Here is a 72089-nt window from a genome sequence, read left to right as displayed (position 1 = left end):
TTACAATTAACTGTCAGTTTTGCGCCGGATTCGAATAACTACACTCCTCGGAGAACGACCAAAAGGTGCCCGGGGCAGCAATAGTACCTCGGAGACAAGTCGGCTGGAGGACGATGTATTGAATCGCGACGCAATTTGTGTGTGACATTGTCATTAAGAGGCTCTGAACCTTACAATTAACTGTCAGTTTTGCGTCGGATTCGAAAATCTAGACTCACAGAAGAACGACGATAAGGTGCCCGAGGCACCACTAGACCCTTGGAGACAAGTCGGCTGGAGGACGATGTATTGAATGGCGACGCAATTTGTGTGTTCCATCGTCTTTAACAGGCTCTGAACGTTACAATTAACTGACAGTTTTGCGTCGGATTCGAAAATCTAGACTCACTGGAGAACGACCATAAGGTGCCCGAGGCAGCACTAGACCCTTGGAGACAAGCCGGCTGGAGGACGATGTATTGAATCGCGACGCAATTTGTGTGTTCCATCGTCATTAAGAGGCTCTCAATGTTACAATTAACTGTCAGTTTTGTGCCGGATTCGAAAAACTACACTCCTAGGAGAACGACCAACAGGTGCCAGAGGCACCACTAGACCCTTGGAGACAAGTCGGCTGGAGGACGATGTATTGAATGGCGACGCAATTTGTGTGTTCCATCGTCATTAACAGGCTCTGAACGTTACAATTAACTGACAGTTTTGCGTCGGATTCGAAAATCTAGACTCACTGGAGAACGACGATAAGGTGCCCGATGCAGCACTAGACCCTTGGAGACAATTCGGCTGTAGGACGATGTATTGATTCGCGACGCAATTTGTGTGTTCCACCGTCATTAAGAGGCTCTGAACGTTACAATTAACTGTCAGTTTTGCGTCGGTTTCGCAAAACTAGACTCACAGGAGAACGTTCATAAGGTGCCCGAGGCAGCAATAGACACTTGGAGCCGGGTCGGCCGGAGGACGATGTATTGAATCGCGACGCAATTTGTGTGTTCCATTGTCATTAAGAGGCTCTGAACATTACTATTAACTGTCAGTTTTGCGTCGGATTCGATAATCTAGACTCACAGAAGAACGACCATAAGGTGCCCAAGGCAACACTAGACCCTTGGAGACAAGTCGGCTGGAGGACGATGCATTGAATGGCGACGCAATTTGTGTGTTGCATCGTCATTAAGAGGCTCTGAACCTTACAATTAACTGTCAGTTTTGCGGCGGATTCGCAAAACTAGACTCATAGGAGAACGACCAAAAGTTTCCCGGGGCAGCAATACTACCTCGGAGACAAGTCGGCTGGAGCACGATGTATTGAATCGCGACGCAATTTGTGTGTTCCATCGTCATTAAGAGGCTCTGAACGTTACATTTAACAGTCAGTTTTGCGCCGGATTCGAAAAACTACTCTCCTAGGAGAACGACCAAAAGGTGCCCGGGGCAGCAATAGTACCTCGGAGACAAGTCGGCTGGTGGATGATGTATTGAATCGCGACGCAATTAGTGTGTTTTATCGTCATTAACAGGCTCTGAACGTTACAATTAACTGTCAGTTATGCGTCGTATTCGGAAAACTAGACTCACAGCAGACGACCATAAGGTGCCCGAGGCAGCAATAGACCCTTGGAGACAGGTCGGCTGTAGGACGATGTATTGAATCGCGACGCAATTTGTGTGTTCCATCGTCATTAAGAGGCTCCGAATGTTACAATTAACTGTCTGTTTTGCGTCGGATTCGAAAATCGTTACTCACAGGAGAACGACCATAAGGTGCCCGGGGCAGCACTAGACCCTTGGAGACAAGTCGGCTGGACGACGATGTATTGAATCGCGACGCAATTTGTGTGTTCCATCGTCATTAAGAGGCTCTGAACGTTACAATTAACTGTCAGTTTTGCGTCGGATTCGAAAAACTAGACTCACAGGAGAACGACCATAAGGTGCCCGAGGCAGCAATAGACCCTTGGAGACTAGTCGGCTGGAGGACGATGTATTGAATCGCGACGCAATTTGTGTGTTTCATCGTCATTAAGAGGCTCTGAACGTTACAACTCACTGTCAGTATTGCGTCGGATTCGAAAATGTAGACTCACACGACAACGACCATAAGGTGCCCGAGGCAGCAATAGACCCTTGGAGATAAGTCGGCTGGAGGACGATGTATTGAATCTCGACGCAATTTGTGTGTTCCATCGTCATTAAGAGGCTCTGAACGTTACAATTAACTGTCAGTTTTGCGCCGGATTCGAAAAACTACTCTCCTAGGAGAACGACCAAAAGGTGCCCGGGGCAGCAATAGTACCTCGGAGACACGTCGGCTGGAGGACGATGTATTGAATCGCGACGCAATTTGTGTGTTTTATCGTCATTAACAGGCTCTGAACGTTACTATTAACTGTCAGCTTTGCGTCGGATTCGAAAAACTAGACACACAGGAGAACGACCATAAGGTGACCGAGGCAGCAATAGAACCTTGGAGACGGGTCGGCTGTCGGAGGATGTATTGAATTTCGACGCAATTTGTGTGTTCCATCATCATTAAGAGGCTCTGAACGTTACAATTAACTGTCAGCTTTGCGTCGGATTCGAAAAACTAGACACACAGGAGAACGACCATAAGGTGACCGAGGCAGCAATAGACCCTTGGAGACAGGGCGGCTGGAGGACGATGTATTGAATCGCGACGCAATTTGTGAGTTCCATCACCATTAAGAGGCTCTGAACGTTACAAATAACTGTCAGTTTTGCGTCGGATTCGAAAAACTAGACTCACAGGAGATCGGCGATAGGGTGCCCGAGGCAGCTATAGACGCTTGGAGACAAGTCGGCTGGTGGACGATGTATTGAATCGCGACGCAATTTCTGTGTTCCATCGTCATTAAGAGGCTCTGAACGTTACAATTAACTGTCAGTTTTGCGTCGGATTCGAAAATCTAGACTCACAGGAGATCGATTATAAGGTGGCCGAGGCAGCACTATACCCTTGGAGACAATTCGGCTGGAGGACGATGTATTAATTCTCGACGTAATTTGTGTGTTCCATCGTCATTAAGAGGCTCTGAACGTTACAAGTAACTGTCAGTTTTGCGTCGGATTCGAAAAACTAGACTCACAGGAGAACGACCATAAGGTGCCCGAGGCAGCAAGAGACCCTTGGAGACAGGTCGGCTGTAGGACGATGTATTGCATCGCGACGCAATTTGTGTGTTCCATCGTTATTAAGAGGCTCTGAACGTTACAATTAACAGTCTGTTTTTCGTCGGATTCGAAAATCGTGACTCACAGGAGAACGACCATAAGGTGCCCGAGGCAGCACTACACCCTTGGAGACAAGTCGGCTGGGGGACAATGTATTGAATCGCGACGCAATTTGTGTGTTCAATCGTCATTAAGATGCTCTGAACGTTACAATTAACTGTCAGTTTTGCGTCGTTTTCGGAAAACTAGACTCACAGGAGAACGACCATAAGGTGCCCGAGGCACCAAGAGACCCTTGGAGACAGGTCGGCTGGAGGACGATGTATTGAATCGCGACGCAATTTGTGTGTTCCATCCTCATTAAGAGGCTCTGAACGTTACAATTAACTGTCAGTTTTGCGTCGGATTCGAAAATCTATACTCACAGAAGAACGACCATAAGGCGCCCGAGGAAGCACTAGACCCTTGGAGACAATTCGGCTGGAGGATGATGCATTGAATCGCGACGCAATTTATGTGTTCCATCGTCATTAAGAGGCTCTGAACGTTACAATTAACTGTCAGTTTTGCGCCGGATTCGAAAAACTACACTCCTAGGAGTACGACCATAAGGTGCCCGAGGCAGCAATAGACCCTTGGAGGCAGGTCGTCTGTCGGACGATGTATTGAATCTCGACGCAATTTGTGTGACCCATCGTCATTAACAGGCTCTGAACGTTACAATTAACTGTCAGTTTTGCGTCGGATTCGCAAAACTAGACACACAGGAGAACGACCATAAGGTGACCGAGCCAGCAATAGACCCTTGGAGACAGGGCGGCTGGAGGACGATGTATTGAATCGCGACGCAATTTGTGTGTTCCATCGTCATTAAGAGGCTCTGAACCTTACAATTAACTGTCAGTTTCGCGTCGGATTCGAAAATCTAAACTCACAGGAAATCGACCATAATGTGCCAGAGGCAGCAATAGACCCTTGGAGACAAGTCGGCTGGAGGACGATGTATTGAATCGCGACGCAATTTGTGTGTTCCATCGTCATTAAGAGGCTCTGAACGTTACAATTAACTGTCAGTTTTGCGTCGGATTCGAAAATCTAAACTCACAGGAGATCGACCATAATGTGCCCGAGGCAGCACTAGACCCTTGGAGACAATTCCGCTGGAGGACGATGTATTGAATCGCGACGCAATTTGTGTGTTCCATCGTCATTAACAGGCTCTGAACGTTACAATTAATTGTCAGTTATGCGTCGTATTCGGAAAACTAGACTCACAGGAGATCGACCATAAGGTGCCCGAGGCTGCAATAGACCCTTGGAGACAGGTCGGCTGTCGGAGGATGTATTGAATTTTGACGCAATTTGTGTGTTCCATCGTCATGAAGAGGCTCTGAACGTTACAATTACCTGTCAGTCTTGCGTCGGATTCGAAAAACTAGACACACAGGAGAACGACCACAAGGTGACCGAGTCAGCAATAGACCCTTGGAGACAGGGCGGCTGGAGGACGATGTATTGAATCGCGACGCAATTTGTGTGTTCCATCGTCATTAAGAGGCTCTGAACGTTACCAATAACTGTCAGTTTTTCGTCGGATTCGAAAAACTAGACTCACAGGAGAACGACCATAAGGTGCCCGGGGCAGCTATAGACGCTTGGAGACAAGTCGGCTGGTGGACGATGTATTGAATCGCGACGCAATTTCTGTGTTCCATCGTCATTAAGATGCTTTGAACGTTACAATTAACTGACAGTTTTTCGTCGTTGTCGGAAAACTAGACTCACAGGAGAACGACCATAAGGTGCCCGAGGCAGCAAGAGACTCTTGGAGACAGGTGGCTGTAGGACGATGTATTGAATCGCGACGCAATTTGTGTGTTCCATCGTCATTAAGAGGCTCTGAACGTTACAATTAACTGTCTGTTTTGCGTCGGATTCGAAAATCGTGACTCACAGGAGAACGACCATAAGGTGCCCGAGGCAGCACTAGACCCTTGGATACAAGTCGGCTGGAGGACGATGTATTGAATCGCGACGCAATTTGTGTGTTTCATCGTCATTAAGAGGCTCGGAATGCTACAATTCACTGTCAGTTTTGCGTCGGATTCGAAAATCTAGACTCACAGGAGAACGACCATAAGGTGCCCGAGGAAGCACTAGACCCTTGGAGACAAGTCGGCTGGAGGACGATGTATGAATCGCGACGCAATTTGTGTGTTCCATCGTCATTAAGAGGCTCTAAACGTTACAATTAACTGTCAGTTTTGCGCCGGATTCGAAAAACTACACTCCTAGGAGAACGACCAAAAGGTGCCCGGGGCAGCAATAGTACCTCGGAGACAAGTCGGCTGGAGGACGATGTATTGAATCGCGACGCAATTTGTGTGTTTTATCGTCATTAACAGGCTCTGAACGTTACAATTAACTGTCAGTTATGCGTCGTATTCGGAAAACTAGACTCACAGCAGAACGACCATAAGGTGCCCAAGGCAGCAATAGACCCTTGGAGACAGGTCGTCTGTCGGACGATGTATTGAATCTCGACGCAATTTGTGTGTTCCATCGTCATTAAGAGGCTCTGAACGTTACAATTAACTCTCAGTTTTGCGTCGGATTCGAAAAACTAGACACACAGGAGAACGTCCATAAGGTGACCGAGGCAGCAATAAACCCTTGGAGACAGGGCGGCTGGAGGACGATGTATTGAATCGCACGCAATTTGTGTGTTCCATCGTCATTAAGAGGCTCTGAACGTTACAATTAACTGTCAGTTTTGCGTCGGATTCGAAAAACTAGACTCACAGGAGAACGACCATAAGGTGCCCGAAGCAGCTATAGACCCTTGGAGACAAGTCGGCTGGTGGACGATGTATTGAATCGCGACGCAATTTGTGTGTTCCATCGTCATTAAGAGGCACTGAACGTTACAATTAACTGTCAGTTTTGCGTCAGATTCGAAAATCTAAACTCACAGGAGATCGACCATAAGGTGCCCGTGGCAGCACTAGACCCTTGGAGACAATTCGGCTGGAGGACGATGTAGTGATTCGCGACGCAATTTGTGTGTTCCATCGTCATTAAGAGGCTCTGAACGTTACAATTAACTGTCAGTTTTGCGTCGGATTCGAAAGACTAGACTCACAGGAGAACGATCATAAGGTGCCCGAGGCAGCAAGAGACCCTTGGAGACAGGTCGGCTGTAGGACGATGTATTGAATCGCGACGCAATTTGTGGGTTCCATCGTCATTAAGAGGCTCTGAACGTTACAATTAACTGTCTGATTTGCGTCGGATTCGAAAATCGTGACTCACAGGAGAACGACCATAAGTTGCCCGAGGCAGCACTAGACCCTTGGAGACAAGTCGGCTGGAGGACGATGTATTGAATCGCGACGCAATTTGTGTGTTCCATCGTCATTAAGAGGCTCTGTACGTTACAATTCACTGTCAGTTTTGCGTCGGATTTGAAAATCTAGACTCACAGGAGAACGACCATAAGGTGCCCGAGGCAGCACTAGACCCTTGGAGACAAGTCGGCTGGAGGACGATGTATTGAATCGCGACGCAATTTGTGTGTTCCATCGTCATTAAGAGGCTCTCAATGTTACAATTAACTGTCAGTTTTGTGCCGGATTCGAAAAACTACACTCCTAGGAGAACGACCAACAGGTGCCAGAGGCACCACTAGACCCGTGGAGACAAGTCGGCTGGAGGACGATGTATTGAATGGCGACGCAATTTGTGTGTTCCATCGTCATTAACAGGCTCTGAACGTTACAATTAACTGACAGTTTTGCGTCGGATTCGAAAATCTAGACTCACTGGAGAACGACGATAAGGTGCCCGATGCAGCACTAGACCCTTGGAGACAATTCGGCTGTAGGACGATGTATTGATTCGCGACGCAATTTGTGTGTTCCACCGTCATTAAGAGGCTCTGAACGTTACAATTAACAGTCAGTTTTGCGTCGGTTTCGCAAAACTAGACTCACAGGAGAACGTTCATAAGGTGCCCGAGGCAGCAATAGACACTTGGAGCCGGGTCGGCCGGAGGACGATGTATTGAATCGCGACGCAATTTGTGTGTTCCATTGTCATTAAGAGGCTCTGAACATTACTATTAACTGTCAGTTTTGCGTCGGATTCGATAATCTAGACTCACAGAAGAACGACCATAAGGTGCCCAAGGCAACACTATACCCTTGGAGACAAGTCGGCTGGAGGACGATGCATTGAATGGCGACGCAATTTGTGTGTTGCATCGTCATTAAGAGGCTCTGAACCTTACAATTAACTGTCAGTTTTGCGGCGGATTCGCAAAACTAGACTCATAGGAGAACGACCAAAAGTTTCCCGGGGCAGCAATACTACCTCGGAGACAAGTCGGCTGGAGCACGATGTATTGAATCGCGACGCAATTTGTGTATTCCATCGTCATTAAGAGGCTCTGAACGTTACATTTAACAGTCAGTTTTGCGCCGGATTCGAAAAACTACTCTCGTAGGAGAACGACCAAAAGGTGCCCGGGGCAGCAATAGTACCTCGGAGACAAGTCGGCTGGTGGATGATGTATTGAATCGCGACGCAATTAGTGTGTTTTATCGTCATTAACAGGCTCTGAACGTTACAATTAACTGTCAGTTATGCGTCGTATTCGGAAAACTAGACTCACAGCAGACGACCATAAGGTGCCCGAGGCAGCAATAGACCCTTGGAGACAGGTCGGCTGTAGGACGATGTATTGAATCGCGACGCAATTTGTGTGTTCCATCGTCATTAAGAGGCTCCGAACGTTACAATTAACTGTCTGTTTTGCGGCTGATTCGAAAATCGTTACTCACAGGAGAACGACCATAAGGTGCCCGGGGCAGCACTAGACCCTTGGAGACAAGTCGGCTGGACGACGATGTATTGAATCGCGACGCAATTTGTGTGTTCCATCGTCATTAAGAGGCTCTGAACGTTACAATTAACTGTCAGTTTTGCGTCGGATTCGAAAAACTAGACTCACAGGAGAACGACCATAAGGTGCCCGAGGCAGCAATAGACCCTTGGAGACAAGTCGGCTGGAGGACGATGTATTGAATCGCGACGCAATTTGTGTGTTTCATCGTCATTAAGAGGCTCGGAACGTTACAATTCACTGTCAGTTTTGCGTCGGATACGAAAATCTAGACTCACAGGAGAACGACCATAAGGTGCCCGAGGCAGCACTAGACCCTTGGAGACAAGTCGGATGGTGGACGAAGTATGAATCGCGACGCAATTTGTGTGTTCCATCGTCATTAAGAGGCTCTAAACGTTACAATTAACTGTCAGTTTTGCGCCGGATTCGAAAAACTACACTCCTATGAGAATGACCAAAAGGTGCCCGGGGCAGCAATAGTACCTCGGAGACAAGTCGGCTGGAGGACGATGTACTGAATCGCGACGCAATTTTTGTGTTTTATCGTCATTAACAGGCTCTGATCGTTACAATTAACTGTCAGTTATGAGTCGTATTCGGAAAACTAGACTCACAGCAGACGACCATAAGGTGCCCGAGGCAGCAATAGACCCTTGGAGACAGGCCGGCCGGAGGACGATGTATTGAATCTCGACGCAATTTGTGTGCTCCATCGTCATTAAGAGGCTCTGAACGTTACAATTAACTGCCGTTTTTGCGTCGGATTCGAAAAACTAGACACCCAGGAGAACGTCCATCAGGTGACCGAGGCAGCAATAGACCCTTGGAGACAGGTCGGCTGTAGGACGATGTATTGAATCGCAACGCAATTTGTGTGTTCCTTCGTCATTAAGAGGCTCTGAACGTTACAATTAAATGTCTGTTTTGCGTCGGATTCGAAAATCGTGACTCACAGGAGAACGACCATAAGGTGCCCGAGGCAGCACTAGACCCTTGGAGACAAGTCGGCTGGAGGTAGATGTATTGAATCGCGACGCAATTTGTGTGTTCCATCGTCATTAAGAGGCTCTGAACGTTACAATTAACTGTCAGTTTTGCGTCGGATTCGAAAAACTAGACTCACAGGAGAACGACCATAAGGTGCCCGAGGCAGCACTAGACCCTTGGAGAGAAGTCGGCTGGAGGACGATGTATTGAATCGCGACGCAATTTGTGTGTTTCATCGTCATTAAGAGGCTCTGAACGTTACAACTCACTGTCAGTATTGCGTCGGATTCGAAAATCTAGACTCACACGACAACGACCATAAGGTGCCCGAGGCAGCAATAGACCCTTGGAGATAAGTCGGCTGGAGGACGATGTATTGAATCTCGACGCAATTTGTGTGTTCCATCGTCATTAAGAGGCTCTGAACGTTACAATTAACTGTCAGTTTTGCGCCGGATTCGAAAAACTACTCTCCTAGGAGAACGACCAAAAGGTGCCCGGGGCAGCAATAGTACCTCGGAGACACGTCGGCTGGAGGACGATGTATTGAATCGCGACGCAATTTGTGTGTTTTATCGTCATTAACAGGCTCTGAACGTTACTATTAACTGTCAGCTTTGCGTCGGATTCGAAAAACTAGACACACAGGAGAACGACCATAAGGTGACCGAGGCAGCAATAGAACCTTGGAGACGGGTCGGCTGTCGGAGGATGTATTGAATTTCGACGCAATTTGTGTGTTCCATCATCATTAAGAGGCTCTGAACGTTACAATTAACTGTCAGCTTTGCGTCGGATTCGAAAAACTAGACACACAGGAGAACGACCATAAGGTGACCGAGGCAGCAATAGACCCTTGGAGACAGGGCGGCTGGAGGACGATGTATTGAATCGCGACGCAATTTGTGAGTTCCATCACCATTAAGAGGCTCTGAACGTTACAAATAACTGTCAGTTTTGCGTCGGATTCGAAAAACTAGACTCACAGGAGATCGGCGATAGGGTGCCCGAGGCAGCTATAGACGCTTGGAGACAAGTCGGCTGGTGGACGATGTATTGAATCGCGACGCAATTTCTGTGTTCCATCGTCATTAAGAGGCTCTGAACGTTACAATTAACTGTCAGTTTTGCGTCGGATTCGAAAATCTAGCCTCACAGGAGATCGATTATAAGGTGGCCGAGGCAGCACTAGACCCTTGGAGACAATTCGGCTGGAGGACGATGTATTAATTCTCGACGTAATTTGTGTGTTCCATCGTCATTAAGAGGCTCTGAACGTTACAAGTAACTGTCAGTTTTGCGTCGGATTCGAAAAACTAGACTCACAGGAGAACGACCATAAGGTGCCCGAGGCAGCAAGAGACCCTTGGAGACAGGTCGGCTGTAGGACGATGTATTGCATCGCGACGCAATTTGTGTGTTCCATCGTTATTAAGAGGCTCTGAACGTTACAATTAACAGTCTGTTTTGCGTCGGATTCGAAAATCGTGACTCACAGGAGAACGACCATAAGGTGCCCGAGGCAGCACTACACCCTTGGAGACAAGTCGGCTGGGGGACGATGTATTGAATCGCGACGCAATTTGTGTGTTCAATCGTCATTAAGATGCTCTGAACGTTACAATTAACTGTCAGTTTTGCGTCGTTTTCGGAAAACTAGACTCACAGGAGAACGACCATAAGGTGCCCGAGGCACCAAGAGACCCTTGGAGACAGGTCGGCTGGAGGACGATGTATTGAATCGCGACGCAATTTGTGTGTTCCATCCTCATTAAGAGGCTCTGAACGTTACAATTAACTGTCAGTTTTGCGTCGGATTCGAAAATCTATACTCACAGAAGAACGACCATAAGGCGCCCGAGGAAGCACTAGACCCTTGGAGACAATTCGGCTGGAGGATGATGCATTGAATCGCGACGCAATTTATGTGTTCCATCGTCATTAAGAGGCTCTGAACGTTACAATTAACTGTCAGTTTTGCGCCGGATTCGAAAAACTACACTCCTAGGAGTACGACCATAAGGTGCCCGAGGCAGCAATAGACCCTTGGAGGCAGGTCGTCTGTCGGACGATGTATTGAATCTCGACGCAATTTGTGTGACCCATCGTCATTAAGAGGCTCTGAACGTTACAATTAACTGTCAGTTTTGCGTCGGATTCGCAAAACTAGACACACAGGAGAACGACCATAAGGTGACCGAGCCAGCAATAGACCCTTGGAGACAGGGCGGCTGGAGGACGATGTATTGAATCGCGACGCAATTTGTGTGTTCCATCGTCATTAAGAGGCTCTGAACGTTACAATTAACTGTCAGTTTCGCGTCGGATTCGAAAATCTAAACTCACAGGAGATCGACCATAATGTGCCCGAGGCAGCAATAGACCCTTGGAGACAAGTCGGCTGGAGGACGATGTATTGAATCGCGACGCAATTTGTGTGTTCCATCGTCATTAAGAGGCTCTGAACGTTACAATTAACTGTCAGTTTTGCGTCGGATTCGAAAATCTAAACTCACAGGAGATCGACCATAATGTGCCCGAGGCAGCACTAGACCCTTGGAGACAATTCCGCTGGAGGACGATGTATTGAATCGCGACGCAATTTGTGTGTTCCATCGTCATTAACAGGCTCTGAACGTTACAATTAATTGTCAGTTATGCGTCGTATTCGGAAAACTAGACTCACAGGAGATCGACCATAAGGTGCCCGAGGCTGCAATAGACCCTTGGAGAAAGGTCGGCTGTCGGAGGATGTATTGAATTTTGACGCAATTTGTGTGTTCCATCGTCATGAAGAGGCTCTGAACGTTACAATTACCTGTCAGTCTTGCGTCGGATTCGAAAAACTAGACACACAGGAGAACGACCACAAGGTGACCGAGTCAGCAATAGACCCTTGGAGACAGGGCGGCTGGAGGACGATGTATTGAATCGCGACGCAATTTGTGTGTTCCATCGTCATTAAGAGGCTCTGAACGTTACCAATAACTGTCAGTTTTTCGTCGGATTCGAAAAACTAGACTCACAGGAGAACGACCATAAGGTGCCCGGGGCAGCTATAGACGCTTGGAGACAAGTCGGCTGGTGGACGATGTATTGAATCGCGACGCAATTTCTGTGTTCCATCGTCATTAAGATGCTTTGAACGTTACAATTAACTGACAGTTTTTCGTCGTTGTCGGAAAACTAGACTCACAGGAGAACGACCATAAGGTGCCCGAGGCAGCAAGAGACTCTTGGAGACAGGTGGCTGTAGGACGATGTATTGAATCGCGACGCAATTTGTGTGTTCCATCGTCATTAAGAGGCTCTGAACGTTACAATTAACTGTCTGTTTTGCGTCGGATTCGAAAATTGTGACTCACAGGAGAACGACCATAAGGTGCCCGAGGCAGCACTAGACCCTTGGATACAAGTCGGCTGGAGGACGATGTATTGAATCGCGACGCAATTTGTGTGTTTCATCGTCATTAAGAGGCTCGGAACGCTACAATTCACTGTCAGTTTTGCGTCGGATTCGAAAATCTAGACTCACAGGAGAACGACCATAAGGTGCCCGAGGAAGCACTAGACCCTTGGAGACAAGTCGGCTGGAGGACGATGTATGAATCGCGACGCAATTTGTGTGTTCCATCGTCATTAAGAGGCTCTAAACGTTACTATTAACTGTCAGTTATGCGTCGTATTCGGAAAACTAGACTCACAGCAGAACGACCATAAGGTGCCCAAGGCAGCAATAGACCCTTGGAGGCAGGTCGTCTGTCGGACGATGTAATGAATCTCGACGCCATTTGTGTGTTCCATCGTCATTAAGAGACTCTGAACGTTACAATTAACTCTCAGTTTTGCGTCGGATTCGAAAAACTAGACACACAGGAGAACGTCCATAAGGTGACCGAGGCAGCAATAAACCCTTGGAGACAGGGCGGCTGGAGGACGATGTATTGAATCGCACGCAATTTGTGTGTTCCATCGTCATTAAGAGGCTCTGAACGTTACAATTAACTGTCAGTTTTGCGTCGGATTCGAAAAACTAGACTCACAGGAGAACGACCATAAGGTGCCCGAAGCAGCTATAGACCCTTGGAGACAAGTCGGCTGGTGGACGATGTATTGAATCGCGACGCAATTTCTGTGTTCCATCGTCATTAAGAGGCACTGAACGTTACAATTAACTGTCAGTTTTGCGTCAGATTCGAAAATCTAAACTCACAGGAGATCGACCATAAGGTGCCCGTGGCAGCACTAGACCCTTGGAGACAATTCGGCTGGAGGACGATGTAGTGATTCGCGACGCAATTTGTGTGTTCCATCGTCATTAAGAGGCTCTGAACGTTACAATTAACTGTCAGTTTTGCGTCGGATTCGAAAGACTAGACTCACAGGAGAACGATCATAAGGTGCCCGAGGCAGCAAGAGACCCTTGGAGACAGGTCGGCTGTAGGACGATGTATTGAATCGCGACGCAATTTGTGGGTTCCATCGTCATTAAGAGGCTCTGAACGTTACAATTAACTGTCTGATTTGCGTCGGATTCGAAAATCGTGACTCACAGGAGAACGACCATAAGTTGCCCGAGGCAGCACTAGACCCTTGGAGACAAGTCGGCTGGAGGACGATGTATTGAATCGCGACGCAATTTGAGTGTTCCATCGTCATTAAGAGGCTCTGTACGTTACAATTCACTGTCAGTTTTGCGTCGGATTTGAAAATCTAGACTCACAGGAGAACGACCATAAGGTGCCCGAGGCAGCAATAGACCCTTGGAGACAAGTCGGCTGGAGGACGATGTATTGAATCTCGAAGCAATTTGTGTGTTCCATCGTCATTAAGAGGCCCTGAACGTTGCAATTAACTGTCAGTTTTGCGCCGGATTCGAAAAACTACACTCCTAGGAGAACGACCAAAAGGTGCCCGGGGCAGCAATAGTACCTCGGGGACAAGTCGGCTGGAGGACGATGTAGTGATTCGCGACGCAATTTGTGTGTTCCATCGTCATTAAGAGGCTCTGAACGTTACAATTAACTGTCAGTTTTGCGTCGGATTCGAAAGACTAGACTCACAGGAGAACGATCATAAGGTGCCCGAGGCAGCAAGAGACCCTTGGAGACAGGTCGGCTGTAGGACGATGTATTGAATCGCGACGCAATTTGTGTGTTCCATCGTCATTAAGAGGCTCCGAACGTTACAATTAACTGTCTGATTTGCGTCGGATTCGAAAATCGTGACTCACAGGAGAACGACCATAAGTTGCCCGAGGCAGCACTCGACCCTTGTAGACAAGTCGGCTGGAGGACGATGTATTGAATCGCGACGCAATTAGTGTGTTCCATCGTCATTAAGAGGCTCTGAACGTTACAATTAACTGTCAGTTTTGCGTCGGATTCGAAAAACTAGACTCAAAGGAGAACGACCATAAGGTGCCCGAGGCAGCTATAGACCCTTGGAGACAAGTCGGCTGGAGGGCGATGTATTGAATCACGACGCAATTTGTGTGTTTCATCGTCATTAAGAGGCTCTGTACGTTACAATTCACTGTCAGTTTTGCGTCGGATTTGAAAATCTAGACTCACAGGAGAACGACCATAAGGTGCCCGAGGCAGCAATAGACCCTTGGAGACAAGTCGGCTGGAGGACGATGTATTGAATCTCGAAGCAATTTGTGTGTTCCATCGTCATTAAGAGGCCCTGAACGTTGCAATTAACTGTCAGTTTTGCGCCGGATTCGAAAAACTACACTCCTAGGAGAACGACCAAAAGGTGCCCGGGGCAGCAATAGTACCTCGGGGACAAGTCGGCTGGAGGACGATGTATTGAATCGCGACGCAATTTGTGTGTTCCATCGTCATTAACAAGCTCTGATCGTTACAATTAATTGTCAGTTATGCGTCAGATTCGAAAATCTAAACTCACAGGATATCGACCATAAGGTGCCCGTGGCAGCACTAGACCCTTGGAGACAATTCGGTTGGAGGACGATGTAGTGATTCGCGACGCAATTTGTGTGTTCCATCGTCATTAAGAGGCTCTGAACGTTACAATTAACTGTCTGATTTGCGTCGGATTCGAAAATCGTGACTCACAGGAGAACGACCATAAGTTGCCCGAGGCAGCACTAGACCCTTGGAGACAAGTCGGCTGGAGGACGATGTATTGAATCGCGACGCAATTTGTGTGTTCCATCGTCATTAAGAGGCCCTGAACGTTGCAATTAACTGTCAGTTTTGCGCCGGATTCGAAAAACTACACTCCCAGGAGAACGAACAAAAGGTGCCCGGGGCAGCAATAGTACCTCGGGGACAAGTCGGCTGGAGGACGATGTATTGAATCGCGACGCAATTTGTGTGTTCCATCGTCATTAACAAGCTCTGATCGTTACAATTAATTGTCAGTTATGCGTCGTATTCGGAAAACTAGACTCACAGGAGATCGACCATAAGGTGCCCGAGGCAACAATAGACCCTTGGAGACAGGCCGGCTGTCGGAGGATGTATTGAATTTCGACGCAATTTGTGTGTTGCATCGTCATTAAGAGGCTCTGAATGTTACAATTAACTGTCAGTTTTGCGTCGGATTCGAAAAACTAGACTCACAGGAGAACGACCATATGGTGCCCGAGGCAGCAATAGACACTTGGAGACAAGTCGGCTGGAGGGCGATGTATTGAATCACGACGCAATTTGTGTGTTTCATCGTCATTAAGAGGCTCTGTACGTTACAATTCACTGTCAGTTTTGCGTCGGATTTGAAAATCTAGACTCACAGGAGAACGACCATAAGGTGCCCGAGGCAGCAATAGACCCTTGGAGACAAGTCGGCTGGAGGACGATGTATTGAATCTCGAAGCAATTTGTGTGTTCCATCGTCATTAAGAGGCCCTGAACGTTGCAATTAACTGTCAGTTTTGCGCCGGATTCGAAAAACTACACTCCCAGGAGAACGAACAAAAGGTGCCCGGGGCAGCAATAGTACCTCGGGGACAAGTCGGCTGGAGGACGATGTATTGAATCGCGACGCAATTTGTGTGTTCCATCGTCATTAACAAGCTCTGATCGTTACAATTAATTGTCAGTTATGCGTCGTATTCGGAAAACTAGACTCACAGGAGATCGACCATAAGGTGCCCGAGGCAACAATAGACCCTTGGAGACAGGCCGGCTGTCGGAGGATGTATTGAATTTCGACGCAATTTGTGTGTTGCATCGTCATTAAGAGGCTCTGAATGTTACAATTAACTGTCAGTTTTGCGTCGGATTCGAAAAACTAGACTCACAGGAGAACGACCATATGGTGCCCGAGGCAGCAAGAGACCCTTGGAGACAGGTCGGCTGTAGGACGATGTATTGCATCTCGACGCAATTTGTGTGTTCCGTCGACATTAAGAGGCTCTGAACGTTTCAATTAACTGTCTGTTTTGCGTCGGATTCGAAAATCTAGACTCACAGGAGAACGACCATAAGGTGCCCGAGGCAGCAATAGACGCTTGGAGACAAGTCGGCTGGAGGACGATGTATTGAATCGCGACGCAATTTGTGTGTTCCATCGTCATTAAGAGGCTCTGAACGTTACAATTAACTGTCAGTTTTGCGCCGGATTCGAAAAACTACACTCCTAGGAGAACGACCAAAAGTTGCCCGGGGCAGCAATAGTACCTCGGAGACAAGTCGGGTGGAGGACGATGTATTGAATCGCGACGCAATTTGTGTGTTCCATCGTCATTAACAGGCTCTGAACGTTGCAATTAACTGTCAGTTATGCGTCGTATTCGGAAAACTAGACTCACAGGAGATCGACCATAAGGTGCCCGAGGCAGCAATACACCCTTGGAGACAGATCAGCTGTCGGAGGATGTATTGAATTTCGACGCAATTTGTGTGTTCCATCGTCATTAAGAGGCTCTGAACGTTACAATTAACTGTCAGTTTTCCGTCGGATTCGAAAAACTAGACTCAAAGGAGAACGACCATAAGGTGCCCGAGGCAGCTATAGAAGCATGGAGACAGGTCGGCTGGTGGACGATGTATTGAATCGCGACGCAATTTCTGTGTTCCATCGTCATTAAGAGGCTCTGAACGTTACAATTAACTGTCAGTTTTGCGTCGGATTCGAAAATCTATACTCACAGGAGAACGACCATAAGGTGCCCGAGGCAGCAAGAGACCCTTGGAGACAAGTCGGCTGGTGGACGATGTATTGAATCGCGACGCAATTTGTGTGTTCCATCGTCATTAAGAGGCTCTGAACGTTACAATTAACTGTCTGTTTTGCGTCGGATTCGAAAATCGTGACTCACAGGAGAACGACCATTAGGTGTCCGAGGCAGCACTAGACCCTTGGAGACAAGTCGGCTGGAGGACGATGTATTGAATCGCGACGCAATTTGTGTGTTCCATCGTCTTTAAGAGGCTCTGAACGTTACAATTAACTGTCAGTTTTGCGTCGGATTCGAAAAACTAGACTCACAGGAGAACGACCATAAGGTGCCCGAGGCAGCAATAGACCCTTGGAGACAAGTCGGCTGGAAGACGATGTATTGAATCGCGACGCAATTTGTGTGTTTCATCGTCATTAAGAGGCTCTGAACGTTACAATTCACTGTCCGTTTTCGTCGGATTCGAAACTCTAGACTCACGGGAGAACGACCATAAGGTGCCCGAGGCAGCAATAGACCCTTGGAGACAAGTCGGCTGGAGGACGATGTATTGAATCGCGACGCAATTTGTGTGTTCCATGGTCATTAAGAGGCTCTAAATGTTACAATTAACTGTCAGTTTTGCACCGGATTCGAAAAACTACACTCCTAGGAGAACGACCAAATGGTGCCCGGGGCAGCAATAGTACCTCGGAGACAAGTCGGCTGGAGGACGATGTACTGAATCGCGACGCAATTTGTGTGTTCCATCGTCATTAACAGGCTCTGAACGTTACAATTAACTGTCAGTTATGCGTCGTATTCGGAAAACTAGACTCACAGGAGATCGACCATAAGGTGCCCGAGGCAGCAATAGACCCTTGGAGACAGATCGGCTGTCGGAGGTTGTATTGAATTTCGACGCAATTTGTGTGTCCCATCGTCATTAAGAGGCTCTGAACGTTACAATTAACTGTCAGTTTTCCGCCGGATTCGAAAAACTAGACACACAGGAGAACAACCATAAGGTGACCGAGGCAGCAATAGACCCTTGGAGACAGGGCGGCTGGAGGACGATGTATTGAATCGCGACGCAATTTGTGTGTTCCATCATAATTAAGAGGCTCTGAACGTTACAAATAACTGTCAGTTTTGCGTCGGATTCGAAAAACTAGACTCAAAGGAGAACGACCATAAGGTGCCCGAGGCAGCTATAGAAGCATGGAGACAAGTCGGCTGGTGGACGATGTATTGAATCGCGACGCAATTTCTGTGTTCCATCGTCATTAAGAGGCTCTGAACGTTACAATTAACTGTCAGTTTTGCGTCGGTTTCGAAAATCTATACTCACAGGAGATCGACCATAAGGTGCCCGAGGCCGCACTAGACGCTTGGAGACAATTCGGCTGGAGGACGATGTATTAATTCGCTACGCAATTTGTGTGTTCCATCGTCATTAAGAGGCTCTGAACGTTACAATTCACTGTCAGTTTTGCGTCGGATTCGAAAATCGTGACTCACAGGATAACGACCATAAGGTGCCCGAGGCAGCAAGAGACCCTTGGAGACAAGTCGGCTGTAGGACGATGTATTGAATCGCGACGCCATTTGTGTGTTCCATCGTCATTAACAGGCTCTGAACGTTACAATTAACTGTCTGTTTTGCGTCGGATTCGAAAATCGTGACTCACAGGAGAACGACCATAAGGTGCCCGAGGTAGCACTAGACCCTTGGAGACAAGTCGGCTGGAGGTCGATGTATTGAATCGCGACGCAATTTGTGTGTTCCATCGTCATTAAGATGATCTGAACGTTACAATTAACTTTCAGTTTTGCGTCGTTTTCGGAAAACTAGACTCACAGCAGAACGATCATAAGTTGCCCGAGGCAGCAAGAGACCCTTGGAGACAGGTCGGCTGTAGGACGATGTATTGAATCGCGACGCAATTTGTGTGTTCCATCGTCATTAAGAGGCTCTGAACGTTACAATTAACTGTCAGTTTTGCGTCGGATTCGAAAAACTAGACACACAGGAGAACGACCATAAGGTGCCCGAGGCAGCACTAGACCCTTGGAGACAAGTCGGTTTGAGGACGATGTATTGAATCGCGACGCAATTTGTGTGTTCCATCGTCATTAAGAGGCTCTGAACGTTACAATTAACTGTCAGTTTTGCGCCGAATTCGAAAAACTACACTCCTAGGAGAACGACCAAAAGGTGCCCGGGGCAGCAATAGTACCTCGGAGACAAGTCGGCTGGAGGACGATGTATTGAATCGCGACGCAATTTGTGTGTTTTATCGTCATTAACAGGCTCTGAACGTTACAATTAACTGTCAGTTATGCGTCGTATTCGGAAAACTAGACTCACAGCAGAACGACCATAAGGTGCCCGAGGCAGCAATAGACCCTTGGAGACAGGTCGTCTGTCGGACGATGTATTGAATCTCGACGCAATTTGTGTGTTCCATCGTCATTAAGAGGCTCTGAACGTTACAATTAACTGTCAGTTTTGCGTCGGATTCGAAAATCTAGACACACAGGAGAACGACCATAAGGTGACCGAACAGCAATAGACCCTTGGAGACAGATCGGCTGTCGGAGGATGTATTGAATTTCGACGCAATTTATGTGTTCCATCGTCATTAAGAGGCTCTGATCGTTACAATTAACTGTCAGTTTTCCGTCGGATTCGAAAAACTAGACACACAGGAGAACGACCATAAGGTGACCGAGGCAGCAATAGACCCTTGGAGACAGGGCGGCTGGAGGACGATGTATTGAATCGCGACGCAATTTGTGTGTTCCATCATCATTAAGAGGCTCTGAACGTTACAAATAACTGTCAGTTTAGCGTCGGATTCGAAAAACTAGACTCACAGGAGAACGACCATAAGGTGCCCGAGGCAGCAAGAGACCCTTGGAGACAAGTCGGCTGGTGGACGATGTATTGATTCGCGACGCAATTTCTGTGTTCCATCGTCATTAAGAGGCTCTGAACGTTACAATTAACTGTCAGTTTTGCGTCCAATTCGAAAATCTAGACTCACAGGAGATCGACCATAAGGTGCCCGAGGCCGCACTAGACGCTTGGAGACAATTCGGCTGGAGGACTATGTATTAATTCGCGACGCAATTTGTGTGTTCCGTCGTCATTAAGAGGCTCTGAACGTTACAATTAACTGTCAGTTTTGCGTCGGATTCGAAAAACTAGACTCACAGGAGAACGACGATAAGGTGCCCGAGGCAGCTATAGACCCTTGGAGACAGGTCGGCTGTAGGACCATGTATTGAATCGCGACGCAATTTCTGTGTTCCATCGTCATTAAGAGGCTCTGAACGTTACAATTAACTGTCAGTTTTGCATCGGATTCGAAAATCGTGACTCACAGGAGAACGACCATAAGGTGCCCGAGGCAGCACTAGACACTTGGAGACAAGTCGGCTGGAGGACGATGTATTAAATCGCGACGCAACTTGTGTGTTCCATCGTCATTAAGATGCTCTGAACGTTACAATTAACTGTCAGTTTTGCGTCGTTTTCGGAAAACTAGACTCACAGCAGAACGACCATAAAGTGCACGAGGCAGCAAGAGACCCTTGGAGACAGGTCGGCTGTAGGACGATGTATTGAATCGCGACGCAATTTGTGTGTTCCATCGTCATTAAGAGGCTCTGAACGTTACAATTCACTGTCAATTTTGCGTCGGATTCGAAAATCTATACTCACAGGAAAACGACCATAAGGCGCCCGAGGAAGCACTAGACCCTTCGACACAATTCGGCTGGAGGACGATGTATTGAATCGCGACGCAATTTATGTGTTCCATCGTCATTAAGAGGCTCTGAACGTTACAATTAACTGTCAGTTTTGCGTCGGATTCGAAAATCTAGACTCACAGGAGAACGACCATAAGGTGCCCGAGGCAGCAATAGACCCTTGGAGACAAGTCGGCCGGAGGACGATGTATTAAATCGCGACGCAATTTGTGTGTTCCATCGTCATTAAGAGGCTCTGAACGTTACAATTAACTGTCTGTTTTGCGTCGGATTCGAAAATCTAGACTCACAGGAGAACGACCATAAGGTGCCCGAGGCAGCATTAGACCCTTGGAGACAAGTCGGCTGGAGGACGATGTATTGAATCGCGACGCAATTTGTGTGTTCCATCGTCATTAACAGGCTCTGAACGTTACAATTAACTGTCAGTTATGCGTCGTATTCGGAAAACTAGACTCACAGGAGATCGACCATATGGTGCTTGAGGCTGCACTAGACCCTTGGAGACAATTCGGCTGGAGGACGATGTATTAATTCGCTACGCAATTTGTGTGTTCCATCGTCATTAAGAGGCTCTGAACGTTACAATTCACTGTCAGTTTTGCGTCGGATTCGAAAATCGTGACTCACAGGATAACGACCATAAGGTGCCCGAGGCAGCAAGAGACCCTTGGAGACAAGTCGGCTGTAGGACGATGTATTGAATCGCGACGCAATTTGTGTGTTCCATCGTCATTAAGAGGCCCTGAACGTTACAATTAACTGTCTGTTTTGCGTCGGATTCGAAAATCGTGACTCACAGGAGAACGACCATAAGGTGCCCGAGGTAGCACTAGACCCTTGGAGACAAGTCGGCTGGAGGTCGATGTATTGAATCGCGACGCAATTTGTGTGTTCCATCGTCATTAAGATGATCTGAACGTTACAATTAACTCTCAGTTTTGCGTCGTTTTCGGAAAACTAGACTCACAGCAGAACGATCATAAGTTGCCCGAGGCAGCAAGAGACCCTTGGAGACAGGTCGGCTGTACGACGATGTATTGAATCGCGACGCAATTTTTGTGTTCCATCGTCATTAAGAGGCTCTGAACGTTACAATTAACTGTCAGTTTTGCGTGGGATTCGAAAAACTAGACACACAGGAGAACGACCATAAGGTGCCCGAGGCAGCAATAGACCCTTGGAGACAAGTCGGCTGGAGAACGATGTATTGAATCGCGACGCAATTTGTGTGTTCCATCGTCATTAAGAGGCTCTGAACGTTACAATTAACTGTCTGTTTTGCGTCGGATTCGAAAATCTAGACTCACAGGAGAACGACCATAAGGTGCCCGAGGCAGCACTAGACCCTTGGAGACAAGTCGGCTGGAGGACGATGTATTGAATCGCGACGCAATTTGTGTGTTTTATCGTCATTAACAGTTTCTGAACGTTACAATTAACTGTCAGTTATGCGTCGTATTCGGAAAACTAGACTCACAGCAGAACGACCATAAGGTCCCGAGGCAGCAATAGACCCTTGGAGACAGGTCGGCTGGTGGACGATGTATTGAATCTCGACGCAATTTGTGTGTTCCATCGTCATTAAGAGGCTCTGAACGTTACAATTAACTGTCAGTTTTGCGTCGGATTCGAAAAACTAGACACACAGGAGAATGACTATAAGGTGACCGAGGCAGCAATAGACCCTTGGAGACAGATCGGCTGTCGGAGGATGTATTGAATTTCGACGCAATTTATGTGTTCCATCGTCATTAAGAGGCTCTGATCGTTACAATTAACTGTCAGTTTTCCGACGGATTCGAAAAACTAGACACACAGGAGAACGACCATAAGGCGCCCGAGGAAGCACTAGACCCTTCGACACAATTCGGCTGGAGGACGATGTATTGAATCGCGACGCAATTTATGTGTTCCATCGTCATTAAGAGGCTCTGAACGTTACAATTAACTGTCAGTTTTGCGTCGGATTCGAAAATCTAGACTCACAGGAGAACGACCATAAGGTGCCCGAGGCAGCAATAGACCCTTGGAGACAAGTCGGCCGGAGGACGATGTATTGAATCGCGACGCAATTTGTGTGTTCCATCGTCATTAAGAGGCTCTGAACGTTACAATTAACTGTCTGTTTTGCGTCGGATTCGAAAATCTAGACTCACAGGAGAACGACCATAAGGTGCCCGAGGCAGCATTAGACCCTTGGAGACAAGTCGGCTGGAGGACGATGTATTGAATCGCGACGCAATTTGTGTGTTCCATCGTCATTAACAGGCTCTGAACGTTACAATTAACTGTCAGTTATGCGTCGTATTCGGAAAACTAGACTCACAGGAGATCGACCATATGGTGCTTGAGGCAGCACTAGACCCTTGGAGACAATTCGGCTGGAGGACGATGTATTAATTCGCTACGCAATTTGTGTGTTCCATCGTCATTAAGAGGCTCTGAACGTTACAATTCACTGTCAGTTTTGCGTCGGATTCGAAAATCGTGACTCACAGGATAACGACCATAAGGTGCCCGAGGCAGCAAGAGACCCTTGGAGACAAGTCGGCTGTAGGACGATGTATTGAATCGCGACGCAATTTGTGTGTTCCATCGTCATTAAGAGGCTCTGAACGTTACAATTAACTGTCTGTTTTGCGTCGGATTCGAAAATCGTGACTCACAGGAGAACGACCATAAGGTGCCCGAGGTAGCACTAGACCCTTGGAGACAAGTCGGCTGGAGGTCGATGTATTGAATCGCGACGCAATTTGTGTGTTCCATCGTCATTAAGATGATCTGAACGTTACAATTAACTCTCAGTTTTGCGTCGTTTTCGGAAAACTAAACTCACAGCAGAACGATCATAAGTTGCCCGAGGCAGCAAGAGACCCTAGGAGACAGGTCGGCTGTAGGACGATGTATTGAATCGCGACGCAATTTTTGTGTTCCATCGTCATTAAGAGGCTCTGAACGTTACAATTAACTGTCAGTTTTGCGTCGGATTCGAAAAACTAGACACACAGGAGAACGACCATAAGGTGCCCGAGGCAGCAATAGACCCTTGGAGACAAGTCGGCTGGAGAACGATGTATTGAATCGCGACGCAATTTGTGTGTTCCATCGTCATTAAGAGGCTCTGAACGTTACAATTAACTGTCTGTTTTGCGTCGGATTCGAAAATCTAGACTCACAGGAGAACGACCATAAGGTGCCCGAGGCAGCACTAGACCCTTGGAGACAAGTCGGCTGGAGGACGATGTATTGAATCGCGACGCAATTTGTGTGTTTTATCGTCATTAACAGTTTCTGAACGTTACAATTCACTGTCAGTTATGCGTCGTATTCGGAAAACTAGACTCACAGCAGAACGACCATAAGGTGCCCGAGGCAGCAATAGACCCTTGGAGACAGGTCGTCTGTCGGACGATGTATTGAATCTCGACGCAATTTGTGTGTTCCATCGTCATTAAGAGGCTCTGAACGTTACAATTAACTGTCAGTTTTGCGTCGGATTCGAAAAACTAGACACACAGGAGAACGACTATAAGGTGACCGAGGCAGCAATAGACCCTTGGAGACAGATCGGCTGTCGGAGGATGTATTGAATTTCGACGCAATTTATGTGTTCCATCGTCATTAAGAGGCTCTGATCGTTACAATTAACTGTCAGTTTTCCGTCGGATTCGAAAAACTAGACACACAGGAGAACGACCATAAGGTAACCGAGGCAGCAATAGACCCTTGGAGACAGGGCGGCTGGAGGACGATGTATTGAATCGCGACGCAATTTGTGTGTTCCATCGTCATTAACAGGCTCTGAACGTTGCAATTAACTGTCAGTTATGCGTCGTATTCGGAAAACTAGACTCACAGGAGATCGACCATAAGGTGCCCGAGGCAGCAATACACCCTTGGAGACAGATCGGCTGTCGGAGGATGTATTGAATTTCGACGCAATTTGTGTGTTCCATCGTCATTAAGAGGCTCTGAACGTTACAATTAACTGTCAGTTTTCCGTCGGATTCGAAAAACTAGACTCAAAGGAGAACGACCATAAGGTGCCCGAGGCAGCTATAGAAGCATGGAGACAAGTCGGCTGGTGGACGATGTATTGAATCGCGACGCAATTTCTGTGTTCCATCGTCATTAAGAGGCTCTGAACGTTACAATTAACTGTCAGTTTTGCGTCGGATTCGAAAATCTATACTCACAGGAGAACGACCATAAAGCGCCCGAGGAAGCACTAGACCCTTGGAGACAAGTCGGCTGGAGGACGATGTATTGAATCGCGACGCAATTTGTGTGTTCCATCGTCATTAACAGGCTCTGAACGTTACAATTAACTGTCAGTAATGTGTCGTATTCGGAAAACTAGACTCACAGGAGATCGACCATATGGTGCTTGAGGCAGCACTAGACCCTTGGAGACAATTCGGCTGGAGGACGATGTATTAATTCGCTACGCAATTTGTGTGTTCCATCGTCATTAAGAGGCTCTGAACGTTACAATTCACTGTCAGTTTTGCGTCGGATTCGAAAATCGTGACTCACAGGATAACGACCATAAGGTGCCCGAGGCAGCAAGAGACCCTTGGAGACAAGTCGGCTGGTGGACGATGTATTGAATCGCGACGCAATTTGTGTGTTCCATCGTCATTAAGAGGCTCTGAACGTTACAATTAACTGTCTGTTTTGCGTCGGATTCGAAAATCGTGACTCCCAGGAGAACGACCATAAGGTGCCCGAGGCAGCACTAGACCCTTGGAGACAAGTCGGCTGGAGGACGATGTATTGAACCGCGACGCAATTTGTGTGTTCCATCGTCATTAACAGGCTCTGAACGTTACAATTAACTGTCAGTTTTGCGTCGGATTCGAAAAACTAGACTCACAGGAGAACGACCATAAGGTGCCCGAGGCAGCAATAGACCCTTGGAGACAAGTCGGCTGGAGGACGATGTATTGAATCGCGACGCAATTTGTGTGTTCCATCATCATTAAGAGGCTCTGAACGTTACAAATAACTGTCAGTTTTGCGTCGGATTCGAAAAACTAGACTCAAAGGAGAACGACCATAAGGTGCCCGAGGCAGCTATAGAAGCATGGAGACAAGTCGGCTGGTGGACGATGTATTGAATATCGACGCAATTTCTGTGTTCCATCGTCATTAAGAGGCTCTGAACGTTACAATTAACTGTCAGTTTTGCGTCGGATTCGAAAATCTATACTCACAGGAGAACGACCATAAAGCGCCCGAGGAAGCACTAGACCTTTGGAGACAAGTCGGCTGCCGGACGATGTATTGAATCGCGACGCAATTTGTGTGTTCCATCGTCATTAACAGGCTCTGAACGTTACAATTAACTGTCAGTTATGCGTCGTATTCGGAAAACTAGACTCACAGGAGATCGACCATATGGTGCTTGAGGCAGCACTAGACCCTTGGAGACAATTCGGCTGGAGGACGATGTATTAATTCGCTACGCAATTTGTGTGTTCCATCGTCATTAAGAGGCTCTGAACGTTACAATTCACTGTCAGTTTTGCGTCGGATTCGAAAATCGTGACTCACAGGATAACGACCATAAGGTGCCCGAGGCAGCAAGAGACCCTTGGAGACAAGTCGGCTGTAGGACGATGTATTGAATCGCGACGCAATTTGTGTGTTCCATCATCATTAAGAGGCTCTGAACGTTACAATTAACTGTCTGTTTTGCGTCGGATTCGAAAATCGTGACTCACAGGAGAACGACCATAAGGTGCCCGAGGTAGCACTAGACCCTTGGAGACAAGTCGGCTGGAGGTCGATGTATTGAATCGCGACGCAATTTGTGTGTTCCATCGTCATTAAGATGATCTGAACGTTACAATTAAATGTCAGTTTTGCGTCGTTTTCGGAAAACTAGACTCACAGCAGAACGATCATAAGTTGCCCGAGGCAGCAAGAGACCCTTGGAGACAGGTCGGCTGTAGGACGATGTATTGAATCGCGACGCAATTTGTGTGTTCCATCGTCATTAAGAGGCTCTGAACGTTACAATTAACTGTCAGTTTTGCGTCGGATTCGAAAAACTAGACACACAGGAGAACGACCATAAGGTGCCCGAGGCAGCAATAGACCCTTGGAGACAAGTCGGCTGGAGAACGATGTATTGAATCGCGACGCAATTTGTGTGTTCCATCGTCATTAAGAGGCTCTGAACGTTACAATTAACTGTCAGTTTTGCGCCGAATTCGAAAAACTACACTCCTAGGAGAACGACCAAAAGGTGCCCGGGGCAGCAATAGTACCTCGGAGACAAGTCGGCTGGAGGACGATGTATTGAATCGCGACGCAATTTGTGTGTTTTATCGTCATTAACAGGCTCTGAACGTTACAATTAACTGTCAGTTATGCGTCGTATTCGGAAAACTAGACTCACAGCAGAACGACCATAAGGTGCCCGAGGCAGCAATAGACCCTTGGAGACAGGTCGTCTGTCGGACGATGTATTGAATCTCGACGCAATTTGTGTGTTCCATCGTCATTAAGAGGCTCTGAACGTTACAATTAACTGTCAGTTTTGCGTCGGATTCGAAAAACTAGACACACAGGAGAACGACCATAAGGTGACCGAGGCAGCAATTGACCCTTGGAGACAGATGGGCTGTCGGAGGGTGTATTGAATTTCGACGCAATTTATGTGTTCCATCGTTATTAAGAGGCTCTGATCGTTACAATTAACTGTCAGTTTTCCGTCGGATTCGAAAAACTAGACACACAGGAGAACGACCATAAGGTGACCGAGGCAGCAATAGACCCGTGGAGACAGGGCGGCTGGAGGACGATGTATTGAATCGCGACGCAATTTGTGTGTTCCATCATCATTAAGAGGCTCTGAACGTTACAAATAACTGTCAGTTTAGCGTCGGATTCGAAAAACTAGACTCACAGGAGATCGACCATAAGGTGCCCGAGGCCGCACTAGACGCTTGGAGACAATTCGGCTGGAGGACTATGTATTAATTGGCGACGCAATTTGTGTGTTCCATCGTCATTAAGAGGCTCTGAACGTTACAATTAACTGTCAGTTTTGCGTCGGATTCGAAAAACTAGACTCACAGGAGAACGACGATAAGGTGCCCGAGGCAGCTATAGACCCTTGGAGGCAGGTCGGCTGTAGGACAATGTATTGAATCGCGACGCAATTTCTGTGTTCCATCGTCATTAAGAGGCTCTGAACGTTACAATTAACTGTCAGTTTTGCATCGGATTCGAAAATCGTGACTCACAGGAGAACGACCATAAGGTGCCCGAGGCAGCGCTAGACACTTGGAGACAAGTCGGCTGGAGGACGATGTATTAAATCGCGACGCAATTTGTGTGTTCCATCGTCATTAAGATGCTCTGAACGTTACAATTAACTGTCAGTTTTGCGTCGTTTTCGGAAAACTAGACTCACAGCAGAACGACCATAAAGTGCACGAGGCAGCAAGAGACCCTTGGAGACAGGTCGGCTGTAGGTCGATGTATTGAATCGCGACGCAATTTGTGTGGTCCATCGTCATTAAGAGGCTCTGAACGTTACAATTCACTGTCAGTTTTGCGTCGGATTCGAAAATCTATACTCACAGGAAAACGACCATAAGGCGCCCGAGGAATACTAGACCCTTCGAGACAATTCGGCTGGAGGACGATGTATTGAATCGCGACGCAATTTATGTGTTCCACCGTCATTAAGAGGCTCTGAACGTTACAATTAACTGTCAGTTTTGCGTCGGATTCGAAAATCTAGACTCACAGGAGAACGACCATAAGGTGCCCGAGGCAGCAATAGACCCTTGGAGACAAGCCGGCCGGAGGACGATGTATTGAATCGCGACGCAATTTGTGTGTTCCATCGTCATTAAGAGGCTCTGAACGTTACAATTAACTGTCTGTTTTGCGTCGGATTCGAAAATCTAGACTCACAGGAGAACGACCATAAGGTGCCCGAGGCAGCATTAGACCCTTGGAGACAAGTCGGCTGGAGGACGATGTATTGAATCGCGACGCAATTTGTGTGTTCCACCGTCATTAAGAGGCTCTGAACGTTACAATTAACTATCAGTTTTGCGCCGGATTTGAAAAACTACACTCCTAGGATGACGACCAAAAGGTGCCCGGGGCAGCAATAGTACCTCGGAGACAAGTCGGCTGGACGACGATGTATTGAATCGCGACGCAATTTGTGTGTTTTATCGTCATTAACAGGCTCTGAACGTTACAATTAACTGTCAGTTATGCGTCGTATTCGGAAAACTAGACTCACAGCAGAACGACGATAAGGTGCCCGAGGCAGCAATAGAACCTTGGAGACAGGTCGGCTGTCGGAGGATGTATTGAATTTCGACGCAATTTGTGTGTTCCATCGTCATTAAGAGGCTCTGAACGTTACAAATAACTGTCAGTTTTGCGTCGGATTCGAAAAACTAGACTCACAGGAGAACGACCATAAGGTGCCCGAGGCAGCTATAGACGCTTGGAGACAGGGCGGCTGGAGGACGATGTATTGAATCGCGACGCAATTTGTGTGTTCCATCGTCATTAAGAGGCTCTGAACGTTACAATTAACTGTCAGTTTTGCGTCGGCTTCGAAAAACTAGACTCACAGGAGAACGACCATAAGGTGCCCGAGGCAGCTACAGACCCTTGGAGACAAGTCGGCTGGAGGACGATGTATTGAATCGCGACGCAATTTGTGTGTTTTATCGTCATTAAGAGGCTCTAAACGTTACAATTAACTGCCAGTTTTGCGCCGGATTCGAAAAACTACACTCCTAGGAGAACGACCAATAGGTGCCCGGGGCAGGAATAGTACATCGGAGACAAGTCGGCTGGAGGACGTTGTATTGAATCGCGACGCAATTTGTGTGTTCCATCGTCATTAACAGGCTGTGAACGTTACAATTAACTGTCAGTTATGCGTCGTATTCGGAAAACTAGACTCACAGGAGATCGACCTTAAGGTGCCCGAGGCAGCAATAGAACCTTGGAGACAGGTCGGCTGTCGGAGGATGTATTGAATTTCGACGCAATTTGTGTGTTCCATCGTCATTAAGAGGCTCTGAACGTTACAATTAACTGTCCGTTTTGCGTCGGATTCGAAAAACTAGACACACAGGAGAACGACCATATGGTGACCGAGGCAGCAATAGACCCTTGGAGACAGGGCGGCTGGAGGACGATGTATTGAATCGCGACGCAAATTGTGTGTTCCATCGTCATTAAGAGGCTCTGAACGTTACAATTAACTGTCAGTTTTGCGTCGGCTTCGAAAAACTAGACTCACAGGAGAACGACCATAAGGTGCCCGAGGCAGCTATAGACCCTTGGAGACAAGTCGGCTGGAGGACGATTTATTGAATCGCGACGCAATTTGTGTGTTCCATCGTCATTAAGAGGCTCTAAACGTTACAATTAACTGCCAGTTTTGCGCCGGATTCGAAAAACTACACTCCTAGGAGAACGACCAAAAGGTGCCCGGGGCAGCAATAGTACCTCGGAGACAAGTCGGCTGGAGGACGTTGTATTGAATCGCGACGCAATTTGTGTGTTCCATCGTCATTAACAGGCTCTGAACGTTACAATTAACTGTCAGTTATGCGTCGTATTCGGAAAACTAGACTCACAGGGGATCGACCATAAGGTACCCGAGACAGCAATAGACCCTTGGAGACAGTTTAGCTGTCGGAGGATGTATTGAATTTCGACGCAATTTGTGTGTTCCATCGTCATTAAGAGTCTCTGAACGTTACAATTCACTGTCAGTTTTGCGTCGGATTCGAAAAACTAGACACACAGGAGAACGACCATAAGGTGCCCGAGGCAGCAATAGACCCTTGGAAACAAGTCGGCTGGAGAACGATGTATTGAATCGCGACGCAATTTGTGTGTTCCATCGTCATTAAGAGGCTCTGAACGTTACAATTAACTGTCAGTTATGCGTCGTATTCGGAAAACTAGACTCACAGCAGAACGACCATAAGGTGCCCGAGGCAGCAATAGACCCTTGGAGACAGGTCGTCTGTCGGACGATGTATTGAATCTCGACGCAATTTGTGTGTTCCATCGTCATTAAGAGGCTCTGAACGTTACAATTAACTGTCAGTTTTGCGTCGGATTCGAAAAACTAGACACACAGGAGAACAACCATAAGGTGACCGAGGCAGCAATAGACCCTTGGAGACAGATCGGCTGTCGGAGGATGTATTGAATTTCGACGCAATTTATGTGTTCCATCGTCATTAAGAGGCTCTGATCGTTACAATTAACTGTCAGTTTTCCGTCGGATTCGAAAAACTAGACACACAGGAGAACGACCATAAGGTGACCGAGGCAGCAATAGACCCTTGGAGACAGGGCGGCTGGAGGACGATGTATTGAATCGCGACGCAATTTGTGTGTTCCATCATCATTAAGAGGCTCTGAACGTTACAAATAACTGTCAGTTTAGCGTCGGATTCGAAAAACTAGACTCACAGGAGAACGACCATAAGGTGCCCGAGGCAGCTATAGACGCTTGGAGACAAGTCGGCTGGTGGACGATATATTGAATCGCGACGCAATTTCTGTGTTCCATCGTCATTAAGAGGCTCTGAACGTTACAATTAACTGTCAGTTTTGCGTCCAATTCGAAAATCTAGACTCACAGGAGATCGACCATAAGGTGCCCGAGGCCGCACTAGACGCTTGGAGACAATTCGGCTGGAGGACTATGAATTAATTCGCGACGCAATTTGTGTGTTCCATCGTCATTAAGATGCTCTGAACGTTACAATTAACTGTCAGTTTTGCGTCGTTTTCGGAAAACTAGACTCACAGCAGAACGACCATAAAGTGCACGAGGCAGCAAGAGACCCTTGGAGACAGGTCGGCTGTAGGACGATGTATTGAATTGCGACGCAATTTGTGTGTTCCATCGTCATTAAGAGGCTCTGAACGTTACAATTCACTGTCAGTTTTGCGTCGGATTCGAAAATCTATACTCACAGGAAAACGACCGTAAGGCGCCCGAGGAAGCAGAACGAGACAATTCGGCTGGAGGACGATGTATTGAATCGCGACGCAATTTATGTGTTCCATCGTCATTAAGAGGCTCTGAACGTTACAATTAACTGTCAGTTTTGCGTCGGATTCGAAAATCTAGACTCACAGGAGAACGACCATAAGGTGCCCGAGGGAGCAATAGACCCTTGGAGACAAGGCGGCCGGAGGACGATGTATTGAATCGCGACGCAATTTGTGTGTTCCATCGTCATTAAGAGGCTCTGAACGTTACAATTAACTGTCTGTTTTGCGTCGGATTCGAAAATCTAGACTCACAGGAGAACGACCATAAGGTGCCCGAGGCAGCATTAGACCCTTGGAGACAAGTCGGCTGGAGGACGATGTATTGAATCGCGACGCAATTTGTGTGTTCCATCGTCATTAAGAGGCTCTGAACGTTACAATTAACTGTCAGTTTTGCGCCGGATTTGAAAAACTACACTCCTAGGATGACGACCAAAAGGTGCCCGGGGCAGCAATAGTACCTCGGAGACAAGTCGGCTGGACGTCGATGTATTGAATCGCGACGCAATTTGTGTGTTTTATCGTCATTAAGATGCTCTGAACGTTACAATTAACTGTCAGTTATGCGTCGTATTCGGAAAACTAGACTCACAGCAGAACGACAATAAGGTGCCCGAGGCAGCAATAGAACCTTGGAGACAGGTCGGCTGTCGGAGGATGTATTGAATTTCGACGCAATTTGTGTGTTCCATCGTCGTTAAGAGGCTCTGAACGTTACAAATAACTGTCAGTTTTGCGTCGGATTCGAAAAACTAGACTCACAGGAGAACGACCATAAGGTGCCCGAGGCAGCTATAGACGCTTGGAGACAGGGCGGCTGGAGGACGATGTATTGAATCGCGACGCAATTTGTGTGTTCCATCGTCATTAAGAGGCTCTGAACGTTACAATTAACTGTCAGTTTTGCGTCGGCTTCGAAAAACTAGACTCACAGGAGAACGACCATAAGGTGCCCGAGGCAGCTACAGACCCTTGGAGACAAGTCGGCTGGAGGATGATGTATTGAATCGCGACGCAATTTGTGTGTTCCATCGTCATTAAGAGGCTCTGAACGTTACAATTAACTGTCCGTTTTGCGTCGGCTTCGAAAAACTAGACTCACAGAAGAACGACCATAAGGTGCCCGAGGCAGCTATAGACCCTTGGAGACAAGTCGGCTGGAGGACGATGTATTGAATCGCGACGCAATTTGTGTGTTCCATCGTCATTAAGAGGCTCTAAACGTTACAATTAACTGCCAGTTTTGCGCCGGATTCGAAAAACTACACTCCTAGGAGAACGACCAAAAGGTGCCCGGGGCAGCAATAGTACCTCGGAGACAAGTCGGCTGGAGGACGTTGTATTGAATCGCGACGCAATTTGTGTGTTCCATCGTCATTAACAGGCTCTGAACGTTACAATTAACTGTCAGTTATGCGTCGTATTCGGAAAACTAGACTCACAGGAGATCGACCATAAGGTACCCGAGACAACAATAGACCCTTGGAGACAGTTTAGCTGTCGGAGGATGTATTGAATTTCGACGCAATTTGTGTGTTCCATCGTCATTAAGAGGCTCTGAACGTTACAATTCACTGTCAGTTTTGCGTCGGATTCGAAAAACTAGACACACAGGAGAACGACCATAAGGTGACCGAGGCAGCAATAGACCCTTGGAGACAGGGCGGCTGGAGGACGATGTATTGAATCGCTACGCAATTTGTGTGTTCCATCGTCATTAAGAGGCTCTGAACATTACAAATAACTGTCAGTTTTGCGTCGGATTCGAAAAACTAGACTCACAGGAGAACGACCATAAGGTGCCCGAGGCATTATAGACGCTTGGAGACAAGTCGGCTGGTGGACGATGTATTGAATCGCGACGCAATTTCTGTGGTCCATCGTCATTAAGAGGCTCTGAACGTTACAATTAACCGTCAGTTTTGCGTCGGATTCGAAAATCTAGACTCACAAGAGAACGACCATAAGGTGCCCGATTCAGCACTAGACCCTTGGAGACAAGTCGGCTGGAGGACGATGTATTGAATCGCGACGCAATTTGTGTGTTCCATCGTCATTAAGAGGCTCTGAACGTTACAATTAACTGTCTGTTTTGCGTCGGATTCGAAAATCTAGACTCACAGGAGAACGACCATAAGGTGCCCGAGGCAGCATTAGACCCTTGGAGACAAGTCGGCTGGAGGACGATGTATTGAATCGCGACGCAATTTGTGTGTTCCATCGTCATTAAGAGGCTCTGAACGTTACAATTAACTGTCAGTTTTGCGCCGGATTTGAAAAACTACACTCCTAGGATGACGACCAAAAGGTGCCCGGGGCAGCAATAGTACCTCGGAGACAAGTCGGCTGGACGTCGATGTATTGAATCGCGACGCAATTTGTGTGTTTTATCGTCATTAACAGGCTCTGAACGTTACAATTAACTGTCAGTTATGCGTCGTATTCGGAAAACTAGACTCACAGCAGAACGACAATAAGGTGCCCGAGGCAGCAATAGAACCTTGGAGACAGGTCGGCTGTCGGAGGATGTATTGAATTTTGACGCAATTTGTGTGTTCCATCGTCGTTAAGAGGCTCTGAACGTTACAAATAACTGTCAGTTTTGCGTCGGATTCGAAAAACTAGACTCACAGGAGAACGACCATAAGGTGCCCGAGGCAGCTATAGACGCTTGGAGACAGGGCGGCTGGAGGACGATGTATTGAATCGCGACGCAATTTGTGTGTTCCATCGTCATTAAGAGGCTCTGAACGTTACAATTAACTGTCAGTTTTGCGTCGGCTTCGAAAAACTAGACTCACAGGAGAACGACCATAAGGTGCCCGAGGCAGCTACAGACCCTTGGAGACAAGTCGGCTGGAGGACGATGTATTGAATCGCGACGCAATTTGTGTGTTCCATCGTCATTAAGAGGCTCTGAACGTTACAATTAACTGTCCGTTTTGCGTCGGCTTCGAAAAACTAGACTCACAGAAGAACGACCATAAGGTGCCCGAGGCAGCTATAGACCCTTGGAGACAAGTCGGCTGGAGGACGATGTATTGAATCGCGACGCAATTTGTGTGTTCCATCGTCATTAAGAGGCTCTAAACGTTACAATTAACTGCCAGTTTTGCGCCGGATTCGAAAAACTACACTCCTAGGAGAACGACCAAAAGGTGCCCGGGGCAGCAATAGTACCTCGGAGACAAGTCGGCTGGAGGACGTTGTATTGAATCGCGACGCAATTTGTGTGTTCCATCGTCATTAACAGGCTCTGAACGTTACAATTAACTGTCAGTTATGCGTCGTATTCGGAAAACTAGACTCACAGGAGATCGACCATAAGGTACCCGAGACAGCAATAGACCCTTGGAGACAGTTTAGCTGTCGGAGGATGTATTGAATTTCGACGCAATTTGTGTGTTCCATCGTCATTAAGAGGCTCTGAACGTTACAATTCACTGTCAGTTTTGCGTCGGATTCGAAAAACTAGACACACAGGAGAACGACCATAAGGTGACCGAGGCAGCAATAGACCCTTGGAGACAGGGCGGCTGGAGGACGATGTATTGAATCGCTACGCAATTTGTGTGTTCCATCGTCATTAAGAGGCTCTGAACATTACAAATAACTGTCAGTTTTGCGTCGGATTCGAAAAACTAGACTCACAGGAGAACGACCATAAGGTGCCCGAGGCATTATAGACGCTTGGAGACAAGTCGGCTGGTGGACGATGTATTGAATCGCGACGCAATTTCTGTGGTCCATCGTCATTAAGAGGCTCTGAACGTTACAATTAACCGTCAGTTTTGCGTCGGATTCGAAAATCTAGACTCACAAGAGAACGACCATAAGGTGCCCGAGGCAGCACTAGACCCTTGGAGACAAGTCGGCTGGAGGACGATGTATTGAATCGCGACGCAATTTGTGCGTTCCATCGTCATTAAGAGGCTCTGAACGTTACAATTAACTGTCAGTTTTGCGCCGGATTCGAAAAACTACACTCCTAGGAGAACGACCAAAAGGTGCCCGGGGCAGCAATAGTACTTCGGAGACAAGTCGGCTGGAGGACGATGTATTCAATCGCGACGCAATTTGTGTGTTCCATCCTAACTACCCGGCTCTGAACGTTACAATTAAATGTCAGTTATGCGTCGTATTCGGAAAACTAGTCTCACAGGAGATCGACCATAAGGTACCCGAGACAGCAATAGACCCTTGGAGACAGTTTAGCTGTCGGAGGATGTATTGAATTTCGACGCAATTTGTGTGTTCCATCGTCATTAAGAGGCTCTGAACGTTACAATTCACTGTCAGTTTTGCGTCGGATTCGAAAAACTAGACACACAGGAGAACGACCATAAGGTGACCGAGGCAGCAATAGACCCTTGGAGACAGGACGGCTGGAGGACGATGTATTGAATCGCTACGCAATTTGTGTGTTCCATCGTCATTAAGAGGCTCTGAACATTACAAATAACTGTCAGTTTTGCGTCGGATTCGAAAAACTAGACTCACAGGAGAACGACCATAAGGTGCCCGAGGCATTATAGACGCTTGGAGACAAGTCGGCTGGTGGACGATGTATTGAATCGCGACGCAATTTCTGTGTACCATCGTCATTAAGAGGCTCTGAACGTTACAATTAACCGTCAGTTTTGCGTCGGATTCGAAAATCTAGACTCACAAGAGAACGACCATAAGGTGCCCGAGGCAGCACTAGACCCTTGGAGACAAGTCGGCTGGAGTTCGATGTATTGAATCGCGACGCAATTTGTGCGTTCCATCGTCATTAAGAGGCTCTGAACGTTACAATTAACTGTCAGTTTTGCGCCGGATTCGAAAAACTACACTCCTAGGAGAACGACCAAAAGGTGCCCGGGGCAGCAATAGTACTTCGGAGACAAGTCGGCTGGAGGACGATGTATTCAATCGCGACGCAATTTGTGTGTTCCATCCTCATTACCCGGCTCTGAACGTTACAATTAAATGTCAGTTATGCGTCGTATTCGGAAAACTAGTCTCACAGGAGATCGACCATAAGGTGCCCGAGGAGACAGGTCGGCTGTCGGAGGCTGTATTGAATTTCGACGCAATTTGTGTGTTCCATCGTCATTAAGAGGCTCTGAACGTTACAATTAACTGTCCGTTTTGCGTCGGATTCGCAAAACTAGACACACAGGAGAACGACCATATGGTGACCGAGGCAGCAATAGACCCTTGGAGACAGGGCGGCTGGAGGACGATGTATTGAATCGCGACGCAATTTGTGTGTTCCATCATCATTAAGAGGCTCTGAACGTTACAAATAACTGTCAGTTTTGCGTCGGATTCGAAAAACTAGACTCACAGGAGAACGACCATAAGGTGCCCGAGGCAGCTATAGACGCTTGGAGACAGGGCGGCTGGAGGACGATGTATTGAATCGCGACGCAGTTTGTGTGTTCCATCGTCATTAAGAGGCTCTAAACGTTACAATTAACTGTCAGTTATGCGTCGTATTCGGAAAACTAGACTCACAGGAGATCGACCATAAAGTGCCCGAGGCAGCAAGAGACCCTTGGAGACAGGTCGGCTGTAGGACGATGTATTGAATCGCGACGCAATTTGTGTGTTCCATCGTCATTAAGAGGTTCTGAACGTTACAATTAACTGTCTGTTTTGCGTCGGATTCGAAAATCGTGACTCACAGGAGAACGACCATAAGGTGCCCGAGGCAGCAATAGACCCTTGGAGACAAGTCGGCTGGAGGACGATGTATTGAATCGCGACGCAATTTGTGTGTTCCATCGTCATTAAGAGGCTCTGAACGTTACAATTAACTGTCAGTTTTGCGCCGGATTCGAAAAACTACACTCCTAGAAGAAAACCAAGAGAACGACCATAAGGTTCCCGAGGCAGCAATAGTACCTCGGAGACAAGTCGGCTGGAGGACGATGTATTAATTCGCGACGCAATTTGTGTGTTCAATCGTCATTAAGAGGCTCTGAACGTTACAATTAACTGTCAGTTTTGCGTCGGATTCGAAAAACAAGACTCACAGGAGAACGACCATAAGATGCCCGAGGCAGCAAGGGACCCTTGGAGACAGGTCGGCTGTAGGACGATGTATTGAATCGCGAAGCAATTTGTGTGTTCCATCGTCATTAAGAGGCTCTGAACGTTACAATTAACTGTCTGTTTTGCGGCGGATTCGAAAATCGTGACTCACAGGAGAACGACCATAAGGTGCCCGAGGCAGCACTAGACCCTTGGAGACAAGTCGGCTGGAGGACGATGTATTGAATCGCGACGCAATTTGTGTGTTCCATCGTCATTAAGAGGATCTGAACGTTACAATTGACTGTCAGTTTTGCGTCGGATTCGAAAAACTAGACTCACAGGAGAACGACCATAAGGTGCCCGAGGCAGCAATAGACCCTTGGAGACAAGTCGGCTGGAGGACGATGTATTGAATCGCGACGCAATTTGTGTGTTTCATCGTCATTAAGAGGCTCTGAACGTTACAATTCACTGTCAGTTTTGCGTCGGATTCGAAAATCTAGACTCACAGGAGAACGACCATAAGGTACCCGAGGCAGCACTAGACCCTTGGAGACAAGTCGGCTGGAGGACGATGTATTGAATCGCGACGCAATTTGTGTGTTCCATCGTCATTAAGAGGCTCTGAACGTTACAATAAACTGTCAGTTTTTCGCCGGATTCGAAAAACTAGACTCATAGGAGAGCGACCAAAATGTGCCCGGGGCAGCAATACTACCTCGGAGACAAGTCGGCTGGAGGACGATGTATTGAATCGCGACGCAAATTGTGTGTTCCATCGTCATTAAGAGGCTCTGAACGTTACAATTAACTGTCAGTTTTGCGTCGGATTCGAAAAACTAGACACACAGGAGAACGACCATAAGGTGACCGAGGCAGCAATAGACCCTTGGAGACAGGGCGGCTGGAGGACGATGTATTGAATCGCGACGCAATTTGTGTGTTCCATCGTCATTAAGAGGCTCTGAACGTTACAATTAAATGTCAGTTTTGCGTCGGATTCGAAAAACTAGACTCACAGGAGAACGACGATAAGGTGCCTGAGGCAGCTATAGACCCTTGGAGACAAGTCGGCTGGTGGGCGATGTATTGAATCGCGACGCAATTTGTGTGTTCCATCGTCATTAAGAGGATCTGAACGTTTCAATTAACTGTCAGTTTTGCGTCGGATTCGAAAATCTAAACTCACAGGAGATCGACCATAATGTGCCCAAGGCAGCACTAGACTCTTGGAGACAAGTCGGCTGGAGGACGATGTATTCATTCGCGACGCAATTTGTGTGTTCCATCGTCATTAAGAGGCTCTGAACGTTACAATTAACTGGCAGTTTTACGCCGGATTCGAAAATCTAGACTCACAGGAGAACGACCATAAGGTGCCCGAGGCAGCACTAGACCCTTGGAGACAAGTCGGCTGGAGGACGATGTATTGAATCGCGACGCAATTTGTGTGTTCCATCGTCATTAAGAGGCTCTGAACGTTACAATTAACTGTCAGTTTTGCGCCGGATTCGAAAAACTACACTCCTAGGAGAACGACCAAAAGGTGCCCGGGGCAGCAATAGTACCTCGGAGACAAGTCGGCTGGAGGTCGATGTATTGAGTCGCGACGCAATTTGTGTGTTCCATTGTCATTAACAGGCTCTGAACGTTACAATTAACTGTCAGTTATGCGTCGTATTCGGAAAACTAGACTGACAGCAGAACGACCATAAGGTGCCCGAGGCAGCAATAGACCCTTGGAGACAGGTCGGCTGTCGGACGATGTATTGAATCTCGACGCAATTTGTGAGTTCCATCGTCATTAAGAGGCTCTGAAAGTTACAATTAACTGTCAGTTTTGCGTCGGATTCGAAAAACTAGACACACAGGAGAACGACCATAAGGTGACCGAGGCAGCAATAGACCCTTGGTGACAGGGCGGCTGGAGGACGATGTATTGAATCGCGACGCAATTTGTGTGTTCCATCGTCATTAAGAGGCTCTGAACGTTACAATTAACTTTCAGTTTTGCGTCGGGTTCGAAAAACTAGACTCACAGGAGAACGACGATAAGGTGCCCGGGCAGCTATAGACCCTTGGAGACAAGTCGGCTGGTGGGCGATGTATTGAATCGCGACGCCATTTGTGTGTTCCATCGTCATTAAGAGGCTCTGAACGTTACAATTAACTGTCAGTTTTGCGTCGGATTCGAAAATCTAAACTCACAGGAGATCGACCATAATGTGCCCGAGGCAGCACTAGACTCTTGGAGACAAGTCGGCTGGAGGACGATGTATTGATTCGCGACGCAATTTGTGTGTTCCATCGTCATTAAGAGGCTCTGAACGTTACAATTAACTGTCAGTTTTGCGCCGGATTCGAAAATCTAGACTCACAGGAGAACGACCATAATGTGCCCGAGGCAGCACTAGACCCTTGGAGACAAGTCGGCTGGAGGACGATGTATTGAATCGCGACGCAATTTGTGTGTTCCATCGTCATTAAGAGGCTCCGAACGTTACAATTAACTGTCAGTTTTGCGCCGGATTCGAAAAACTACACTCCTCGGAGAACGACCAAAAGGTGCCCGGGGCAGCAATAGTACCTCGGAGACAAGTCGGCTGGAGGACGATGTATTGAATCGCGACGCAAATTGTGTGTTCCATCGTCATTAAGAGGCTCTGAACGTTACAATAAACTGTCTGTTTTGCGTCGGATTTGAAAATCTAGACTTACAGGAGAACGAGCATAAGGTGCCCGAGGCAGCACTAGACCTTTGGAGACAAGTCGGCTGGAGGACGATGTATTGATTCGCGACGCAATTTGTGAGTTCCATCGTCATTAAGAGGCTCTGAACGTTACAATTAACTGTCAGTTATGCGTCGTATTCGGAAAACTAGACTCACAGCAGAACGACCATAGGGTGCCCGAGGCAGCAATAGACCCTTGGAGACAGGTTCGCTGTCGGACGATGTATTGAATTTCGACGCAATTTTTTGTGTTCCATCGTCATTAAGAGGCTCTGAACGTTACAATTAACTGTCAGTTTTGCGTCGGATTCGAAAAACTAGACTCACAGGAGAACGACGATAAGGTGCCCGGGCAGCTATAGACCCTTGGAGACAAGTCGGCTGTAGGACGATGTATTGAATCGCGACGCAATTTGTGTGTTCCATCGTCATTAAGAGGTTCTGAACGTTACAATTAACTGTCAGTTTTGCGTCGGATTTGTGTGTTCCATCGTCATTAAGAGGCTCTGAACGTTACAAATAACTGTCAGTTTTGCGTCGGATTCGAAAAACTAGACTCACAGGAGAACGACGATAAGGTGCCCGAGGCAGCTATAGACGCTTGGAGACAAGTCGGCTGGTGGACGATGTATTGAATCGCGACACAATTTCTGTGTTCCATCGTCATTAAGAGGCTCTAAACGTTACAATTAACTGTCAGTTTTGCGTCGGATGCGAAAATCTAGACTCACAGGAGATCGACCATAAGGTGCCCGAGGCAGCACTAGACCGTTGGAGACAATTCGGCTGGAGGACAATGTATTAATTCGCGACGCAATTTGTGTGTTCCATCGTCATTAAGAGGCTCTGAACGTTATAATTAACTGTCAGTTTTGCGTCGGATTCGAAAATCGTGACTCACAGGAGAACGACCATAAGGTCCCCGAGGCAGCACTAGACCCTTGGAGACAAGTCGGCTGGAGGACGATGTATTGAATCGCGACGCAATTTGTGTGGTCCATCGTCATTAAGATGCTCTGAACGTTACAATTAACTGTCAGTTTTGCGTCGTTTACGGAAAACTAGACTCACAGGAGAACGACCATAAGGTGCCCGAGGCAGCAATAGACCCTTGGAGACAGGGCGGCTGGAGGACGATGTACTGATTCGCGACGCAATTTGTGTGTTCCATCGTCATTAAGAGGCTCTGAACGTTACAATTAACTCTCAGTTTTGCGCCGGATTCGAAAATCTAGACTCACAGGAGAACGACCATAAGGTGCCCGAGGCAGCACTAGACCGTTGGAGACAATTCGGCTGGAGGACGATGTATTGAATCGCGACGCAATTTGTGTGTTCCATTGTCATTAAGAGGCTCTGATCGTTACAATTAACTGTCAGTTTTGCGTCGGATTCGAAAAACTACACTCCTAGGAGATCGACCAAAAGGTGCCCGGGGCAGCAATAGTACCTCGGAGACAAGTCGGCTGGAGGTCGATGTATTGAGTCGCGACGCAATTTGTGTGTTCCATTGTCATTAACAGGCTCTGAACGTTACAATTAACTGTCAGTTATGCGTCGTATTCGGAAAACTAGACTGACAGCAGAACGACCATAAGGTGCCCGAGGCAGCAATAGACCCTTGGAGACAGGTCGGCTGTCGGACGATGTATTGAATCTCGACGCAATTTGTGAGTTCCATCGTCATTAAGAGGCTCTGAAAGTTACAATTAACTGTCAGTTTTGCGTCGGATTCGAAAAACTAGACACACAGGAGATCGACCATAATGTGCCCGAGGCAGCATTAGACTCTTGGAGACAAGTCGGCTGGAGGACGATGTACTGATTCGCGACGCAATTTGTGTGGTCCATCGTCATTAAGAGGCTCTGAACGTTACAATTAACTGTCAGTTTTGCGCCGGATTCGAAAATCTAGACTCACAGGAGAACGACCATAAGGTGCCCGAGGCAGCACTAGACCCTTGGAGACAAGTCGGCTGGAGGACGATGTATTGAATCGCGACGCAATTTGTGTGTTCCATCGTCATTAAGAGGCTCTGAACGTTACAATTAACTGTCAGTTTTGCGCCGGATTCGAAAAACTACACTCCTCGGAGAACGACGAAAATGTGCCCGGGGCAGCAATAGTACCTCGGAGACAAGTCGGCTGGAGCACGATGTATTGAATCGCGACGCAATTTGTGTGTTCCATCGTCATTAACAGGCTCTGAACGTTACAATTAATTGTCAGTTATGCGTCGTATTCGGAAAACTAGACTTACAGGAGATCGACCATAAGGTGACCTAGGCAGCAATAGACCCTTGGAGACAGGTCGGCTGTCGGAGGATGTATTGAATTTCGACGCAATTTGTGTGTTCCATCGTCATTAAGAGGCTCTGAACGTTACAATTACCTGTCAGTTTTGCGTCGGATTCGAAAAACTAGACACACAGGAGAACGACCATAAGGTGACCGAGGCAGCAATAGACCCTTGGAGACAGGGCGGCTGGAGGACGATGTATTGAATCGCGACGCAATTTGTGTGTTCCATCGTCATTAAGAGGCTCTGAACGTTACAAATAACTTTCAGTTTTGCGTCGGATTCGAAAAACTAGACTCACAGGAGAACGACCATAAGGTGCCCGAGGCAGCTATAGACGCTTGGAGACATGTCGGCTGGTGGACGATGTATTGTATCGCGACGCAATTTCTGTGTTCCATCGTCATTAAGAGGCTCTGAACGTTACAATTAACTGTCTGTTTTGCGGCGGATTCGAAAATCGTGACTCACAGGAGAACGACCATAAGGTGCCCGAGGCAGCACTAGACCCTTGGAGACAAGTCGGCTGGAGGACGATGTATTGAATCGCGACGCAATTTGTGTGTTCCATCGTCATTAAGAGGATCTGAACGTTACAATTGACTGTCAGTTTTGCGTCGGATTCGAAAAACTAGACTCACAGGAGAACGACCATAAGGTGCCCGAGGCAGCAATAGACCCTTGGAGACAAGTCGGCTGGAGGACGATGTATTCAATCGCGACGCAATTTGTGTGTTTCATCGTCATTAAGAGGCTCTGAACGTTACAATTCACTGTCAGTTTTGCGTCGGATTCGAAAATCTAAACTCACAGGAGAACGACCATAAGGTACCCGAGGCAGCACTAGACCCTTGGAGACAAGTCGGCTGGAGGACGATGTATTGAATCGCGACGCAATTTGTGTGTTCCATCGTCATTAAGAGGCTCTGAACGTTACAATAAACTGTCAGTTTTTCGCCGGATTCGAAAAACTAGACTCATAGGAGAACGACCAAAATGTGCCCGGGGCAGCAATACTACCTCGGAGACAAGTCGGCTGGAGGACGATGTATTGAATCGCGACGCAAATTGTGTGTTCCATCGTCATTAAGAGGCTCTGAACGTTACAATTAACTGTCAGTTTTGCGCCGGATTCGAAAATCTAGACTCACAGGAGAACGACCATAAGGTGACCGAGGCAGCAATAGACCCTTCGAGACAGGGCGGCTGGAGGACGATGTATTGAATCGCGACGCAATTTGTGTGTTCCATCGTCATTAAGAGGCTCTGAACGTTACAATTAACTGTCAGTTTTGCGTCGGATTCGAAAAACTAGACTCACAGGAGAACGACGATAAGGTGCCCGAGGCAGCTATAGACCCTTGGAGACAAGTCGGCTGGTGGGCGATGTATTGAATCGCGACGCAATTTGTGTGTTCCATCGTCATTAAGAGGCTCTGAACGTTACAATTAACTGTCAGTTTTGCGCCGGATTCGAAAATCTAGACTCACAGGAGAACGACCATAAGGTGCCCGAGGCAGCACTAGACCCTTGGAGACAAGTCGGCTGGAGGACGATGTATTGAATCGCGACGTAATTTGTGTGTTCCATCGTCATTAAGAGGCTCTGAACGTTACAATTAACTGTCAGTTTTGCGCCGGATTCGAAAAACTACACTCCTAGGAGAACGACCAAAAGGTGCCCGGGGCAGCAATAGTACCTCGGAGACAAGTCGGCTGGAGGTCGATGTATTGAGTCGCGACGCAGTTTGTGTGTTCCATTGTCATTAACAGGCTCTGAACGTTACAATTAACTGTCAGTTATGCGACGTATTCGGAAAACTAGACTGACAGCAGAACGACCATAAGGTGCCCGAGGCAGCAATAGACCCTTGGAGACAGGTCGGCTGTCGGACGATGTATTGAATCTCGACGCAATTTGTGAGTTCCATCGTCATTAAGAGGCTCTGAAAGTTACAATTAACTGTCAGTTTTGCGTCGGATTCGAAAAACTAGACACACAGGAGAACGACCATAAGGTGACCGAGGCAGCAATAGACCCTTGGAGACAGGGCGGCTGGAGGACGATGTATTGAATCGCGACGCAATTTGTGTGTTCCATCGTCATTAAGAGGCTATGAACGTTACAATTAACTTTCAGTTTTGCGTCGGGTTCGAAAAACTAGACTCACAGGAGAACGACGATAAGGTGCCCGGGCAGCTATAGACCCTTGGAGACAGGTCGGCTGGTGGGCGATGTATTGAATCGCGACGCAATTTGTGTGTTCCATCGTCATTAAGAGGCTCTGAACGTTACAATAAACTGTCAGTTTTTCGCCGGATTCGAAAAACTAGACTCATAGGAGAACGACCAAAATGTGCCCGGGGCAGCAATACTACCTCGGAGACAAGTCGGCTGGAGGACGATGTATTGAATCGCGACGCAAATTGTGTGTTCCATCGTCATTAAGAGGCTCTGAACGTTACAATTAACTGTCAGTTTTGCGCCGGATTCGAAAATCTAGACTCACAGGAGAACGACCATAAGGTGACCGAGGCAGCAATAGACCCTTCGAGACAGGGCGGCTGGAGGACGATGTATTGAATCGCGACGCAATTTGTGTGTTCCATCGTCATTAAGAGGCTCTGAACGTTACAATTAACTGTCAGTTTTGCGTCGGATTCGAAAAACTAGACTCACAGGAGAACGACGATAAGGTGCCCGAGGCAGCTATAGACCCTTGGAGACAAGTCGGCTGGTGGGCGATGTATTGAATCGCGACGCAATTTGTGTGTTCCATCGTCATTAAGAGGCTCTGAACGTTACAATTAACTGTCAGTTTTGCGCCGGATTCGAAAATCTAGACTCACAGGAGAACGACCATAAGGTGCCCGAGGCAGCACTAGACCCTTGGAGACAAGTCGGCTGGAGGACGATGTATTGAATCGCGACGTAATTTGTGTGTTCCATCGTCATTAAGAGGCTCTGAACGTTACAATTAACTGTCAGTTTTGCGCCGGATTCGAAAAACTACACTCCTAGGAGAACGACCAAAAGGTGCCCGGGGCAGCAATAGTACCTCGGAGACAAGTCGGCTGGAGGTCGATGTATTGAGTCGCGACGCAGTTTGTGTGTTCCATTGTCATTAACAGGCTCTGAACGTTACAATTAACTGTCAGTTATGCGACGTATTCGGAAAACTAGACTGACAGCAGAACGACCATAAGGTGCCCGAGGCAGCAATAGACCCTTGGAGACAGGTCGGCTGTCGGACGATGTATTGAATCTCGACGCAATTTGTGAGTTCCATCGTCATTAAGAGGCTCTGAAAGTTACAATTAACTGTCAGTTTTGCGTCGGATTCGAAAAACTAGACACACAGGAGAACGACCATAAGGTGACCGAGGCAGCAATAGACCCTTGGAGACAGGGCGGCTGGAGGACGATGTATTGAATCGCGACGCAATTTGTGTGTTCCATCGTCATTAAGAGGCTATGAACGTTACAATTAACTTTCAGTTTTGCGTCGGGTTCGAAAAACTAGACTCACAGGAGAACGACGATAAGGTGCCCGGGCAGCTATAGACCCTTGGAGACAGGTCGGCTGGTGGGCGATGTATTGAATCGCGACGCAATTTGTGTGTTCCATCGTCATTAAGAGGCTCTGAACGTTACAATTAACTGTCAGTTTTGCGTCGGATTCGAAAATCTAAACTCACAGGAGATCGACCATAATGTGCCCGAGGCAGCACTAGACTCTTGGAGACAAGTCGGCTGGAGGACGATGTATTGATTCGCGACGCAATTTGTGTGTTCCATCGTCATTAAGAGGCTCTGAACGTTACAATTAACTGTCAGTTTTGCGCCGGATTCGAAAATCTAGACTCACAGGAGAACGACCATAATGTGCCCGAGGCAGCACTAGACCCTTGGAGACAAGTCGGCTGGAGGACGATGTATTGAATCGCGACGCAATTAGTGTGTTCCATCGTCATTAAGAGGCTCCGAACGTTACAATTAACTGTCAGTTTTGCGCCGGATTCGAAAAACTACACTCCTCGGAGAACGACCAATAGGTGCCCGGGGCAGCAATAGTACCTCGGAGACAAGTCGGCTGGAGGACGATGTATTGAATCGCGACGCAATTTGTGTGTTCCATCGTCATTAACAGGCTCTGAACGTTACAATTAATTTTCAGTTATGCGTCGTATTCGGAAAACTAGACTTACAGGAGATCGACCATAAGGTGCCCTAGGCAGCAATAGACCCTTGGAGACAGGTCGGCTGTCGGAGGATGTATTGAATTTCGACGCAATTTGTGTGTTCCATCGTCATTAAGAGGGTCTGAACGTTACAATTACCTGTCAGTTTTGCGTCGGATTCGAAAAACTAGACACACAGGAGAACGACCATAAGGTGACCGAGGCAGCAATAGACCCTTGGAGACAGGGCGGCTGGAGGACGATGTATTGAATCGCGACGCAATTTGTGTGTTCCATCGTCATTAAGAGGCTCTGAACGTTACAATTCACTGTCAGTTTTGCGTCGGATTCGACAATCTAGACTCACAGGAGAACGACCATAAGGTGCCCGAGGCAGCACTAGACCCTTGGAGACAAGTCGGCTGTAGGACGATGTATTGAATCGCGACGGAATTTGTGTGTTCCATCGTCATTAAGAGGCTGTGAACGTTACAATTAACTGTCAGTTTTGCGCCGGATTCGAAAAACTAGACTCATAGGAGAACGACCAAAAGGTGCCCGGGGAAACAATACTACCTAGGAGACAAGTCGGTTGGAGGACGATGTATTGAATCGCGACGCAATTTCTGTGTTCCATCGCATTAAGAGGCTCTGAACGTTACAATTAACTGTCAGTTTTTCGTCGGATTCGAAAATCTAGAGTCACAGGAGATCGACCATAAGGTGCCCGAGGCAGCACTAGACCCTTGGAATCAATTCGGCTGGAGGACGATGTATTGATTCGCGACGCAATTTGTGTGTTCCATCGTCATTAAGAGGCTCTGAACGTTACAATTAACTGACAGTTTTGCGTCGGATTCGAAAAACTAGACACACAGGAGAACGATTATAAGGTGACCGAGGCAGCTTTAGACCCTTGGAGACAGGGCGGCTGGAGGACGATGTATTGAATCGCGACGCAATTTGTGTGTTCCATCGTCATTAAGAGGCTCTGAACGTTACAATTCACTGTCAGTTTTGCGTCGGATTCGACAATCTAGACTCACAGGAGAACGACCATAAGGTGCCCGAGGCAGCACTAGACCCTTGGAGACAAGTCGGCTGGAGGACGATGTATTGAATCGCGACGCAATTTGTGTGTTCCATCGTCATTAAGAGGCTCTGAACGTTACAATTAACTGTCAGTTTTGCGCCGGATTCGAAAAACTAGACTCATAGGAGAACGACCAAAAGGTGCCCGGGGAAACAATACTACCTAGGAGACAAGTCGGTTGGAGGACGATGTATTGAATCGCGACGCAATTTCTGTGTTCCATCGCATTAAGAGGCTCTGAACGTTACAATTAACTGTCAGTTTTTCGTCGGATTCGAAAATCTAGAGTCACAGGAGATCGACCATAAGGTGCCCGAGGCAGCACTAGACCCTTGGAATCAATTCGGCTGGAGGACGATGTATTGATTCGCGACGCAATTTGTGTGTTCCATCGTCATTAAGAGGCTCTGAACGTTACAATTAACTGTCAGTTTTGCGTCGGATTCGAAAAACTAGACCCACAGGAGAACGACCATAAGGTGCCCGAGGCAGCAAGAGACCCTTGGAGACAGGTCGGCTGTAGGACGATGTTTTGAATCGCGACGCAATTTGTGTGTTCCATCGTCATTAAGAGGCTCTGAACGTTACAATTAACTGTCTGTTTTGCGTCGGATTCGAAAATCGTGACTCACAGGAGAACGACCACAAGGTGCCTGAGGCAGCACTAGACCCTTGGAGACAAGTCGGCTGGAGGACGATGTATTGAATCGCGACGCAATTTGTGTGTTCCATCGTCATTAAGAGGCTCTGAACGTTACAATTAACTGTCAGTTTTGCGTCGGATTCGAAAAACTAGACACACAGGATAACGACCATAAGGTGACCGAGGCAGCAATAGACCCTTGGAGACAGGGCGGCTGGAGGACGATGTATTGAATCGCGACGCAATTTGTGTGTTCCATCGTCATTAAGAGGCTCTGAACGTTACAACTAATTGTCAGTTTTGCGTCGGATTCGAAAAACTAGACTCACAGGAGAACGACGATAAGGTGCCCGAGACAGCTATAGACCCTTGGAGACAAGTCGGCTGGTGGACGATTTATTGAATTGCGACGCAATTTGTGTGTTCCATCGTCATTAAGAGGCTCTGAACGTTACAAATAACTGTCAGTTTTGCGTCGGATTCGAAAAACTAGACTCACAGGAGAACGACCATAAGTTGCCCGAGGAAGCAAGAGACCCTTGGAGACAGGTCGGCTGTAGGACGATGTTTTGAATCGCGACGCAATTTGTGTGTTCCATCGTCATTAAGAGGCTCTGAACGTTACAATTAACTGTCTGTTTTGCGTCGGATTCGAAAATCGTGACTCACAGGAGAACGACCACAAGGTGCCCGAGGCAGCACTAGACCCTTGGAGACAAGTCGGCTGGAGGACGATGTATTGAATCGCGACGCAATTTGTGTGTTCCATCGTCATTAAGAGGCTCTGAACGTTGCAATTAACTGTCAGTTTTGTGTCGGATTCGAAAAACTAGACACACAGGAGAACGACCATAAGGTGACCGAGGCAGCAATAGACACTTGGAGACAGGGCGGCTGGAGGACGATGTATTGAATCGCGACGCAATTTGTGTGTTCCATCGTCATTAAGAGGCTCTGAACGTTACAATTAACTGTCAGTTTTGCGTCGGATTCGAAAATCTAGCCTCACAGGAGAACGACCATAAGGTGCCCGACGCAGCAATAGACCCTTGGAGACAAGTCGGCTGGAGGACGATGTATAGAATCGCGACGCAATTTGTGTGTTCCATCGTCATTAAGAGGCTCTGAACGTTACAATTAACTGTCAGTTTTGCGCCGGATTCGAAAAACAACACTCCTAGGAGAACGACCAATAGGTGCCCGGGGCAGCAATAGTACCTCGGAGACAAGTCGGCTGGAGGACGATGTATTGAATCGCGACGCAATTTGTGTGTTCCATCGTCATTAAGAGGATCTGAACGTTACAATTAACTGTCAGTTTTGCGTCGGATTCGAAAATCTAAACTCACAGGAGATCGACCATAATGTGCCCGAGGCAGCAGTAGACCCTTGGAGACAGGGCGGCTGGTGGACGATGTATTGAATCGCGACGCAATTTGTGTGTTCCATCGTCATTAAGAGGCTCTGAACGTTACAATTCACTGTCAGTTTTGCGTCGGATTCGAAAAACTAGACTCACAGGAGAACGAAGATAAGGTGCCCGAGGCAGCTATAGACCCTTGGAGGCAAGTCGGCTGGTGGACGATGTATTGCGACGCAATTTGTGTGTTCCATCGTCATTAAGAGGCTCTGAACGTTACAATTAAGTGTCAGTTTTGCGTTGGATTCGAAAAACTAGACACACAGGAGAACGACCATAAGGTGACCGAGGCAGCAATAGACCCTTGGAGACAGGGCGGCTGGAGGACGATGTATTGAATCGCGACGCAATTTGTGTGCTCCATCGTCATTAAGAGGCTCTGAACGTTACAATTAACTGTCAGTTTTGCGTCGGATTCGAAAATCTAGACTCACAGGAGAACGACCATAAGGTGCCCGAAGCAGCAATAGACCCTTGGAGACAAGTCGGCTGGAGGATGATGTATTGAATCGCGTCGCAATTTGTGTGTTCCATCGTCATTAAGAGGCTCTGAACGTTACAATTAACTGTCAGTTTTGCGCCGGATTCGAAAAACTACACTCCTAGGAGAACGACCAAAAGGTGCCCGGGGCAACAATACTACCTAGGAGACAAGTCGGTTGGAGGACGATGTATTGAATCGCGACGCAATTTCTGTGTTCCATCGCATTAAGAGGCTCTGAACGTTACAATTAACTGTCAGTTTTTCGTCGGATTCGAAAATCTAGAGTCACAGGAGAACGACCATAAGTTGCCCGAGGCAGCAAGAGACCCTTGGAGACAGGTCGGCTGTAGGACGATGTTTTGAATCGCGACGCAATTTGTGTGTTCCATCGTCATTAAGAGGCTCTGAACGTTACAATTAACTGTCTGTTTTGCGTCGGATTCGAAAATCGTGACTCACAGGAGAACGACCACAAGGTGCCCGAGGCAGCACTAGACCCTTGGAGACAAGTCGGCTGGAGGACGATGTATTGAATCGCGACGCAATTTGTGTGTTCCATCGTCATTAAGAGGCTCTGAACGTTGCAATTAACTGTCAGTTTTGTGTCGGATTCGAAATACTAGACACACAGGAGAACGACCATAAGGTGACCGAGGCAGCAATAGACACTTGGAGACAGGGCGGCTGGAGGACGATGTATTGAATCGCGACGCAATTTGTGTGTTCCATCGTCATTAAGAGGCTCTGAACGTTACAATTAACTGTCAGTTTTGCGTCGGATTCGAAAATCTAGACTCACAGGAGAACGACCATAAGGTGCCCGACGCAGCAATAGACCCTTGGAGACAAGTCGGCTGGAGGACGATGTATAGAATCGCGACGCAATTTGTGTGTTCCATCGTCATTAAGAGGCTCTGAACGTTACAATTAACTGTCAGTTTTGCGCCGGATTCGAAAAACAACACTCCTAGGAGAACGACCAATAGGTGCCCGGGGCAGCAATAGTACCTCGGAGACAAGTCGGCTGGAGGACGATGTATTGAATCGCGACGCAATTTGTGTGTTCCATCGTCATTAAGAGGATCTGAACGTTACAATTAACTGTCAGTTTTGCGTCGGATTCGAAAATCTAAACTCACAGGAGATCGACCATAATGTGCCCGAGGCAGCAGTAGACCCTTGGAGACAGGGCGGCTGGTGGACGATGTATTGAATCGCGACGCAATTTGTGTGTTCCATCGTCATTAAGAGGCTCTGAAAGTTACAATTCACTGTCAGTTTTGCGTCGGATTCGAAAAACTAGACTCACAGGAGAACGAAGATAAGGTGCCCGAGGCAGCTATAGACCCTTGGAGGCAAGTCGGCTGGTGGACGATGTATTGCGACGCAATTTGTGTGTTCCATCGTCATTAAGAGGCTCTGAACGTTACAATTAAGTGTCAGTTTTGCGTTGGATTCGAAAAACTAGACACACAGGAGAACGACCATAAGGTGACCGAGGCAGCAATAGACCCTTGGAGACAGGGCGGCTGGAGGACGATGTATTGAATCGCGACGCAATTTGTGTGCTCCATCGTCATTAAGAGGCTCTGAACGTTACAATTAACTGTCAGTTTTGCGTCGGATTCGAAAATCTAGACTCACAGGAGAACGACCATAAGGTGCCCGAAGCAGCAATAGACCCTTGGAGACAAGTCGGCTGGAGGATGATGTATTGAATCGCGTCGCAATTTGTGTGTTCCATCGTCATTAAGAGGCTCTGAACGTTACAATTAACTGTCAGTTTTGCGCCGGATTCGAAAAACTACACTCCTAGGAGAACGACCAAAAGGTGCCCGGGGCAACAATACTACCTAGGAGACAAGTCGGTTGGAGGACGATGTATTGAATCGCGACGCAAATTCTGTGTTCCATCGCATTAAGAGGCTCTGAACGTTACAATTAACTGTCAGTTTTTCGTCGGATTCGAAAATCTAGAGTCACAGGAGATCGACCATAAGGTGCCCGAGGCAGCACTAGACCCTTGGAATCAATTCGGCTGGAGGACGATGTATTGATTCGCGACGCAATTTGTGTGTTCCATCGTCATTAAGAGGCTCTGAACGTTACAATTAACTGTCAGTTTTGCGTCGGATTCGAAAAACTAGACTCACAGGAGAACGACCATAAGGTGCCCGAGGCAGCAAGAGACCCTTGGAGACAGGTCGGCTGTAGGACGATGTTTTGAATCGCGACGCAATTTGTGTGTTCCATCGTCATTAAGAGGCTCTGAACGTTACAATTAACTGTCTGTTTTGCGTCGGATTCGAAAATCGTGACTCACAGGAGAACGACCACAAGGTGCCCGAGGCAGCACTAGACCCTTGGAGACAAATCGGCTGGAGGACGATGTATTGAATCGCGACGCAATTTGTGTGTTCCATCGTCATTAAGAGGCTCTGAACGTTACAATTAACTGTCAGTTTTGCGTCGGATTCGAAAAACTAGACACACAGGATAACGACCATAAGGTGACCGAGGCAGCAATAGACCCTTGGAGACAGGGCGGCTGGAGGACGATGTATTGAATCGCGACGCAATTTGTGTGTTCCATCGTCATTAAGAGGCTCTGAACGTTACAACTAACTGTCAGTTTTGCGTCGGATTCGAAAAACTAGACTCACAGGAGAACGACGATAAGGTGCCCGAGACAGCTATAGACCCTTGGAGACAAGTCGGCTGGTGGACGATTTATTGAATTGCGACGCAATTTGTGTGTTCCATCGTCATTAAGAGGCCTTGAACGTTACAAATAACTGTCAGTTTTGCGTCGGATTCGAAAAACTAGACTCACAGGAGAACGACCATAAGGTGCCCGAGGCAGCAAGAGACCCTTGGAGACAGGTCGGCTGTAGGACGATGTTTTGAATCGCGACGCAATTTGTGTGTTCCATCGTCATTAAGAGGCTCTGAACGTTACAATTAACTGTCTGTTTTGCGTCGGATTCGAAAATCGTGACTCACAGGAGAACGACCACAAGGTGCCCGAGGCAGCACTAGACCCTTGGAGACAAGTCGGCTGGAGGACGATGTATTGAATCGCGACGCAATTTGTGTGTTCCATCGTCATTAAGAGGCTCTGAACGTTGCAATTAACTGTCAGTTTTGTGTCGGATTCGAAAAACTAGACACACAGGAGAACGACCATAAGGTGACCGAGGCAGCAATAGACACTTGGAGACAGGGCGGCTGGAGGACGATGTATTGAATCGCGACGCAATTTGTGTGTTCCATCGTCATTAAGAGGCTCTGAACGTTACAATTAACTGTCAGTTTTGCGTCGGATTCGAAAATCTAGACTCACAGGAGAACGACCATAAGGTGCCCGACGCAGCAATAGACCCTTGGAGACAAGTCGGCTGGAGGACGATGTATAGAATCGCGACGCAATTTGTGTGTTCCATCGTCATTAAGAGGCTCTGAACGTTACAATTAACTGTCAGTTTTGCGCCGGATTCGAAAAACTACACTCCTAGGAGAACGACCAATAGGTGCCCGGGGCAGCAATTGTACCTCGGAGACAAGTCGGCTGGAGGACGATGTATTGAATCGCGACGCAATTTGTGTGTTCCATCGTCATTAAGAGGATCTGAACGTTACAATTAACTGTCAGTTTTGCGTCGGATTCGAAAATCTAAACTCACAGGAGATCGACCATAATGTGCCCGAGGCAGCACTAGACCCTTGGAGACAGGGCGGCTGGTGGACGATGTATTGAATCGCGACGCAATTTGTGTGTTCCATCGTCATTAAGAGGCTCTGAACGTTACAATTCACTGTCAGTTTTGCGTCGGATTCGAAAAACTAGACTCACAGGAGAACGAAGATAAGGTGCCCGAGGCAGCTATAGACCCTTGGAGGCAAGTCGGCTGGTGGACGATGTATTGCGACGCAATTTGTGTGTTCCATCGTCATTAAGAGGCTCTGAACGTTACAATTAAGTGTCAGTTTTGCGTCGGATTCGAAAAACTAGACTCACAGGAGAACGACCATAAGGTGCCCGAGGCAGCAAGAGACCCTTGGAGACAGGTCGGCTATAGGACGATGTTTTGAATCGCGACGCAATTTGTGTGTTCCATCGTCATTAAGAGGCTCTGAACGTTACAATTAACTGTCTGTTTTGCGACGGATTCGAAAATCGTGACTCACAGGAGAACGACCACAAGATGCCCTAGGCAGCACTAGACCCTTGGAGACAAGTCGGCTGGAGGACGATGTATTGAATCGCTACGCAATTTGTGTGTTCCATCGTCATTAAGAGGCACTGAACGTTACAATTAACTGTCAGTTTTGCGTCGGATTCGAAAAACTAGACACACAGGAGAACGACCATAAGGTGACCTAGGCAGCAATAGACCCTTGGAGACAGGGCGGCTGGAGGACGATGTATTGAATCGCGACGCAATTTGTGTGTTCCATCGTCATTAAGAGGCTCTGAACGTTACAATTAACTGTCAGTTTTGCGCCGGATTCGAAAAACTAAACTCCTAGGAGAACGACCAAAAGGTGCCCGGGGAAGCAATAGTACCTCTGAGACAAGTCTGCTGGAGGACGATGTATTGAATCGCGACGCAATTTGTGTGTTCCATCGTCATTAAGAGGCTCTGAACGTTACAATTAACTGTCAGTTTTGCGCCGGATTCGAAAAACTAAACTCCTAGGAGAACGACCAAAAGGTGCCCGGGGAAGCAATAGTACCTCTGAGACAAGTCTGCTGGAGGACGATGTATTGAATCGCGACGCAAATTGTGTGTTCCGTCGTCATTATCAGGCTCTGAACGTTACAATTAACTGTCAGTTTTGCGTCGTTTTCGGAAAACTAGACTCACAGGAGAACGACCATAAGGTTCCCGAGGCAGCAAGAGACCCTTGGAGACAGGTCGGCTGTAGGACGATGTATTGAATCACGACGCAATTTGTGTGTTCCATCGTCATTAAGAGGCTCTGAACGTTACAATTAACTGTCAGTTTTGCGTCGGATTCGAAAATCTAGACTCACAGGAGAACGACCATAAGGCGCCCGAGGAAGCACTAGACCCTTCGAGACAATTCGGCTGGAGGACGATGTATTGAATCGCGACGCAATCTGTGTGTTCCATCGTCATTAAGAGGCTCTGAACGTTACAATTAACTGTCAGTTTTGCGTCGGATTCGAAAATCTAAACTCACAGGAGAACGACCATAAGAAGCCCGAGGCAGCAATGAACCCTTGGAGACAAGTCGGCTGGAGGACGATGTATTGAATCGCGACGCAATTTGTGTGTTCCATCGTCATTAAGAGGCGCTGAACGTTACAATTAACTGTCTGTTTTGCGTCGGATTCGAAAATCTAGACTCACCGGAGAACGACCATAAGGTGCCCGAGGCAGCACTAGACCCTTGGAGACAAGTCGGCTGGAGGTCGATGTATGAATCGCGACGCAATTTGTGTGTTCCATCGTCATTAAGAGGCTCTGAACGTTACAATTAACTGTCAGTTTTGCGTCGGATTCGAAAAACTAACCTCACAGGAGAACGAAGATAAGGTGCCCGAGGCAGCTATAGACCCTTGGAGGCAAGTCGGCTGGTGGACGATGTATTGCGACGCAATTTGTGTGTTCCATCGTCATTAAGAGGCTCTGAACGTTACAATTAACTGTCAGTTTTGCGTCGGATTCGAAAAACTAGACACACAGGAGAACGACCATAAGGTGACCGAGGCAGCAATAGACCCTTGGAGACAGGACGGCTGGAGGACGATGTATTGAATCGCGACGCAATTTCTGTGTTCCATCGTCATTAAGAGGCTCTGAACGTTACAAATAACTTTCAGTTTTGTGTCGGATTCGAAAAACTAGACTCACAGGAGAACGACCATAAGGTGCCCGAGGCAGCTATAGACGCTTGGAGACAAGTCGGCTGGTGGACGATGTATTGAATCGCGACGCAATTTCTGTGTTCCATCGTCATTAAGAGGCTCTGAACGTTACAATTAACTGTCAGTTTTGCGTCGGGTTCGAAAAACTAGACTCACAGGAGAACGACGATAAGGTGCCCGGCCAGCTATAGACCCTTGGAGACAAGTCGGCTGGTGGGTGATGTATTGAATCGCGACGCAATTTGTGTGTTCCATCGTCATTAAGAGGCTCTGAACGTTACAATTAACTGTCAGTTTTGCGTCGGATTCGAAAATCTAAACTCACTGGAGATCGACCATAATGTGCCCGAGGCAGCACTAGACTCTTGGAGACAAGTCGGCTGGAGGACGATGTATTGATTCGCGACGCAATTTGTGTGTTCCATCGTCATTAAGAGGCTCTGAACGTTACAATTAACTGTCAGTTTTGCGCCGGATTCGAAAATCTAGACTCACAGGAGAACGACCATAAGGTGCCCGAGGCAGCAAGGGACCCTTGGAGACAGGTCGGCTGTCGGAGGATGTATTGAATTTCGACGCAATTTGTGTGTTCCATCGTCATTAAGAGGGTCTGAACGTTACAATTAACTGTCTGTTTTGCGTCGGATTCGAAAAACTAGACACACAGGAGAACGACCATAAGGTGCCCGAGGCAGCACTAGACCCTTGGAGACAAGTCGGCTGGAGGACGATGTATTGAATCGCGACGCAATTTGTGTGTTCCATCGTCATTAAGAGGCTCTGAACGTTACAATTAACTGTCAGTTTTGCGTCGGATTCGAAAAACTAGACTCACAGGAGAACGACCATAAGGTGCACGAGGTAGCAATAGACCCTTGGAGACAAGTCGGCTGGAGGACGATGTATTGAATCGCGACGCAATTTGTGTGTTTCATCGTCATTAAGAGGCTCTGAACGTTACAATTCACTGTCAGTTTTGCGTCGGATTCGAAAAACTACACTCCTAGGAGAACGACCAAAAGGTGCCCGGGGCAGCAATAATACCTCGTAGACAAGTCGTCTGTAGGACGATGTATTGAATCGCGACGGAAATTGTGTGTTCCATCGTCATTATCAGGCTCTGAACGTTACAATTAACTGTCAGTTTTGCGTCGTTTTCGGAAAACTAGACTCACAGGAGAACGACCATAAGGTTCCCGAGGCAGCAAGAGACCCTTGGAGACAGGTCGGCTGTAGGACGATGTATTGAATCGCGACGCAATTTGTGTGTTCCATCGTCATTAAGAGGCTCTGAACGTTACAATTAACTGTCAGTTTTGCGTCGGATTCGAAAATCTAAACTCACAGGAGAACGACCATAAGAAGCCCGAGCCAGCAATAGACCCTTGGAGACAAGTCGGCTGGAGGACGATGTATTGAATCGCGACGCAATTTGTGTGTTCCATCGTCATTAAGAGGCTCTGAACGTTACAATTAACTGTCTGTTTTGCGTCGGATTCGAAAATCTAGACTCACAGGAGAACGACCATAAGGTGCCCGAGGCAGCACTAGACCCTTGGAGACAAGTCGGCTGGAGGACGATGTATGAATCGCGACGCAATTTGTGTGTTCCATCGTCATTAAGAGGCTCTGAACGTTACAATTAACTGTCAGTTTTGCGTCGGATTCGAAAAACTAGACACACAGGAGAACGACCATAAGGTGACCGAGGCAGCACTAGACCCTTGGAGACAGGTCGGCTGTCGGAGGATGTATTGAATTTCGACGCAATTTGTGTGTTCCATCGTCATTAAGAGGGTCTGAACGTTACAATTACCTGTCAGTTTTGCGTCGGATTCGAAAAACTAGACACACAGGAGAACGACCATAAGGTGACCAAGGCAGCAATAGACCCTTGGAGACAGGTCGGCTGTAGGACGATGTATTGAATCGCCACGCAATTTGTGTGTTCCATCGTCATTAAGAGGCTCTGAACGTTACAATTAACTGTCAGTTTTGCGTCGGATTCGAAAATCTAGACTCACAGGAGAACGACCATAAGGCGCCCGAGGAAGCACTAGACCCTTCGAGACAATTCGGCTGGAGGACGATGTATTGAATCGCGACGCAATTTGTGTGTTCCATCGTCATTAAGAGGCTCTGAACGTTACAATTAACTGTCAGTTTTGCGTCGGATTCGAAAATCTAAACTCACAGGAGAACGACCATAAGAAGCCCGAGGCAGCAATAGACCCTTGGAGACAAGTCGGCTGGAGGACGATGTATTGAATCGCGACGCAATTTGTGTGTTCCATCGTCATTAAGAGGCTCTGAACGTTACAATTAACTGTCTGTTTTGCGTCGGATTCGAAAATCTAGACTCACAGGAGAACGACCATAAGGTGCCCGAGGCAGCACTAGACCCTTGGGGACAAGTCGGCTGGAGGACGATGTATGAATCGCGACGCAATTTGTGTGTTCCATCGTCATTAAGAGGCTCTGAACGTTACAATTAACTGTCAGTTTTGCGTCGGATTCCAAAAACTAGACTCACAGGAGAACGAATATAAGGTGCCCGAGGCATCTATAGACCCTTGGAGGCAAGTCGGCTGGTGGACGATGTATTGCGACGCAATTTGTGTGTTCCATCGTCACTAAGAGGCTCTGAACGTTACAATTAACTGTCAGTTTTGCGTCGGATTCGAAAAACTAGACACACAGGAGAACGACCATAAGGTGACCGAGGCAGCAATAGACCCTTGGAGACAGGGCGGCTGGAGGACGATGTATTGAATCGCGACGCAATTTCTGTGTTCCATCGTCATTAAGAGGCTCTGAACGTTACAAATAACTTTCAGTTTGTGTCGGATTCGAAAAACTAGACTCACAGGAGAACGACCATATGGTGCCCGAGGCAGCTATAGACGCTTGGAGACAAGTCGGCTGGTGGACGATGTATTGAATCGCGACGCAATTTCTGTGTTCCATCGTCATTAAGAGGCTCTGAAAGCTACAATTAACTGTCAGTTTTGCGTAGGGGTCGAAAAACTAGACTCACAGGAGAACGACGATAAGGTGCCCGGGCAGCTATAGACCCTTGGAGACAAGTCGGCTGGTGGGTGATGTATTGAATCGCGACGCAATTTGTGTGTTCCATCGTCATTAAGAGGCTCTGAACGTTACAATTCACTGTCAGTTTTGCGTCGGATTCGAAAATCTAAACTCACAGGAGATCGACCATAATGTGCCCGAGGCAGCACTAGACTCTTGGAGACACGTCGGCTGGAGGACGATGTATTGATTCGCGACGCAATTTGTGTGTTCCATCGTCATTAAGAGGCTCTGAACGTTACAATTAACTGTCAGTTTTGCGCCGGATTCGAAAATCTAGACTCACAGGAGAACGACCATAAGGTGCCCGAGGCAGCAAGGGACCCTTGGAGACAGGTCAGCTGTCGGAGGATGTAAAGAATTTCGACGCAATTTGTGTGTTCCATCGTCATTAAGAGGGTCTGAACGTTACAATTACCTGTCAGTTTTGCGTCGGATTCGAAAAACTAGACACACAGGAGAACGACCATAAGGTGACCCGGGCAGCAATAGACCCTTGGAGACAGGGCGGCTGGAGGACGATGTATTGAATCGCAACGCAATTTGTGTGTTCCATCGTCATTAAGAGGCTCTGAACGTTACAAATAACTTTCAGTTTTGTGTCGGATTCGAAAAACTAGACTCACAGGAGAACAACCATAAGGTGCCCGAGGCAGCTATAGACACTTGGAGACAAGTCGGCTGGTGGACGATGTATTGAATCGCGACGCAATTTCTGTGTTCCATCGTCAGTAAGAGGCTCTGAACGTTACAATTCACTGTCAGTTTTGCGTCGGATTCGAAAATCGTGACTCACAGGAGAACGACCATAAGGTGCCCGAGGCAGCACTAGACCCTTGGAGACAAGTCGGCTGGAGGACGATGTATTGAATCGCGACGCAATTTGTGTGTTCCATCGTCATTAAGAGGCTCTGAACGTTACAATTAACTGTCAGTTTTGCGTCGGATTCGAAAAACTAGACTCACAGGAGAACGACCATAAGGTGCACGAGGTAGCAATAGACCCTTGGAGACAAGTCGGCTGGAGGACGATGTATTGAATCGCGACGCAATTTGTGTGTTTCATCGTCATTAAGAGGCTCTGAACGTTACAATTCACTGTCAGTTTTGCGTCGGATTCGAAAAACTACACTCCTAGGAGAACGACCAAAAGGTGCCCGGGGCAGCAATAATACCTCGTAGACAAGTCGTCTGTAGGACGATGTATTGAATCGCGACGCAAATTGTGTGTTCCATCGTCATTATCAGGCTCTGAACGTTACAATTAACTGTCAGTTTTGCGCCGTTTTCGGAAAACTAGACTCACAGGAGAACGACCATAAGGTGCCCGAGGCAGCACTAGACCCTTGGAGACAAGTCGGCTGGAGGACGATGTATGAATCGCGACGCAATTTGTGTGTTCCATCGTCATTAAGAGGCTCTGAACGTTACAATTAACTGTCAGTTTTGCGTCGGATTCGAAAAACTAGACACACAGGAGAACGACCATAAGGTGACCGAGGCAGCAATAGACCCTTGGAGACAGGGCGGCTGGAGGACGATGTATTGAATCGCGACGCAATTTGTGTGTTCCATCGTCATTAAGAGGCTCTGAACGTTACAAATAACTTTCAGTTTTGTGTCGGATTCGAAAAACTAGACTCACAGGAGAACGACCATAAGGTGCCCGAGGCAGCTATAGACGCTTGGAGACAAGTCGGCTGTAGGACGATGTATTGAATCGCGACGCAATTTCTGTGTTCCATCGTCATTAAGAGGCTCTGAACGTTACAATTAACTGTCAGTTTTGCGTCGGGTTCGAAAAACTAGACTCACAGGAGAACGACGATAAGGTGCCCGGGCAGCTATAGACCCTTGGAGACAAGTCGGCTGGTGGGCGATGTATTGAATCGCGACGCAATTTGTGTGTTCCATCGTCATTAAGAGGCTCTGAACGTTACAATTAACTGTCAGTTTTGCGTCGGATTCGAAAATCTAAACTCACAGGATATCGACCATAATGTGCCCGAGGCAGCACTAGACTCTTGGAGACAAGTCGGCTGGAGGGCGATGTATTGATTCGCGACGCAATTTGTGTGTTCCATCGTCATTAAGAGGCTCTGAACGTTACAATTAACTGTCAGTTTTGCGTCGGATTCGAAAATCTAGACTCACAGGAGAACGACCATAAGGTGCCCGAGGCAGCACTAGACCCTTGGAGACAAGTCGGCTGGAGGACGATGTATTGAATCGCGACGCAATTTGTGTGTTCCTTCGTCATTAAGAGGCTCCGAACGTTACAATTAACTGACAGTTTTGCGCCGGATTCGAAAAACTACACTCCTCGGAGAACGACCAAAAGGTGCCCGGGGCAGCAATAGTACCTCGGAGACAAGTCGGCTGGAGGACGATGTATTGAATCGCGACGCAATTTGTGTGTTCCATCGTCATTAACAGGCTCTGAACGTTACAATTAATTTTCAGTTATGCGTCGTATTCGGAAAACTAGACTTACAGGAGATCGACCATAAGGTGCCCTAGGCAACAATAGACCCTTGGAGACAGGTCGGCTGTCGGAGGATGTATTGAATTTCGACGCAATTTGTGTGTTCCATCGTCATTAAGAGGGTCTGAACGTTACAATTACCTGTCAGTTTTGCGTCGGATTCGAAAAACTAGACACACAGGAGAACGATCATAAGGTGACCGAGGCAGCAATAGACCCTTGGAGACAGGGCGGCTGGAGGACGATGTATTGAATCGCGACGCAATTTGTGTGTTCCATCGTCATTAAGAGGCTCTGAACGTTACAAATAACTTTCAGTTTTGTGTCGGATTCGAAAAACTAGACTCACTGGAGAACGACCATAAGGTGCCCGAGGCAGCTATAGACGCTTGGAGACAAGTCGGCTGGTGGACGATGTATTGAATCGCGACGCAATTTCTGTGTTCCATCGTCATTAAGAGGCTCTGAACGTAACAATTAACTGTCAGTTTTGCGTCGGATTCGAAAATCAAGACTCACAGGAGATCGACCATAAAGTGCTCGAGGCAGCACTAGACCCTGGGAGACAATTCGGCTGGAGGACGATGTATTAATTCGCGACGCAATTCGTGTGTTCAATCGTCATTAAGAGGCTCTGAACGTTACAATTAACTGTCAGTTTTGCGTCGGATTCGAAAAACAAGACTCACAGGAGCACGACCATAAGGTGCCCGAGGCAGCAAGGGACCCTTGGAGACAGGTCGGCTGTAGGACGATGTATTGAATCGCGAAGCAATTTGTGTGTTCCATCGTCATTAAGAGGCTCTGAACGTTACAATTAACTGTCTGTTTTGCGTCGGATTCGAAAATCGTGACTCACAGGAGAACGACCATAAGGTGCCCGAGGCAGCACTAGACCCTTGGAGACAAGTCGGCTGGAGGACGATGTATTGAATCGCGACGCAATTTGTGTGTTCCATCGTCATTAAGAAGCTCTGAACGTTACAATTAACTGTCAGTTTTGCGTCGGATTCGAAAAACTAGACTCACAGGAGAGCGACCATAAGGTGCCCGAGGCAGCAATAGACCCTTGGAGACAAGTCGGCTGGAGGACGATGTATTGAATCGCGACGCAATTTGTGTGTTCCATCGTCATTAAGAAGCTCTGAACGTTACAATTAACTGTCAGTTTTGCGTCGGATTCGAAAATCTAGACTTACAGGAGAACGAGCATAAGGTGCCCGAGGCAGCACTAGACCTTTGGGGACAAGTCGGCTGGAGGACGATGTAATGATTCGCGACGCAATTTGTGTGTTCCATCGTCATTAAGAGGCTCTGAACGTTACAATTAACTGTTATGCGTCGTATTCGGAAAACTAGACTCACAGCAGAACGACCATAGGGTGCCCGAGGCAGCAATAGACCCTTGGAGACAGGTTGGCTGTCGGACGATGTATTGAATTTTGACGCAATTTGTGTGTTCCATCGTCATTAAGAGGCTCTGAACGTTACAATTAACTGTCAGTTTTGCGTCGGATTCGAAAAACTAGACTCACAGGAGAACGACCATAAGGTGCCCGACGCAGCAATTGACCCTTGGAGACAAGTCGGCTGGAGGACGATGTATTGAATCGCGAAACAATTTGTGTGTTCCATCGTCATTAAGAGGCTCTGAACGTTACAATTAACTGTCAGTTTTGCGCCGGATTCGAAAAACTACACTCCTAGGAGAACGACCAATAGGTGCCCGGGGCAGCAATAGTACCTCGGAGACAAGTCGGCTGTAGGACGATGTATTGAATCGCGACGCAATTTGTGTGTTCCATCGTCATTAAGAGGCTGTGAACGTTACAATTAACTGTCAGTTTTGCGCCGGATTCGAAAAACTAGACTCATAGGAGAACGACCAAAAGGTGCCCGGGGCAACAATACTACCTAGGAGACAAGTCGGTTGGAGGACGATGTATTGAATCGCGACGCAATTTCTGTGTTCCATCGCATTAAGAGGCTCTGAACGTTACAATTAACTGTCAGTTTTGCGTTGGATTCGAAAAACTAGACACACAGGAGAACGACCATAAGGTGACCGAGGCAGCAATAGACCCTTGGAGACAGGGCGGCTGGAGGACGATGTATTGAATCGCGACGCAATTTGTGTGCTCCATCGTCATTAAGAGGCTCTGAACGTTACAATTAACTGTCAGTTTTGCGTCGGATTCGAAAATCTAGACTCACAGGAGAACGACCATAAGGTGCCCGACGCAGCAATAGACCCTTGGAGACAAGTCGACTGGAGGACGATGTATAGAATCGCGACGCAATTTGTGTGTTCCATCGTCATTATGAGGCTCTGAACGTTACAATTAACTGTCAGTTTTGCGTCGGATTCGAAAAACTAGACACACAGGAGAACGATCATAAGGTGACCGAGGCAGCTTTAGACCCTTGGAGACAGGGCGGCTGGTGGACGATGTATTGAATCGCGACGCAATTTGTGTGTTCCATCGTCATTAAGAGGCTCTGAACGTTACAATTCACTGTCAGTTTTGCGTCGGATTCGACAATCTAGACTCACAGGAGAACGACCATAAGGTGCCCGAGGCAGCACTAGACCCTTGGAGACAAGTAGGACGATGTATTGAATCGCGACGCAGTTTGTGTGTTCCATCGTCATTAAGAGGCTCTGAACGTTACAATTAACTGTCAGTTTTGCGCCGGATTCGAAAAACTAGACTCATAGGAGAACGACCAAAAGGTGCCCGGGGCAACAATACTACCTAGGAGAAAAGTCGGTTGGAGGACGATGTATTAAATCGCGACGCAATTTCTGTGTTCCATCGCATTAAGAGGCTCTGAACGTTACAATTAACTGTCAGTTTTGCGTCGGATTCGAAAATCTAGACTCACAGGAGATCGACCATAAGATAAGCACTAGACCCTTGGAGTCAATTCGGCTGGACGACGATGTATTGATTCGCGACGCAATTTGTGTGTTCCATCGTCATTAAGAGGCTCTGAACGTTACAATTAACTGTCAGTTTTGCGTCGGATTCGAAAAACTAGACTCACAGGAGAACGACCATAAGGTGCCCGAGGCAGCAAGAGACCCTTGGAGACAGGTCGGCTGTAGGACGATGTTGTGAATCGCGACGCAATTTGTGTGTTCCATCGTCATTAAGAGGCTCTGAACGTTACAATTAACTGTCTGTTTTGCGTCGGATTCGAAAATCGTGACTCACAGGAGAACGACCACAAGGTGCCCGAGGCAGCACTAGTCCCTTGGACACAAGTCGGCTGGTGGACGATGTATTGAATCGCGACGCAATTTGTGTGTTCCATCGTCATTAAGAGGCTCTGAACGTTACAATTAACTGTCAGTTTTGCGTCGGATTCGAAAAACTAGACTCACAGGAGAACGACGATAAGGTGCCCGAGGCAGCTATACACCCTTGGAGACAAGTCGGCTGGTGGACGATTTATTGAATTGCGACGCAATTTGTGTGTTCCATCGTCATTAAGAGGCTCTGAACGTTACAAATAACTGTCAGTTTTGCGTCGGATTCGAAAAACTAGACTCACAGGAGAACGACCATAAGGTGCCCGAGGCAGCAAGAGACCCTTGGAGACAGGTCGGCTGTAGGACGATGTTTTGAATCGCGACGCAATTTGTGTGTTCCATCGTCATTAAGAGGCTCTGAACGTTACAATTAACTGTCTGTTTTGCGCCGGATTCGAAAATCTAGACTCACAGGAGAACGACCACAAGGTGCCCGAGGCAGCACTAGACCCTTGGAGACAAGTCGGCTGGAGGACGATGTATTGAATCGCGACGCAATTTGTGTGTTCCATCGTCATTAAGAGGCTCTGAACGTTACAATTAACTGTCAGTTTTGCGTCGGATTCGAAAAACTAGACTCACAGGAGAACGAAGATAAGGTGCCCGAGGCAGCTATAGACCCTTGGAGGCAAGTCGGCTGGTGGACGATGTATTGCGACGCAATTTGTGTGTTCCATCGTCATTAAGAGGCTCTGAACGTTACAATTAACTGTCAGTTTTGCGCCGGATTCGAAAAACTAAACTCCTAGGAGAACGACCAAAAGGTGCCCGGGGAAGCAATAGTACCTCTGAGACATGTCTGCTGGAGGACGATGTATTGAATCGCGACGCAATTTGTGTGTTCCATCGTCATTAAGAGGCTCTGAACGATACAATTAACTGTCTGTTTTGCGACGGATTCGAAAATCGTGACTCACAGGAGAACGACCACAAGATGCCCGAGGCAGCACTAGACCCTTGGAGACAAGTCGGCTGGAGGACGATGTATTGAATCGCGACGCAATTTGTGTGTTCCATCGTCATTAAGAGGCTCTGAACGTTACAATTAACTGTCAGTTTTGCGTCGGATTCGAAAAACTAGACACACAGGAGAACAACCATAAGGTGACCTAGGCAGCAATAGACCCTTGGAGACAGGGCGGCTGGAGGACGATGTATTGAATCGCGACGCAATTTGTGTGTTCCATCGTCATTAAGAGGCTCTGAACGTTACAATTAACTGTCAGTTTTGCGCCGGATTCGAAAAACTAAACTCCTAGGAGAACGACCAAAAGGTGCCCGGGGAAGCAATAGTACCTCTGAGACATGTCTGCTGGAGGACGATGTATTGAATCGCGACGCAATTTGTGTGTTCCATCGTCATTAAGAGGCTCTGAACGTTACAAATAACTGTCAGTTTTGCGTCGGATTCGAAAAACTACACTCCTAGGAGAACGACCAAAAGGTGCCCGGGGCAGCAATACTACCTCGGAGACAAGTCGTCTGTAGGACGATGTATTGAATCGCGACGCAAATTGTGTGTTCCATCGTCATTATCAGGCTCTGAACGTTACAATTAACTGTCAGTTTTGCGTCGTTTTCTGAAAACTAGACTCACAGGAGAACGACCATATGGTGCCCGAGGCAGCAAGAGACCCTTGGAGACAGGTCGGCTGTAGGACGATGTATTGAATCGCGACGCAATTTGTGTGTTCCATCGTCATTAAGAGGCTCTGAACGTTACAATTAACTGTCAGTTTTGCGTCGGATTCGAAAATCTAGACTCACAGGAGAACGACCATAAGGCGCCCGAGGCAGCACTAGACCCTTCGAGACAATTCGGCTGGAGGACGATGTATTGAATCGCGACGCAATTTGTGTGTTCCATCGTCATTAAGAGGCTCTGAACGTTACAATTAACTGTCAGTTTTGCGTCGGATTCGAAAATCTAAACTCACAGGAGAACGACCATAAGAAGCCCGAGGCAGCAATAGACCCTTGGAGACAAGTCGGCTGGAGGACGATGTATTGAATCGCGACGCAATTTGTGTGTTCCATCGTCATTAAGAGGCTCTGAACGTTACAATTAACTGTCTGTTTTGCGTCGGATTCGAAAATCTAGACTCACAGGAGAACGACCATAAGGTGCCCGAGGCAGCACTAGACCCTTGGAGACAAGTCGGCTGGAGGACGATGTATGAATCGCGACGCAATTTGTGTGTTCCATCGTCATTAAGAGGCTCTGAACGTTACAATTAACTGTCAGTTTTGGGTCGGATTTGAAAAACTAGACCCACAGGAGAACGAAGATAAGGTGCCCGAGGCAGCTATTGACCCTTGGAGGCAAGTCGGCTGGTGCACGATGTATTGCGACGCAATTTGTGTGTTCCATCGTCATTAAGAGGCTCTGAACGTTACAATTAACTGTCAGTTTTGCGTCGGATTCGAAAAACTAGACTCACAGGAGAACGACCATAAGGTGCCCGAGGCAGCTAGTGACCCTTGGAGACAGGTCTGCTATAGGACGATGTTTTGAATCGCGACGCAATTTGTGTGTTCCATCGTCATTAAGAGGCTCTGAACGTTACAATTAACTGTCTGTTTTGCGACGGATTCGAAAATCGTGACTCACAGGAGAACGACCACAAGATGCCCGAGGCAGCACTAGACCCTTGGAGACAAGTCGGCTGGAGGACGATGTATTGAATCGCGACGCAATTTGTGTGTTCCATCGTCATTAAGAGGCTCTGAACGTTACAATTAACTGTCAGTTTTGAGTCGGATTCGAAAAACTAAACTCCTAGGAGAACGACCAAAAGGTGCCCGGGGCAGCAATACTACCTCGGAGACAAGTCGTCTGTAGGACGATGTACTGAATCGCGACGCAAATTGTGTGTTCCATCGTCATTAAGAGGCTCTGAACGTTACAATTAACTGTCAGTTTTGCGTCGTTTTCGGAAAACTAGACTCACAGGAGAACGACCATAAGGTGCCCGAGGCAGCAAGAGACCCTTGGAGACAGGTCGGCTGTAGGACGATGTATTGAATCGCGACGCAATTTGTGTGTTCCATCGTCATTAAGAGGCTCTGAACGTTACAATTAACTGTCAGTTTTGCGTCGGATTCGAAAATCTAGACTCACAGGAGAACGACCATAAGGCGCCCGAGGCAGCACTAGACCCTTCGAGACAATTCGGCTGGAGGACGATGTATTGAATCCCGACGCAATTTGTGTGTTCCATCGTCATTAAGAGGCTCTGAACGTTACAATTAACTGTCAGTTTTGCGTCGGATTCGAAAATCTAAACTCACAGGAGAACGACCATAGGGTGCCCGAGGCAGCAATAGACCCTTGGAGACAAGTCGGCTGGAGGACGATGTATTGAATCGCGACGCAATTTGTGTGTTCCATCGTCATTAAGAGGCTCTGAACGTTACAATTAACTGTCTGTTTTGCGTCGGATTCGAAAATCTAGACTCACAGGAGAACGACCATAAGGTGCCCGCGGCAGCACTAGACCCTTGGAGACAAGTCGGCTGGAGGACGATGTATGAATCGCGACGCAATTTGTGTGTTCCATCGTCATTAAGAGGCTCTGAACGTTACAAAACAACTGTCAGTTTTGCGCCGGATTCGAAAAACTACACTCCTCGGAGAACGACCAAAAGGTGCCCTGGGCAACAATACTACCTCGGAGACAAGTCGGTTGGAGGACGATGTATTGAATCGCGACGCAATTTCTGTGTTCCATCGCATTAAGAGGCTCTGAGCGTTACAATTAACTGTCAGTTTTGCGTCGGATTCGAAAATCTAGACTCACAGGAGATCGACCATAAGGTGCCCGAGGCAGCACTAGACCCTTGGAGATAATTCGGCTGGAGGACGATGTATTGATTCGCGACGCAATTTGTGTGTTCCATCGTCATTAAGAGGCTCTGAACGTTACAATTAACTGTCAGTTTTGCGTCGGATTCGAAAAACTAGACTCACAGGAGAACGACCATAAGGTGCCCGAGGCAGCAAGAGACCCTTGGAGACAGGTCGGCTGTAGGACGATATATTGAATCGCGACGCAATTTGTGTGTTCCATCGTCATTCAGAGGCTCTGAACGTTACAATTAACTGTCTGTTTTGCGTCGGATTCGAAAATCGTGACTCACAGGTGAACGACCATAAGGTGCCCGAGGCAGCACTAGACCCTTGGAGACAAGTCGGCTGGAGGACGATGTATTGAATCGCGACGCAATTTGTGTGTTCCATCGTCATTAAGAGGCTCTGAACGTTACAATTAACTGTCTGTTTTGCGTCGGATTCGAAAATCTAGACTCACAGGAGAACGACCAGAAGGTGCCCGAGGCAGCACTAGACCCTTGGAGACAAGTCGGCTGGAGGACGATGTATGAATCGCGACGCAATTTGTGTGTTCCATCGTCATTAAGAGGCTCTGAACGTTACAATTAACCGTCAGTTTTGCGTCGGATTCGAAAAACTAGACTCACAGGAGAACGAAGATAAGGTGCCCGAGGCAGCTATAGACCCTTGGAGGCAAGTCGGCTGGTGGACGATGTATTGCGACGCAATTTGTGTGTTCCATCGTCATTAAGAGGCTCTGAACGTTACAATTAACTGTCTGTTTTGCGACGGATTCGAAAATCGTGACTCACAGGAGAACGACCACAAGATGCCTGAGGCAGCACTAGACCCTTGGAGGCAAGTCGGCTGGTGGACGATGTATTGCGACGCAATTTGTGTGTTCCATCGTCATTAAGAGGCTCTGAACGTTACAATTAACTGTCTGTTTTGCGTCGGATTCGAAAATCTAAACTCACAGGAGAACGACCATAAGGTGCCCGAGGCAGCAATAGACCCTTGGAGACAAGTCGGCTGGAGGACGATGTATTGAATCGCGACGCAATTTGTGTGTTCCATCGTCATTAAGAGGCTCTGAACGTTACAATTAACTGTCTGTTTTGCGTCGGATTCGAAAATCGTCACTCACAGGAGAACGACCACAAGGTGCCCGAGGCAGCACTAGACCCTTGGAGACAAGTCGGCTGGAGGACGATGTATTGAATCGCGACGCAATTTGTGTGTTCCATCGTCATTAAGAGGCTCTGAACGTTACAATTAACTGTCAGTTTTGCGTCGGATTCGAAAAACTAGACTCACAGGAGAACGAAGATAAGGTGCCCGAGGCAGCTATAGACCCTTGGAGGCAAGTCGGCTGGTGGACGATGTATTGCGACGCAATTTGTGTGTTCCATCGTCATTAAGAGGCTCTGAACGTTACAATTAACTGTCAGTTTTGCGCCGGATTCGAAAAACTAAACTCCTAGGAGAACGACCAAAAGGTGCCCGGGGAAGCAATAGTACCTCTGAGACATGTCTGCTGGAGGACGATGTATTGAATCGCGACGCAATTTGTGTGTTCCATCGTCATTAAGAGGCTCTGAACGTTACAATTAACTGTCTGTTTTGCGACGGATTCGAAAATCGTGACTCACAGGAGAAAGACCACAAGATGCCCGAGGCAGCACTAGACCCTTGGAGACAAGTCGGCTGGAGGACGATGTATTGAATCGCGACGCAATTTGTGTGTTCCATCGTCATTAAGAGGCTCTGAACGTTACAATTAACTGTCAGTTTTGCGTCGGATTCGAAAAACTAGACACACAGGAGAACAACCATAAGGTGACCTAGGCAGCAATAGACCCTTGGAGACAGGGCGGCTGGAGGACGATGTATTGAATCGCGACGCAATTTGTGTGTTCCATCGTCATTAACAGGCTCTGAACGTTACAATTAACTGTCAGTTTTGCGCCGGATTCGAAAAACTAAACTCCTAGGAGAACGACCAAAAGGTGCCCGGGGAAGCAATAGTACCTCTGAGACATGTCTGCTGGAGGACGATGTATTGAATCGCGACGCAATTTGTGTGTTCCATCGTCATTAAGAGGCTCTGAACGTTACAAATAACTGTCAGTTTTGCGTCGGATTCGAAAAACTACACTCCTAGGAGAACGACCAAAAGGTGCCCGGGGCAGCAATACTACCTCGGAGACAAGTCGTCTGTAGGACGATGTATTGAATCGCGACGCAAATTGTGTGTTCCATCGTCATTATCAGGCTCTGAACGTTACAATTAACTGTCAGTTTTGCGTCGTTTTCGGAAAACTAGACTCACAGGAGAACGACCATAAGGTGCCCGAGGCAGCAAGAGACCCTTGGAGACAGGTCGGCTGTAGGACGATGTATTGAATCGCGACGCAATTTGTGTGTTCCATCGTCATTAAGAGGCTCTGAACGTTACAATTAACTGTCAGTTTTGCGTCGGATTCGAAAATCTAGACTCACAGGAGAACGACCATA

Source organism: Schistocerca nitens, chromosome 2 (assembly GCF_023898315.1).
Source record: "Schistocerca nitens isolate TAMUIC-IGC-003100 chromosome 2, iqSchNite1.1, whole genome shotgun sequence".
NCBI lineage: Eukaryota > Metazoa > Arthropoda > Insecta > Orthoptera > Acrididae > Schistocerca > Schistocerca nitens.
The sequence above is the reverse complement of the archived record's forward strand: the minus strand, read 5'-3'. Positions refer to the sequence as shown.